Raw genomic sequence first — 70,577 nt, 5'->3', positions numbered from 1 at the left:
CGGAGCGGTGCCCGCGGCGATCGGCAGATGCCGTCTGCTCACCTTCCTCGATATCTCGAGCAACAAGCTGTCCGGTAGCATCCCGCCGGAGCTCGCCAGCCTCCGCATCCTCAACTACCTCAACGTTTCCCACAACGCGCTGGAAGGGGAGATTCCGCCTGCCATCGCCGGAATGCAGAGCCTGACAGCCGTGGACTTCTCATACAACAACCTCTCCGGCGAGGTCCCGTCCACCGGTCAGTTTGCCTACTTCAACGGCACATCCTTCGCCGGCAACGCTGGGCTCTGCGGGGCGTTCCTCTCCCCGTGCCGCTCCCACGGCGTCGCGACTTCGGGCTTTGGCTCCCTCTCTTCGACGTCCAAGCTCCTGCTCGTGCTCGGCCTCCTCGCGCTGTCCATCATCTTCGCGGCCGCGGCCGTGCTGAAGGCGCGGTCGCTGAAGCGGTCCGCCGAGGCGCGCGCGTGGCGGCTGACGGCGTTCCAGCGTCTGGACTTCGCCGTAGACGACGTGCTGGACTGCCTCAAGGAGGAGAACGTGATCGGCAAGGGCGGGTCCGGGATCGTGTACAAGGGCGCGATGCCTGGCGGCGCCGTGGTGGCCGTGAAGCGGCTGCCGGCCATCGGGCGCTCGGGCGCGGCGCACGACGACTACGGCTTCTCGGCGGAGATACAGACGCTGGGGCGCATCAGGCACCGCCACATCGTGCGGCTGCTGGGTTTCGCGGCCAACCGGGAGACGAACCTGCTGGTGTACGAGTACATGCCGAACGGCAGCCTCGGCGAGGTGCTCCACGGCAAGAAGGGCGGCCACCTGCAGTGGGCGACGCGGTTCAAGATCGCCGTGGAGGCGGCCAAGGGCCTCTGCTACCTGCACCACGACTGCTCGCCGCCGATCCTGCACCGCGACGTCAAGTCCAACAACATCCTCCTCGACGCCGACTTCGAGGCCCACGTCGCGGACTTCGGCCTCGCCAAGTTCCTCCGCGGCAACGCCGGTGGTTCGGAGTGCATGTCCGCTATCGCCGGCTCGTACGGCTACATTGCTCCTGGTACATTTTCTTCACAAATCACTATCCAGTTATTTTTCTGCTCCACTGTTTGTATACTCCTACTCAGCTCACTGTACAGACTTTTCCATGTCACTGTCCTGTGAAATCACTGCTGAAATCTTCCACACCATCTGAAAGTTTTTTACAATGTCCTGTTTTTGATACTTGTGTGAATTCACACACAGTGCCACCGTATCATGCACTTGTGTGACACTGTTTATATACTATACGGAGTAGTACGAACATGCTTAGACTGGTTCTGTTTGTCGTGTGGAAATTTTGAACAGAATGGGTTCCCGTATCATGCACTTATTGGTTTTTACTGTGTCCCACACACCAGACGCATCGTACATCCCCTGAAACATCTGATTGCTGCGTTTCGTCGCTTTGTCGTTTTAATGGATCATCATTGGGAATTGTTGGCTGTGATCTTATGTGGTCTCGCTTTCTATGTCCCCCCACAGAGTATGCCTACACGCTCAAGGTGGATGAGAAGAGCGACGTCTATAGCTTCGGCGTCGTGCTGCTAGAGCTCATTGCCGGTCGCAAGCCAGTCGGAGAGTTTGGGGACGGCGTGGACATCGTGCAGTGGGTGCGGATGGTGACCGGGTCGAGCAAGGAAGGCGTGATGAAGATTGCCGACCCCCGACTCTCGACGGTGCCTCTGTATGAACTAACCCATGTCTTCTATGTCGCCATGCTATGCGTCGCGGAGCAGAGCGTCGAGCGCCCCACGATGCGAGAGGTCGTGCAGATACTAGCCGACGTGCCCGGCTCGACATCCACGTCCATTGACGTGCCCCTTGTCATCGAGCCGAAGGAGAATGGGAGCCCGGGGGAGAAGAAGCAGGAGCAGCAGGAAGGGTCACACGACTCGCCGCCACAGCAGGATCTTCTTAGTATCTAGAAGTGCAGTTGCAAGAATTGATCGTACTGATAGTAGTACTTTGTAGCATCCTTGTTCGTTTCAGTGAAGCGTTGGAACGTGGCGGTATCTGTGTGTGTGTGTGTGGAAGAGGTGATTTGTGCATGTTCCCGTTAGCTAGATTGCCACTATTACGTTAAGTATGGTGAGTTGGTTGGGCCTTGTAATCTCTGTCCCATGTACAAATCAAATCAAGCTGTTTGAGCTTCCATTTGAGTTCTTAAATCTCTCAAGTTGCAGAAATGGTTTGGAATTGCTAGTTTTTTTTTTTTTTTTTGAAGAATCGTTCCTTTTGAAAACCCTACCGGAAATGGCTTCGAAATTGCTAGTTTTTTCGAAGAATCGTTCCCTTTGAAAACCCTACCAGAAATGGCTCCGTCCACTGGTCCTCCACAAAATGCTGCGCTATGCAGGGGTGACACCAACGGGCCAACAACGTCTCAGGTCAGAGCCCAGAGGATTACGAACTGGCATTGCTGAGCTCCTCCCGCTGTTGCTGCTGTCCCCTACAGGCTACAGGCCACAGGTTGAGCCCTGCCGCTGCTGGCTCTGTTCGGGGCTTCCGGCAACCGGCATGGAGACGGCAGGTCACAGGTGCACGTGAACGGTCAATTCCGCTCCGCTGTGCCCTTTTCTCATGTGGAGATCAATCCAGGTGGGTGTGGGTTCGCGCCATGCTGGCCGCTTCCAGTTTGAAACATGTCACTACTGCACTGTTGGGCAGGTTTGTTTAGTTCCAAAAAAATTTATAAAATAAATACTATAACAATTTCGTTTGTAATTAACAAATATTGTCTAATTATAAACTAACTAGACTCAAAAAATTTGTCCCCGTCGGGGTTCACGAGGCCGGGATGAAATGCATGCCCCCGTTCCCGCTCTCCACAGGACCTGACTCCGAAAGCCTATATACTTGCAAGGTCCAATAATTATGATATATAAGTAAAGTTGAAACTCTAATCTTTTACTTTGTCTCAAATGTAAATCTTTGTAAAATAGATTTGTTTGTATACTATTAATATAAATTCGTGAATATGTGAATAATTAACATCACATAAACACGTCCTACGGGGATTATTTCCCGCACAGGAACGGTGATAGAGAGAAAATCTCTCCCGTGACATTTGACCGGAACGTGGATAAGAGAAGTTTCTTCCCCGTAAAAACGAGAATGAGGAAGCACTCTTCAACGCGGAATTCGCTGTTAACATCTCCAGTCTCGTGGCTTCATGGTGTGAGTGATGACTGAAACACGTTGTTTAGGCGTTGTTTAGTTTCCACAAAATTTTGTAAAATTTTTCGCATTCCCCATCATATCAAATCTTTAGACGCATGCATGAAGTATTATATATAAACGAAAATAAAAACTAATTGTACAGTTTGGTCGGAATTGACGAGACGAATCTTTTGAGTCTAGTTAGTCTATAATTGGACAATATTTGTCAAATACAAACAAAAGTGCTACAGTGTCGATTTCTCAAAATTTTTCAAAACTAAACAAGGCTAATACCCCAAAACAAAAAAACTTTTCAAGATTTTCCGTCACATCAAATCTTGCGGCACCTGCATGAGACACTAAATATAGATGAAAATAAAAACTAATTACACAGTTTAACTGTAAATCACGAGATGAATCTTTTAAGCCTAGTTACTTCATGATTGAACAATAATTGTTACAAACAAACGAAAATGCTACCTTTCAAAAAAAAACCAAAAAAATTTGTCGGAGCTGCAGCTGCAACGCAGGCAGGTCGAGCAGGACTGCAGGCGCGACGACGTGAGTGCGCTGCCACTGTTTCTATCCTGCACGTGGTGGTGGTGAGAAGGACGCGGCGAGATTCGTGCGTGCAACCAGGTACCAGGCCAGCCGGCCAGGGTGTGTTCCCTCTTCCCTGTGGGTTGCTACTACTACTGGTCAGGTCATTTGTCACACAGGTCACACTCACACCATGGCTGTTTGCTGCAGCCTGCCGCGGCGAAGAATCTTCTGACCCGCCATGGTGATCTGAGCGGTTCTCGCGGCTCCGAAGACCGATCACAAGTTCATAATTGTCCTTTCATGCTGTAGAGAGTCTCTTTTGTGGTTCATTTCTTCGACAGCTTAATTTTCCACAAAATAATGTAATTATGAAAATCATATCGATCAAACTAGCTCAAATTTAACTTAGTTTATAGTAAATAATATTACCATTTATATCTTTAAATAATTTTATTATAAAAATATATATTATAATCAATCTAATAATATTTTTTTGTCTCACGAGTGTCGGTATTTTCTTTATATAATTTTAATTAAAATTTAAACTATTTGATTATTCCTTTTATAAATGGAGGTAGTAGTACATATGAATAGTCAGGTATTCGAGAGTAATGATCTCCCTTACGCCAAAATGTAAGTTAGTGGGACCCTTTGCAATCCCTTCCACCAATAATAATGTATTCTTTCGATTTGGACAGTTCCATTTACGGTTGCCATTGAGTGGTTGAGCAAGTGAGCAACCGGATATATGTATGGTCCCGTCCACGAGACCACAACAGCTCTTGCTCAGAGAGAGAGAGAGAGAGAGAGAGAGAGACCACAACAGCTCAACAATTCGATGACACCAACGCCTGAGACAACAATAACAACGACACTTCTGGTTGTACCAAATACTGCCTTTGCTCAGGCCACTATCAGATCAACTTCAGTTGCGAAGAGAATGGCCCTGGAATTTGGGAGTACATACAGATATTTGTCGAGCATCTGCACTCATCTTGGTACTAGCATCTTTTTTATACGCCTCCTATGCTTCATTCAACCGCTTGAAAACTGATAACGGTTTCAATCGGCACATATCAAGTTTCACTTTGTCTTGGTCGACCAAAAAAAGTGTCTAAAATTAAACTAAAATAGCATCGTCACATCCCGTTTTAATTTAGGTTGAGAAATAAACTAAGATGGCAGCAACTGTTGACACCATTTTTGGGCACGTGTCCAGGATGGCAGGACAGGGTGGCAGTACGATGCGGGTTGCTGGTAAGGATGGTTGCCGATGAGGGAAAGGTTGAATGTGACTAAGTCCTCAGACAGTAATATGGTGCCGATGACCAAGTAAAAGGGTCTGCCGATGACTATGGCAAGGGGATTGCCGATGACGCGAAGGAGGAGTCCGGAAGCTGCCAGTTGTCATGTGGAGGAGTTTCGGTTTGTCACGAAGGATGGTTTTATTATTTCCTTATGTTATTCGTATCGTTTTGTATACGGGTTCCGTGTGATTTGGAATTCGAATTCTAATCGTGTCTGGTCGTAGCTCTTTGAGCAGGGTATAAATATAAGCCCTAAGACCTTGTAATCAGAATATCTATCAATCAATCAAACATACGTTTTTTACTCATATTCCAGCATTTACTTTTCGACGACTTCGTCATACGTTTTCTTTTTGTTACGAGTTCTTAGGAATTCGTCGACTCAAGCTCGGCGTATCCTCAAGTTCCGCGTGAGTACCTCTTAGCCGTGACATCCGGGCGTATCGCTGTTGTCAGGACTAAAGTATTCGAGTTATTACCTTTGCCGATAGTAAGGTCAAATCGGCTGGCACGCCTTAACGTTTGGATCGGGTATTAGCCCTTTGTGTTTGCAGACTAGTTTTTGCATCAACACATCTTCTGGCACGCCCAGTGGGACCGATTCAAGATCAAGATCAACATGTCGATCTCTGACCTCGATCAAGACAACGTCATCCCCGTGACGGAAGCTAACCTCAAGGATGAGCAGAAGCAAGCTATTGCCCAAGCCATGGAAGAGTTCAAGCAGCAGTGCCTGAAGTCTTTCAGCATAAACAGGAGCGGCGAAGTGGTCCAGAAAGATGCACTGCCGGCACCACGGCAGGTCACCTTTGACGCTAATCCTGGCAAGCTTCAAGACATGGTTGACAATGCCATCAATCGAGCGCTGATCAACCAAGCTGGTGTACTGTCTAATACGGTTTTCAACGCCGTGGCAAGAACCTTCAAGGAAGGACAAATCCCGCCGGATTATGTGGGCCCTTCCCATCATCAACCCACGGCACCAGAGGTCACGGCTCCATCGGCTGCCTTGACGAGTGCAAGTGCACAGTCTGCCGTCCCTCCAAGTACATTGGGGACTACTGGTGCACTATCTATGCCGATGGTAACCAACCCACAAATTTCAGTTGGGCAGCATAAACTGACAACAGATATGTTGGCATCGGCAATGTCGGGGTTAACTCTTCCTCCTAACTGGTGGGGTTATGGTATGCCTCCAGAGTTGACGCCGGGAACATCGCACATAACTGACATGAGGGGCAAAACTCCTATGACATCGGTACCTTCCAATGTGCCGGTGAACCAGAGTCCTCGGTATACCACAACTACTACTGCAAGGCCTCACACCGGAAATCCTCAAGATCCAATGTTCCAGATGCCTAACGCATCGGCAGAATCAATGCTGGTGCAACAGAGGCCTATGGCCCAGTCAGGGTATGTCAATTCAACGACGGTACCCAATTACCAATCATCGGCAGCACCTATGCCGATGAACACTAATAATGGATGGCTTGGACAGCAAGCCTTTCCACAGTCGCCCCAGCAGGGTTATCAGACTACAGGGTTCCAGCAAGGGCAGGTTTATCCCGGGTTCCAAGGTCAGGGAATTCCCAACCAGCCAATAAATTTTGGACAGCAACTCGGAGGACAGCCAATCGGTGGACAGCAGTTTGGTAGTCCGCAGATTGGAGGACAGGTGACCAATACGATGTTCCATACAGGTCACGTCCCGAACAGACACGTGGAGGTTCGCCACCAAATGCCAGATCCGCAGCCGCCTCATCGGCAAGATGCTGATGCGTATTGGGCCGATAAGATTGCCGAAGTAATGAGGGAACAATTTGGGATAAAACCCAAAGTCAACACTTATTCTTATCGGACACCGTATCCTCCAGCGTATGATTTGATCCCGCTTCCACATCGGTACAAAGTACCGGATTTTACAAAGTTTTCCGGACAGGACGACACGTCAACCATGGAGCATGTCAACAGGTTCATTATTCAATGTGGAGAGGCTGGTAACAGGGACGAATTGAGGGTTCGCCTATTTTCATCATCATTGTCTGGATCGGCCTTTACTTGGTTCATATCATTGCCTCCCAATTCAGTAATTACTTGGGCCGATCTAGAGAAGCAATTCCACAGATACTTCTTCTCGGGGGTTCATGAGAAGAAGATCACCGACTTGGTCAAGTTGAGGCAACGTAATGATGAGTCGGTTGAGGGATTTGTGCAGAGGATACGAGAGGTCAAAAATAAATGCTATAGCCTGGTTCTGGATGATCGGCAGCTAGCCGATTTGGCTTTCCAGGGTTTGTTGCCACACATCAGGGATAAATATGCTTCTCAGGAGTTTGAAAGTTTAAGTCACTTGGTGCAGAGGATATCTGATCAAGACATCAAGCCTTTCGAGCCTAAGAGGGCATGGAATAAGAAAGTCTCATTTGTTGATGAAGCAACAAGCTCAGATTCCGATGAAGAACCAGTAATCGGTTTGGCAGAATGGGTAAAAAACAAGAAGCCGATGTCTTGTCCTTTTGGGCAGAAGGAACCAGAGAAGTTTGCATTTGACACCGCCAAGGCCGATAGGATATTTGACTTTCTACTTCAGGAAGGTCAAATCAAATTGTCACCTAACCACGTGATCCCGTCGGCAGAAGAGTTGAAGAGGATGAGGTATTGCAAGTGGCATAATGCAACTTCACATGATACCAATGAGTGCAAAGTATTCAGACAACAGCTGCAATCGGCCATAGAGTCAGGGAGAATCAAGTTTGATAGTTCCAAAGCCCAGAAGCCGATGAAGATAGACCAACATCCTTTCCTGACGAACATGTTGGATGCTAAGGGGAAGGCTAAGGTCTTAACGTCGGAGACAGCTGAGAAGAGTGCATCGGTAGATCCTCAGCATCAAGTTACTACCGCCGATGCAAGAAGTAAGGGCTTGGTCCAGGAAGGAGCTAGCTCAGGAAGAATTCCTCGATCTGGTATTGTCATAACTCATAGAAGGCCTCGAGAGAGATGGCAACAACGGGAAGATCGGTACCGGCGCCAGCAGGAAGATTATCAACGGGAAGAAGAGAGACGCCGACAGGAGTGGAATCGGCACAGGGATCATTGGAATTGCCCATTCTTCATCCATTGTTGGGAGGAAAATATCAAGCTTCCTACTGTCAGAGACTGCCCTGAATGCAACGGTTATGATCGGTATGACAGGAACGATCGGCGTTATCATGATGATGAACGACGATTTAATGGGCCGATCAGAGGAAGGGCGTCAGTTCATGATCGGCTGGGGGGCAGGCTTAGCGTTCACGATCGGCTCGGTGACCGTGTCCAGTATTTTCCCAGGAACCAAGAGGAGCTTGAAAGAATGGCTGATGCGCGGGTTCCCGATGAATTCATATTTTGCAGGGATACTAACACGCATCGCATGGAGTCAAGAGAAAACCAACGCCCGACGGCAAGACAAAGGCCACTTCCTCCATGGTGCCCTCAAGGATTAACCAAGACACAGAAAAGGAGATTGCAACGTGAAAGGCAGGAAGAGCTAAATAAAGGAGAGAACTCTGGGAGTCGGCAGCCGTCAGACGCTAAGAAAGAAGGTCCATCGGCAGGCGTCAACATGGTATTCATGTTGCCGATGGAGTTTCTTGCACCGGCCAGTGACGATGAGTTGGGATTTTCTGATCAGATAGCTCAGTTGGCTCTGGATCCAATGACGGCTATCTTTGAGAAACCTGCCGATAACGAGAGGCAGCATCTTAAAGCTTTGTTCCTCAAAGGAAGGGTTGATGGGCAGCCAATGACTAAGATCCTAGTTGATGGTGGGGCTGCTATTAATATTATGCCATATGCAGTATATCGGAAGCTTGGGAAAGGGGATCAAGATTTGACCAAGACCGATATGATGCTCAAAGACTTCGAGGGAAACGTGTCTCCGGTCAAGGGGGCGATATGTGCGGAGTTGACCATCGGCAGCAAAACCTTGCCGACGACCTTTTTCGTGATCAGCGGAAAAGGTGCCTACAATTTATTATTGGGGAGAGATTGGATTCATGCCAATTGTTGTGTCCCATCTACAATGCATCAGTGCTTGGTTCAGTGGGTAGGTGACAAGATTGAGATCGTCCCAGGGGATTCTTCTTATGTTATCGCATAGGCAGAAGCGGATACTTATGAAAAAACTAGGTGCATTTCAGGAGAAGTTTGGGAGAAAGATTTTCTCAAAGTTGCCGATTATGAGATTCCACCGATCCAAGCAGTCGGTTCTGACGATGGTTTTTAATGGATAGATTCGCCGATGATGGAAAATTAGGCCAGGGATTCACATCGGCCGATGATTTGGTAGAAGTAGATATAGGTAGTGGTGATAGGCCTAGGCCTACTTTTATTAGCGCTAAACTAGATCCTGAGTGTAAACGGCAATTAACTAGTTTGTTAAAGGAATATAAAGATTGCTTTGCTTGGGATTATACAGAGATGCCTGGTTTAGACCGATCAATTGTTGAACATCGGTTACCCATTAAGTCTGGATTTCGGCCACATCAGCAACCAGCCCGCCGATGTAATCCTAACATTCTACCTGATATTAAGGCCGAAATCACTAAACTTATTGAAGCTAAGTTTATTCGGCAGTGTCGGTATGCTGAATGGATTTCCAATGTCGTCCCGGTTTACAAGAAGAACGGGAAGCTTCGGGTGTGCATTGATTTCAGGAATCTCAATAAAGCTACGCCGATGGATGGATATCCAATGCCTGTCGCCGATCTACTGGTTGATGCTGCGGCTGGCCATCGGGTCATCAGCTTCATGGATGGTAATGCGGGTTACAATCAAATATTCATGGCAGAAGAGGATATTCCAAAAACCGCATTCAGGTGTCCTGGTCATGTTGGACTATTTGAATGGATAGTCATGACTTTTGGGTTAAGGAATGCCGGTGCTACTTATCAAAGGGCTATGAATTTTATATTTCATGAGTTCATCGGCAAGATCGTAGAAATTTATATTGATGATGTGGTGGTCAAGTCTGGAGATTTCTCAAAGCATCTTGCCGATTTACGAAGAGTGTTGGAGTGCACAAGGAAGCATGGATTGAAGATGAATCCCAACAAGTGTGCATTTGGTGTATCGGCAGGGCAGTTTCTTGGTTTCATAGTACATCAGAGGGGTATTGAAATTAGTCGAAGATCTATCGATGCTATCAATAAAATAGTGGCCCCTACCAATAAAACCGAGCTCCAATCTTTGATCGGCAAAGTGAATTTTATCAGAAGATTTATATCAAATTTATCTGGGAGAATTCGTGCTTTCAGTCCTCTTCTTAAATTGAAAGCCGATCAGGAGTTTGTTTGGGGAAAAGAACAGCAGTTGGCTCTAGATGAAATCAAAAGGTATCTAGTAAACCCTCCAGTTTTAGTTCCACCTCAACAAGGGAAACCCTTCAAATTATATTTATCTACCGATGGATCGGTTATCGGTTCAGCTTTGGTTCAAGAATTTGAAGGGAAAGAGAGGGTAATTTATTATTTGAGTAGGAGGTTAATTGATGCTGAAACGAGGTATTCGGCCATTGAGAAGCTGTGCTTATGCTTATATTTTTCATGTATCAAGCTAAGACATTACCTGTTGTCGGCCGAATGTGCTGTTGTTTGCAAAGATGACGTGGTCCGATACATGCTATCTATGCCGATTATGAGTGGTAGGATCGGTAAATGGATTTTGGCGCTGTCGGAGTTCGATTTGCGTTACGAGTCGGCTAAGGCAGTCAAAGGGCAGGTTATGGCCGATTTTGTGACTCAGCATTGCGGTCTAGTGGAAACCTTGGAAATTGCACCCTGGACGCTCTTCTTTGATGGATCTACCTGTGACCGGGGAGCAGGAATCGGCATTGTATTAGTTTCTCCTAAGGGGAGGAAGTATGAATTTTCCTTGCCGATTGTTGCTACATCAACAAATAATCAGGCTGAGTATCAAGCTCTGATCAGGGGATTGGAGTTGTTAAGAGAAGTTCGTGCTGATGCTGTTGAAGTATTCGGAGATTCCATGTTGGTTATAAATCAATTGGCCGGAAGCTATGAATGCCGGAGTGAAGTTCTCATAACCTATTTCGAGAGAAGTATACAACTGTTAAAGGAATTCAAGAACTTCCGATTGGAGCATATTCCCCGATTGCATAATGAAGACGCTAATCGGTTAGCCCAGCATGCCTCGGGATATCAGCCAATGATTAATGCGACATCGGTAGTCAGTGCCGGTGATTGGAGGGGAGAAATTATTGATTATCTAAAAGATCCATCCAAAAAAGTTGAAAGACGGGTTCGATTTCAAGCAACCAAGTATGTGATCCTTGAAAATGAATTGTATTATCGAACTATCGACGGAATTCTTCTCCGATGCTTGGGTGATGATGAAGCCAGAAGTTTGATGGGAGAAATCCATGAAGGAGTGTGTGGAGCGCATCAGTCAGCTTTTAAGATGAAGTGGATGATTCGAAGGAATGGATATTTTTGGCCAACCATACTTGAAGATTGTTTTAAATATTTCAAGGGATGTCAAGGTTGTCAAAAGTTCGGTAATATCCAGAGAGCACCCGCATCGGCTATGAATCCTATAATAAAACCTTGGCCGTTCCGGGGGTGGGCCATCGATCTGATCGGCCAGATTTATCCACCATCTAGCAAAGGGCATAAATTCATTCTAGTTGCCACTGACTATTTCACCAAGTGGGTCGAAGCTATTCCTTTGAAGAAAGTCACATCGGCCAATATGATTGATTTTGTGAAGGAGCATATTATTTACCGATTTGGGATTCCCCAAACGATTACTACCGATCAGGGCACCATGTTCACGTCGGGGGAGTTCGATGAATTCGCAATCGGTATGGGAATTAAAGTGTTGAATTCTTCTCCTTACTATGCTCAAGCCAATGGGCAGGCCGAAGCGTCTAACAAGGGAATTATCAAGCTTATTAAACGAAAGATTGAAGAAAATCCTAGGCGGTGGCATACATTGTTGAATGAAGCACTGTGGTCTTATCGGATGGCTTGTCATGGATCAACCAAGGTGTCACCTTATCAATTGGTGTATGGACATGATGCAGTTTTGCCTTGGGAGATTAAGGCTGGATCTAGGCGATTATCTTTTCAAGATCAATTGGCTGCCGATGATTATGCCACTTTAATGACCGATGAGTTAGATGATTTAGCAGGGCATCGGTTAAAGGCTTTAATGAGTATAGAAGAAAATAAGAAGAGAGTTGCCAGATGGTATGATAAAAAAGTGAAGGCCAAGGAGTTTGCCGATGGGGATTTGGTATGGAAGTTGATTTTGCCAGTCGGGACTAAAAGTTCAAAGTTTGGGAAGTGGTCTCCTAATTGGGAAGGTCCTTATCGGATAAAACGCTCAGCTCCTGGTAATGCCTATATTCTAGAAACTCTCGAAGGAGTTGAATTTCCCAGAGCGTTAAATGGTAAATATTTGAAGAAGTACTACCCCAGCATATGGATCGATGCATAAAAGGTTAAGTGCCGATAACACTCCTATCGGCTGAATTTAAATGTTCAAGGGCAGACTTAATGTTTCAAAAGATGCCGATAACAGTCTTATCGGCTAGACTAAAAGCTAAAAGCGGGGAAACAAAGGTGTGTCGCCGATGAAAGCTTCAGATGTTCAGCAGCGCTTGGATTGCGGATATGGCGCGCAGCCGAATCTGGTTGGCTGCCTCTATCTCTTTGATATCGTCATCGGCAGAACCTTCAATCGGCTTCAGCTTCCTCTTCAGTTGCAGCGCTTTACGACCATGGACGTTTCGTTCCTGTTCAAGATGCTTGATGGTCTCCAGCAGTTGACTATCTTCTTGCTGGGCTTGGGACAGGGCGTCTTCTACTTGCTTGAGTTCAGCCAGCAGAGCTTCTCTTTTTGCCGATAGATCAGACATTTTCTGCTTCAGTGCATCACCTGAGGACTTTAAGATGCCGATGTTCTTATGTTTCTCATCGGCTAAGAGTTTTTCTTTCATCATCTCCTCAGAGAGCTGGATTTGAGCAGCTCTGTCGGCAAGGCGTCGAGTAGCTCTCTGGTACTGTAGCTGGCGGCTTTCTAGATGTGCAGCGTGGAAGAGTGCTTCTTCGGCATCGGCAGGAATTTGGCCTCTAAGAGTCTTGAACAGGGCCTTGGCTGGGTCAGAATCGTCGACCAGTTGAGTTGTGTCTTGATGAAGTATGGCCGATAGCTCCTCCAGCCTAGCTCTGGTTTCTGCCGATACAATTCCAACTGCCCGAGAGGAGCTTGCTTCCCCGCCCTCTTCTTCGAAGATATCAATAGCGAAGGAGAACAAGCTGTCGGGAGAATCTTGTTCCTGAAAATGAAAATGAAATAGGTCAATTTTATGGTCAAAACTTCGGCAGATGATACCGATGGAAAAGTGGATGACTTACTTGCTTCAAGGCGATTTCCTGCCGTTGACTCAGAGAGGCCGATGGAGCTGCAGGTTGATCGGCAAATGTTGCCGATAGAACGATATCGCCTGAAAGAAGACAGGAAGGATTATAAGAATAAATGAAAATAAGTTTATCGGTAGGAGTATTGTTGGGATATGTTACCCGGAAGAGGAACAACAGTTGTTTGAATTGAGGAAACCGCCGATGATATAACTGGACCTGCCGGGCCAGTTGTTTGTTCACCTACGTCAGCTGACGTACCTGTCGTTTGAGGTTCTTCTTGCTGAGGTTCTTCCATCTGTGGTGCTTCCTGTATTGATTGAGGAGATGGTGCTTGCTGTGCCTGGACTTCTGGAGGAGAAGGGGAAGATTCCACCGGGATTGGAGACACCGGAGGAGGAGGAGGAGTTGCCACTTTCTGACGCTTTGTTCCAGTCTTAGCACCTTGGACGCCTTTCAAGGCAACCTTGGCGTTTGGCTTTTGCCGATGCACCAGTTTGCTGCAACAACGATAAAGAGTTTATGAGCACAGATAACCGATATAAAGATAGTCAGCATAAATAAAAAAGGGTTTTAACAGATTGCCTTGAAAGCTTGCGCCAGAGTGGAAGCAGTTACCGTTGGTGATGTCTGAGTTTTCCTGGTGGTAACTTTCTTGAGACGCGCACCCCGGTGCACGATGGAAGCCAGAGTGGGAGCATTGTGGCCGATTGAGGAGATCGGGCCTGATGGGAATAAGTCGATCGGCTTGCCACTCCTGCTAACCGATGGGGGGGTGTTGTCAATCTGCAAAAAGAATACAGGGGTAAGTTACCGATGGGAATAGTATTGGAAAATGAGACATTGGTTTAAAATACTTACAGTGTCGTCAGGGACTTCGTATTCGGGGTCGATCATGCCGCGGTATGAGAGGGCCGATCTGCAGAGTAGATTCTCCTTCCATTCTGCCCACCATAGCTTGTATGCTTGAGTGATAAAGGCAGCTGGAACCCATTCTGACAGATCTACATCTGTATCGGCATTTGGTGGTAGCTGGGCTACTCGAGTCCACTCGAGGAGGTTAGCGATGGGTTCTCTGGGCTTTATTACATCGGCATAAGGAAGTGCGATCGGCAATTGGCCGAAAGCTAGCTGGCGAGCTAATGCCGATGGATTATAAAATTCATAGGTTTGGGGAGAGGTTTTCGTGCTGCCGAAGAAGTTCACTGGTATGGCTCTGGGAGTCACGATTGCCATCATCACCTCATTGTCCCTATCAAGAGCTTCGTCGAACGGATTGAAGGTCAGAGGGAGCATGCTATCTGGGTCGTCATAAGCCAGCCATGGTCGTTCATCTCTGGCCAGACCCTCATACAGCGTTTCGAAGAATCGGCCGATCTGATCCGGAATGTTCCCTGAACCGGGTAAAACTATAACAGCTTCGCCAAAGTTCAGGGGGGCACGTGTTGCCGATTCCTCTTCACCCAACACATGGTTCTCGGCTATATCTCTTGGGAAGTGCTGAGAGAACAAGTTGAGATCGAGGCGCTTGTGCAGGTGCAGATTGAGCCACATATTAATAAACCACCAAGGACCTCCCAAGTTGCCGATAGGTTGGCCGAGCAGGAGTTTCTGGACTACCTGATGAAGAAGGTGATAAACAGCGCCAAGCAAATAACGGCCGAGAGGAAATTGACCACCGCTAGCCAGTCTTTCTGCTGCCGATAGATAGACAGAAGTCGGTCCTGCCGATCGACCACAGAATACAAACTTGTCTAGCCACATGTTCAGAAAAGTGGTTTGTTCCTTTATGGTGACAGGCCCTCTCCCGCGGTACTTCTGGATGTACCCTGACCAGCCGCCGATAGCGCGAGTCTCCACTTTGGCACTAGGGGCGGTATCAAAAAAGTGGGTGCTATCGGCAGAAGATATGTCTAACCCAGTAAGCATGGCTACATCGGCAAGGGTAGGAGAAGCAGGGCCGTGGCCAAAAACAAAAGCGTTGAGAGTGTCTGACCAAAAGTAAGATGCGGCTATCAGCAATGACTCGTTCCTGTGCATATCGGCAATGGACAGCCTAATGCATTGAGCTAATTTCCTCTCACCCCATTGAACTTCATAAGAGTTGCTGACCCTCAAGAACCAGTCTTTCCACCCTACAGTAGGGCTAGGCCAAGAGCGAAAGGTGTCCTTCCATAGATCTAGAGCAAAGTTTTCAGCTCTAAAGGGAATCCTATTGGTTTCTGCGTTGATAAGGTCGGTTGGATCTGGATCCCCTAGAGGGCCGAGGCATTGAAGATGTGGTTGATCGGTAGGAATGACAATTTTGTTGGATAACTCCTGGTGTTTTGGGGAATAAAGATACAAAGAAAAAGGAGAAGGAAAATATTCGGTAAGGTAAATCGCAGATGAACAGGAATGCAGGAAAAAGGTACAGCAGATGAGATGGAAGTCTGACCTCAGGGACGACGAAGCCAACGGCCATCTTGTCGTGAAGGGGACGCTGGAAGACGCCGGAGTTGATGAAGAAGAATGCTTGTCGGAGATCTTGAGGATTGAGAATGGCGCCGCCGCTGGAAAAGTGAAGTTGGATGGCAGAATGATGTAATGGGGGAGGAGTACCCAAGAAGGAACTATTTATAGGGCAAGATGGACAAGGGCAAATCTGACTTATTTCTTTGCCGCATCCGAGAAACCCGAGGGTACTCAAGTGGATATGGTAACTGTTCGCACGATAATCCAGAGATTGTGCAGGTGATTTGACAGGAAGCGGTCATTATCTAAAGATATTTTACTGTGCGCGATCTCCTGGTCGGTCCATCGGTGATATTCTATAACGGTCGTCCTGCCGATGGGCGGATAGAGGGGAAGTAACCGTTTTTACGAATATCCTGGGCAGAGCATCGGCAGATCTTTGTAACGGTATTGTTGCCGATGTACGACTAAGAGAGATGCCCGTTTGGGAAGTTGTGGATTTCGAGGGATCTGCGGAGGATTAGGATCAGAGTTGCCCAGATTGAGGTTGTCGGTTACCAGATTAGGAGCATTAATTGCGAAGAAGACATCATTACTGCAGAGAATTTCGGAGCATTAATAGTTTTATACTCCGAAACTGGGGGGCATGTGTTGACACCATTTTTGGGCACGTGTCCAGGATGGCAGGACAGGGTGGCAGTACGATGCGGGTTGCTGGTAAGGATGGTTGCCGATGAGGGAAAGGTTGAATGTGACTAAGTCCTCAGACAGTAATATGGTGCTGATGACCAAGTAAAAGGGTCTGCCGATGACTATGGCAAGGGGATTGCCGATGACGCGAAGGAGGAGTCCGGAAGCTGCCAGTTGTCATGTGGAGGAGTTTCGGTTTGTCACGAAGGATGGTTTTATTATTTTCTTATGTTATTTGTATCGTTTTGTATACGGGTTCCGTGTGATTTGGAATTCGAATTCTAATCGTGTCTGGTCGTAGCTCTTTGAGCAGGGTATAAATATAAGCCCTAAGACCTTGTAATCAGAATATCTATCAATCAATCAAACATACGTTTTTTACTCATATTCCAGCATTTACTTTTCGACGACTTCGTCATACGTTTTCTTTTTGTTACGAGTTCTTAGGAATTCGTCGACTCAAGCTCGGCGTATCCTCAAGTTCCGCGTGAGTACCTCTTAGCCGTGACATCCGGGCGTATCGCTGTTGTCAGGACTAAAGTATTCGAGTTATTACCTTTGCCGATAGTAAGGTCAAATCGGCTGGCACGCCTTAACGTTTGGATCGGGTATTAGCCCTTTGTGTTTGCAGACTAGTTTTTGCATCAACAGCAACTGTAATTATTAGTTGTCACATGAAAGGCCCTAAAAAGAAATCTCTAGTTTGTTCGCTTGACTAAAAAACATTGCTGAGTAGACAAGTTGAAGTCAACAGGCTCAATGACTCAAACAACGGAAATCATACAATAAATCCTGTACTCCGTATGTATGTACGTATATGCACATATATACGTACCTTACATACGCGCCTGTGCGCCCTGCGCTCAATTATTGAACCGTACGTCCATCGGCTGCACCATGCACACTGCACAGAAACGGATACACCCACTACAGCAGCACTAGTAGATCGACGAGCGGTGACAGACCTAGAGCTGAGGCCACCACCATGCATGGTCCATGGCATGGCGCACCTACTACTGACGAACTGATGAGCGTCCGTGGAAGAAGGGCATGACGCTGACGATGCTAATGACGGCCACTTCCGTGACCTAGGCGGAGAGCCACATCAAGTCTACTTCTCTGTTTGGCCAAGACACGGCGAACTTTTCCTTTTGTCACGGCACGGCTCCGGCCTGCCGGTCCCGCCACTCCCGCTGTGGGATGTTGGGAACCACCCGTCTTGGCGTTGATCGATCGATCGGGGCAGAGAGCGCGGCGAGCGGCGTGCGAAAGCAGCATTGGAGCTAGCTGGACGCGCGTATACATGCATGGGCGCGCCGCGCCGCGCCGGCCGCGATCGCGAAGCAGGATGTGACACGGATCGCGTAGGCGCAGCGGGATATAGGCCTGGCTGTCTGGCCCTGCATGCACGAGCGGTCGCGTCTCGCGTGGCACGGGATCGAGGAGATGCACACTGCAATATGCAGCGAGCAAAGGCATCGGCGTCGTCGTTGGACCGTGGTCGATCGGTGGAGACAAGCGATGGATCGGATGCATGCATGCATGCCGTGGCGTCCTGTGACGTGGTAGAGAAACGAGGAGAAGGACGGACGGATGGGTCCACACGGGTGATTCGTGCTTGGACAAACAACTCGGACCGGACGACGGGGCGACCTGTACGTACGTATCGTCTTGCAATGCTAGATTGACGTGACGCGCTGCTGGCTCTGTGCGCGCGAGGCGTGGGCGTGCCGTGCCGTGCCGTGCCATCGTCTCGTAATTTCCCTGCCTGCCTTTGCTTTACAAGTCCTAGAAAGCCAATGAGGCTGCGCCTAGGTTACCATGTGGATTCTTTACAGGCACTGTATCTTGTCCTACATGGGCAACGAGCCAACAGGCGCCATCCTCATCGTCTATATACGTATCGTCACGTACACGTAAGACTGGGACCCCGTGTAGTACATCGTAGACTTGTTTTTCTCTAAAAGGCAAAAACTTTTACAACATATACATATAACATTAAATATAAATAAAAATAATTAATTATATAAATTACTTGTAATTTACTAGGCGAATCTTTTGAGTTTAGTTAATCCATAATTGAACAATAATTATCACATATACAAACAAAAATGCTACAATAACCGAAAAAGTTTTCCTAAAGGAACTAAACAAGGCTCGGTCCATGAATCTTCTACCTTGTTTAGTTCAAGAAAAGAGTTTGAATGTCACATCGAATATCCAGCACATATTTAAAGTATTAAACATAGATTAATAAAAAAATAATTAGAAAAATTTATCTCTAGAAACTGTGAGATAAATTTATTAAGCCAAATTTATTCATCAATTGTCATAGACTAATTAGAAAAATTTATCTCATGATTTACAATCAACCTATGTAATTAGTTTTTTTCGTCTTTAATGCTACCGTTTTTGTTGCGTGACAGAACAAGGCAGCGAGCCGGAGCCATGCGTGGTCAAATCGTGTCCTACACTATCCGTACAGTGACTGCCAGTTTATCTCACGGCAGGGCAGACCAAGGGAATCGGGAAGAAAGAAGGTAGTCCCTCAAGGCCTTGTTTATGTTTTTTAAAAAAAGTTATCAAAAATTTTAGATTCTTCGTTACATCAAACTTTACGACGCATACATAAAGTATTAGATATAGATAAAAATAAAAATTAATTATACAGTTTATCTGTAATTTATATGACGTATCTTTTGAGCTTAGTTAATCCATGATTAGACAATATTTGTAAAATACAAATGAACTACAATACTCGAAGTCTAAAAATTTTGCTAACTAAGGCCTTGTTTAAATGTGAAAACTTTTTGGATTTCGCTACTGTAGCACTTTCGTTTATTTGTCCAATTATTATCCAATTATAGACTAACTAGGGTCAAAATATTTGTCTCGCGATTTACAGGCAAACTGTGTAATTAGTTTTTATTTTTGTCTATATTTAATGATTTATGCATATGCCGCAAGATTCGATGTGACGGAGAATCTTAAAAAAACTTTTTGATTTTTGGGGCGAACTAAACAAGGCCTAAATAAGGCCAGGCTCGAGAATTTTAAAAGTATATTTTTAAACTTTGTATTTTAGGTTCATATTTATTTATAGAACTATCAAAGTGTATTTTTCTCTTTACAATTTTATTTTCAACTCAACTTTGTCTTTGTTCTACGCGCAACATTGCACTATTGCACTTAGTTAGCTCCAACACCACCCGCGATTGGAGATAGAAAAATAATATTCATCTAAAAACTCTTTCGCCATTAATAATTTCAAGTTGTAGTTACCTTATAATGGTTGCAGTTGCACCGAACACTATTTATTTCTCTAAGAGTACATGGATATATTGAAACAATAGCAGATCTATAACTTTAATAATTCATGGATGAAACTGTGAGTAAAATATAAAATTTTCTTTTTGAATAGATAAAATTGAGTTGAAAATAAAAGTTAGATCCAGTTTGATAGTTTATAGATGAAACTGAGCCCAAAATACTAAGTTTTGAGTGCCAAAATACAATCATCTTCTTTGTTGTAGGATGAAACTGAGCCTAAAACTACAGTTTCAAGACCTAAATGGTTGTTTCAAAAGTTTAGGGATAAAATTAAGTCTCGAATTGAGGGACCAAAATGGTTATTCTGCCAAGAGAAGAATGGAAAGTGGAAATGAACAATCTGCTCCAGAACACCTCTTGTTTCTCCTTCCCAACGGCATGTGTTTGCAGAATAACCATTTTGTTTCCAGAACACCTCTAGTTTGCATGTGTTTCCAGAACGCTCCAGCAGTCCAGCATGGTTTCAGGCCGTGAGAAACAATTAATGATGGCGCGTGCGCGGTAATCCTGAATTCCTGATCCCCTTGCTCTGTTTCGTACAAGCTGGTGCGCTTTTGCCTGTGCAATTTGGAGCGTCGTCTCCCGTTGACACCTCCGTAACGACAAGTCGACAACCGCTCCATGACATGATTATGGGCTGGCATAGGAAACGATCGACTCTCAAAGTCTGGTTGCAATAGCTTGTTGTCCATGTCCTCCTCAGTTTACGATAGAACAATCGATTTCTCTTCTTCGAGAAAATCATCATCACCAGAGAAACGGTCGTGTTTGCACATCAATGCGCTTGCAGAATAACCCGTTCTCCTATATATTAAAACAAGTCTTATGCGTCACAAATATTGGACGTTTAAAGATATATTTAGCACCTACACCTAATAGAAACTGCTTATCTTTACGTGCTCTCTTTATTCATATATTTGTAGTTTCTCTCTTTCATTGCATATCCGTAACTTAAAACTGAATCAACTTTTGTTATAGCTTATGTGAAGTAAAATCATGAATCAAGATTTTAGATTTCAATTTTTGGTCTTATTAGATTAGATTATACCACGTTTGCATCTATATTTGAAGTTAAAGCTCTAAAGTTAGTGTACCTCTTATTCAAAACTCTGATTTCTTTTTATTCCAATAAGGCTTTTTTTTAAGTCTTAGATTACATTCTTAGTTGCTAGAATGGCAGCATCTTTTTTCACTGCTCTAAGTGTTGGATTTTATATTCCAAAATATAATTATCAAAACATATATTCATCACTCAAGCATGCACACATGTGTAGCTGGCGGCATACACTATGTATATTTACTTTGAACTTTTTTTTTCATACATTAATAGTGATTGTCGTAGGTATTTAGAAACAATGCAAGCGTACCTTGTGGTTATTTTTTTATAATCGTTGATAGTTCTAATTTGGAAGTAAATATGAGAGATAGAAACACATGGGTTTATTGATTATCTTTCATAATGGCAGAATTGGAGAATTTAGATACAAATTTATAAGTGTACTTTAGGTTATCTTTTATAATGACATAGTGGTAAATTTAGATGTAGGTTTGGGGTACATTTTATTAGGTAACTGCTCTGGGCAATTTACATGCAAATTTAGGGGGCATTTTATGTTATCTTCTATGATGAAATTTACCAATGATTATTAGATTGTAACAAATCATTGAATTGGTGTTTATGATTTTTATAATAATTTTATGATATGCCTTTTTCTATAGCACACGTCTAATAAGAATTAACACCTTAATAGTAAAAGATGACAAATCATGAGGAAACGGAATGAATTTTGAAATCCATGCAAGTTATGTAATTTTGTTCAAAGTCTTAATTACATTGGATCTCTCATAGCAACAACTGGGGTTTTGAGATTCTTCATTCATTTTCTCTGGAAAAAAAAATCGTGTCTAAAAAAGAGCAAGTAACAACAGCATGTGTACTATAACTACAATATCGCATCGCCATACATCGTCGTCTGACAGGCGCTCCATGAATGACCATTCCACTAGGATCGATGTCATGCTGTACAAGTACAAGCTCCACTAACATCGATGATGGCGTTGGTGCTGCTGGCCATTGCGGGGCAGCAAGCCATCGATCGTACTAGTACGTCAGATGGCGCTCAAGCCCACTAGTGCCCGTCCGTACCGTACGTGTCCATCGGCCGGCCGGCCGGTCTCGCGCACGATGCATAACACTGTTACATCGATCGTACTAGTACGTCAGATGACACAAGTACACATGTCTCCATGCATGCACGCACCGCGCCCGGCCTGCTGCCCACACTCGCCACTCGCCACCAGGCACCAGCGCCACACGCGCCGAGCGCAGTCGGGCGCCTGTGCCGATTGCACAGAGACACACGGAGCGAGAGCGCTGGACCGTGGTACGTGCGCACGCAGCGTGCGCGCCGCCCGATGTTTGCTGCCATTCTCCCCGTCATCGCCGGCCGCGAAACCATGGCCGTGGCGCTGGATGAAGCGGACGCGCTGTTCGTGCAGCTAGCGCGGGCATCGATCGATCAGGGCCGCGAAACCATGGCCGTGGCGCTGGAAGAGTCTTGTGCTTGGCGCCCGTCCCCTGGGGCGGACCACGGGGTCGTCGGAGGTGGAACACTGTGTGTGTTGGACGTCTCGCGCTCTCACTCTTTTTTGGCCGCTACAGATGGTCACAGACTCACAAGGGGTACGAACACACTTGCGCTTGCTGACTGCTGAGAGATCGACCCCACCGAAATCCTCACCCATTGCCGATCAGTATATATGAGTGGTTCATATATAGACTGACTGGTGCTGCCAGCATGCACATTATTCACATGCGTCGTCTGTGTCTCTTGGCGATTTGGCGTCGCCACGACGGCACTGCCCGCCCCCGCGCGCCCGGACACGGGACGTGTCGTAGTCGTACTCACTCCGCTGCTGACTCGCGGCCGTCGTCGGCGGAAGCACCAAGCCACGGGCTACCGCTGGCTCCGCTAGCTAGCCTGCTGCATTTCGTCTCGTGCGCGACGCGCGCAGATCTGCGCGGCGGGGCAGCGGCGTGGTCCGCGCCGAGCGCAAGGCCCGGAGTGCGATCGATCCATCGATGATGCCTACAGCTACAAGCTACAAGAGCGGCCGGCCACACTCGTCTCGTGTCCGGCCCTGCTCATCCGTCCCATTCCCAGGCGGGCAGCGGCAAAGCACGTTTGTCTGGGAGCCCCGGCCCGGCTACTCTGAATTCCTGATGGAGCCCCAGAACGTGACGTGTCCAGGGGAACGGCCAAACCCATCCGCTTCCGGCTCTCGTACCCACACTACTGCATGCCGCTGTCGGTTTCCTTTCATGCTGGATTGCTGTTCGGAGTACCGAGAGTACTACGCGCTCCTTTCAAAATGTTTGGTGCGTTGCATGATGATGCCTATATATATATATGCTAGTCATTAGTGAGTGAGTGGCTAGGAGTATCAGGTTAGGGTTTCGTACGTATCTTCTGTGTTGTCAAACAGTGGAGTGCAGAGCACCGACGGGCACTGTACAACGCACTGAACCAAAGGTTTCACCTTCAGCTTCATCCTACGATTTGGCATCTTGATAGCCCTTTTGCCCCCCCTTTATTTCCTCTATACAGTAATACAGAGACCAAAGAGTATCAAATGTGAGGTGCGCCCGTCAGCAAAACGCGCCATATATAGCCGGTAGATTTGCCGTGGAAGCTTGCTGATTGGAACCGTCTGGCGGCCCTGGCCTAGTGCAACTTTCGGTGGCTACACACTCCAGCTACCTCAGCCAGACCTCCGGCGGGCATGTGCAAGCAATGCATGCACTCCCCGGCCAAATGCATCGTTTCAGTGCAGGTTCTGAATTCACTGCATCTTCTCTGAACATATACTAGTACCTGTATGTACTAGTAGTATATCTCAATTAACTAGTGATCTCCCACATTCCAACCAAGAATAATGCTCGCTTTAACCTCGCCCTTATCCCATCCCGCTGTCAGTGATTGGCAGTTCGGCACAAAGCCCACACGCACACACGTGCCCGCACGCATCTCTCGTATCAGCAAAGCCCGCACTGCAACTCTTGTATCTGCAAACGCCAAGAAATTCCAAAACGAGGGGGCAGCGGCCACACCGGCCCCCGAAAGCGGCCGTGTGGTAGCCTCCAAGATCGGAGCATCGCACGGTATATCGGCATGGCAATGGCATGGCATGAACAATAAAAATGGGGAGCACAAACGAGTGACGCTGCAGTGCAGGGTACAGGGCATACGTGCCTGAAAATGAGAGATACAGCTTGCCTTTGAAGTCTGAACATTGGCATGGCTTTAGCCTGTAGCAGACTCTTGCTCTCTCCCGGTGACTTTACAAATTTTCTTACGGTGAGACCGTGAGAGTGTGAGGAACTGGAAGCCTGCGAGCTGATGCTTCCATGTGCGTGCCTCAATCATGCACGCACGCAGACGCAGACGCAGATGCAGACGCAGGCAGGCAACCGGAATTCCATGGGAGCCACCAGACGTACCATCCGACGTGTCATGTCCGAGTGGCACTGGATTATACAGTATAGTGGTATTATTATATTATATATTTTATATCTCTGCTGGCTTGCTTCGCTTTCTGCCTGTTACCTGCAGCCAGCGGCGCCATTTGTCTGCTATAAATTATTAAACTAATCGGCAGTGCACTTGCTTGAGTGCCAGGCAAGGAGTGGCCGGGGGCACTTTTTTAGCTGGTGATGTGAGGTTTGCTGGTGGATTGTTGCCCTGGAGGATGGAGGCTGGAGGCGACAAGGACACCAGACATTCCATGGCTTCAGATCTTCCCAAACGCCCAAACAAATGCACCAATCGCGCCGCGGCTTTGTGCTAAGCAACCCGGGCAACTTTTTGTCAGGTCATGTGTCGTGCTTGTTTCGTGAGGATAAACTAATGGCGATGTCGACATTGCTTGCTTTGCTTTGCTTTCTCCAGGAACTTTGACCGGAGGATGGGTCGTCCATTGGGGCCCCAAGTCTCCGTGGGACACACATGGCATTGGGACACACAAAGACACAGGGATTGCCTTGAAATTAGGACGTAGAACTGCTTAGGTTCTCCTATAGTCTAGTATATATGACTCTGAAGTCTATTCACATGAGCATTTTGAGAAGAGAGGGCATTTTAATTGTTCAGAAAAGTGAACTGCATGCTGCATCAGGGGGCAGTGGATGGAGAATAGAACCGCTTGTACCTTGTACTGCACGCACTATTTTTACATCCATCAAACTGTTGGTTGCGTTCATTCAAAAGGAAAAGTTGCCACGCGCGCTGTTTCCAGATTCCGGATCAAATAATTCCAATAGGGACAGCATGAGTCCATGTATATAGCCGCCGCGAGCTGAAGAATAATCAGCGTACCAGTGGCGTACTAAATTCATGTTTATTCATTCATTCATTCTCCGAGGGGCCTACATGTTGTACGCGTGTGTAGTACGTGCTCACACATGCTTGCACGATGCCACATTTCCTGCAGCTAGCTAAGCTGCAGATGACATCATCACATCGCCTTGGAGCTGTGATGTTTAAAATGCCTGTAAACATGTAATCCTGACGCTGAAGGCATTGACGATCAGTCAGCAATAGTGAATTCAGTGCCGTCACTCTGAAGCACGCATAAAGAAGTCTAAGTGGCGCCGCTTACAAGTTAAAACAAAGGAACCAGACAAGTACTCCAACACCCTCATGGATTAGAATTCAGAGCTCCATTTCCTGGTGGAGGTGCAAGACAGCAAGAGAGAACACAGTAGATTGCCCAGTCTATCGTGTATACGTGCAAACGCAAAACCGGGTGCCAATCGACAAAACATACACATTCTTACTATGTACGCATGCAGCTCCGGCATCCGGAATTCTGAATGCTTGGATCCGACAAGACGAGATGGTTATTTGACGACCCTTCTCAGAGACGATCGATCGATATCCTGATCGGGCATTTCTTTGGTCCAAGAGATGTATTTGATTGAGCTTGACCGATCGATCACGCACCGGCTATATTTCATTCCAAGGCCCCATCATTTCAGATCCAGATCGATCACGCAGAGGTGCAGTCGTCCTTCCTGATGCAGGTCAGGTCAGGTCAGGTCATGAGCCTTCGTTCCTTGCATGCAGCAAGCAATTCGTGTCCGTGTTGCTTGGAAGGATACGCAACGAGATATAATTTGCAGCTTGACGAGCACCCAAAAAGTTTATAATGTTCCTGTGGCTGACAGTAAGAAAGAAAATTGGCAGCAACCTTAGAACATTGCATCTCCAGATGCTGTACAATGTACAATTGTATCCGCAGAATGATAGTATGAAACCGGTTACAAACTTGTGCATGTACACTGTTGTTATACAGACACAACAGTCAACAGGTGAATCCCATGCCATGTTTTAAATAGCGAGCTAAGGCCAAGGTATTTAGCGTTTTATAAACCGTAATTAGCGGCAAAATTGTGCATAAATGCAAATAGCGGCATAACTTTTTTCAAGCTATTTCGGGCTATAGCGGCAAAAATAGCGGGCTATTTTTTTCTATGATCCCATGTCGTTCATCTTCACTCATTCGGAAGGAACTGTGATACACTTGAATACTTGATATATATATATATATATATATATATATATATATATATATATATATATATATATATATATATATATATATATATATAATACTAATATATTGTATCTCTGTCCTGTATAGTATTAGTGCCCTAGTACTATATACTAAACGACATCATTGCTCGATCGACGTGAAAGAAAACGAAAGGTGGCTTCAGTTCATATTTCCAATCACGTCGAGCAACACATTAGCTGCTGTCGCATGGAAGAAAATTAAACGTTCCGCTAGAAAGCTAAAAAGAAGAGTAGTATAGAAAAAAAAGCTTGGACAAGGGAGAGTGGCGGTCACTCACTCACTTTGATAGGAAGAATGTTACTACTGCAGCAACTGACGTCTAGTACAGGCAATGCTGACGGGAACAGGAGGAATAATACTATCAGGCAGGCACTGGAGACTGGCGAAACGGTCAGTTCGTAGTGATGCACATGCAGCAAAAGAAGAGAGCGTAGTACTAGCGTCTACTACTACCAGTAGAGTGCCGGCCGGCGTAGCGTCTCCTGATTCCGAGCTGTGCTCGAGAGCTCACGCCCTGCCAATGGCCACCTTCCAATCGGCTCGCCAAAGTCTATGGGGGAATCGGCTACGGCGCGAGGCACGTCACGCATAGCAGGCCGTGTCTCCCTCCTCGACGAGTCCGCGACTCCTCGTACGTTGCTGGTAGGACTTACACCGCTGCTTGTCGTCGTCGTAGCAGGCAGCGGCGTGGGCGGTGGGCGGTGGCGGTAGGGCTCCTCTAGGATCAATGATGCGTTCGAGTTTGGCTTCAGCGACTGCGACGACTACGATGATTCATGTTGGAGCGCCTGCCCTGGTTTAATGAAGAGCTTAGCTCCGGCGAAAGCGTTTTCCAGTTTTTTTTTTTTTTTGACAGATCCAGATTTTGAGCCGCTGGCCCCATGCCTCGTGTGGCCGGGTGATGGAGAGGCGAATGCTACTATCCCTTGTTTCGTGGACAAGGGTTGATTGATCCCTTCTGTGATGCTCAAACTGAGTTAACATCGGATGGTCTTCTTTCTTAAAACCCAAAAAATTAACCACCACCTAACAAGCATTTGCTAGCCTCAAATGCTTAATGGCAATCAGAACAAAACGTAGGTGTTAGACTTGCTGAATTTGCCGACCACATCACCATAGTCCAATCTTCTTAAGGGAACCATACGGTTCATTAAGGGACCGTATGGATCCCTTTATTTTTGGAGGATTTGAAATCTACGTAATGGATTATAGGCTATTTAGCTTAGAATATGATATTCCACAACTTTCCCAAGCTCACAAATAAGTCTATCTTCTTATACTCTAAAAAAGTCTATCTTAAATTCATAGGGTGGGAGATGAAAATGGATTCTATAGACCACTATGCTATAATTCCAGTAGGACACAAATGATACGCAGCTTCATTCCTGTATTTTCATGTTCCTGTCTTTTAAGAATCATGTGTTCAAAAGAGCCCCAATCTTTTTTTGTTACGAGAAATTCACAAGAACATATACTCTTCCTTCGGCGATGCCCAAAATAGCCCATGGGCTTCAAAGCTACCTCGCCATATACATGGGCTTCCCGCCTTGCGCCTTGCAACATTTACAGGGAGCAAGCAACTATAGCAACTCTCCACTAAAAAAAAAGGCAACTCAGGAGGCAAGCAAAGAAGACAGAAACAGATAGTTAGAAACTACGCACACAACCAACTCGTTGTCAGGCCCAAACATATTTGCCACCATCACGGCATCACAGTAAAAGATATCCTGCGGCTGCATAGATTTAGCGACCATTACAGGGGTTTCAACTGTGGTACCTCTCAAGTCGGAGATATGAGCTAAAGCATTCCTCTTCCTGACAACAGAAAATTTAAAAAATTCTCTTCTTGTATATTGCTGATAAAGAAACTGCTGCATTGCCACTGAAGTTTGTGAAGTGCCAATGCACATTTTCGAAAAAAAAGAATTGCATTAACCAAATCCAGGGGGCACTTCAGGATCCTCCTCCTCATCCCCTGGGTTGCTGACAGCAGCTGGCTCACCTCCATTTGGCTTCGCTTCATTGCGATTTTCCAAATTCATCGGTGGCTTTGTTGCTCCAATATTATTACGCTGAGAATTGCCGAAACCAAACCCCGGTGGTTCCTCTGGATCATCATCTTCTGCCTCGACTGCAACTGTCGTTGCTGTTTTTGTTGCCAAAACTTGTTCATCTTTGCCTTCCCTCAGCTTCTTAGAAGAAGGCTCAGGGATTTTTTCAGGGTTCAGTATCCTATTGTAGACAGCTTTCACAGTTCCCTGTATATCAGTTTCGTTTGACTGGATGACCTTCCACACCTCATCTGAGATTTCACCCATTATTTTGCTCCTGATAATGAAGAAGAGCAGTTTTGCAACAACTTGAGTTAGTAATCAACATCTATTATGAGAATTTAAGAAGTGGTACATTTGAAGGCTTTTACAAAAGAAGTGGATCAAATTACCCAATATCTTGAAAAATTGCATCAGATAAGTCTTTTAGTTTCATCCTCTCGGATCCCTCTTCTTGTAGAACCACTGACTGCTTTACCTCGGAGATGATTTTGTTGCGTAGTACCTCCTGCAAGAAAGATAGCATGCCATAAACTTATAGAAGTATGCACCACACCACTAATGCCATATCCACCACTAATGCCATATCCAATGAACAAAGGAAAGGTTACTATGCACTATATGCAATATACATCTACTGAGCAGAATGCTGGCCATGTAAGCAGAGTATACACCACCTAGCATGGTGAAATAGACACTATAACACAAATTTCAAATTGCCCAAGAGACAAGTGATGCAACTGAAGAACTGTAATTAATCTGTGATCAGAGGAAATCAATTAAATGTGCGAGAAACATGGATGAATGGACTAGATAACCCAGATAACAAACCCTTCATGTCTAATCAAAAAAGGAAAAAAGATAGACAGACATCACATGCTTCTTATACAAAGGAAACTTCTTTTGCCACAGCTTACATAAATAAAGTCACTATGAAGAAGAGGCCATTTTCATCATACAACTGGAACAATGTGAAATGAAGTTGAGCAACTGGCAATCAGCATGGCTCATAATGATAAATAAATAAAAAATCTCGACTACGTCAAGAGAGATGTCTCCTACTCTCCCTGGCTGGCTGACTTTGTTCTAAGGTACAGGAGTACAATACCCTGGCTGGCCAGGAAATGCAAATTATTTATACAAAGGCAAATGTCATGCTGAAAACATTTGTATACGACAAAAGGATACAGATTAGTCTCACATTTTTCAACAGATGACTGGATAATAATAATAATTATGCAACATCACCAGAGGTAATACCAAATATTCCCCAAATGACAATAGCCCTGACAAATGACTCAAACAATTGGTGCTCTACAACTGGTGTTGCAGTTTCAGATAATATCATAATAATTGTTGGGTTACTTATTTGAGCTTTTATCTCTAGTCACCTATGACGCAGCAGCTCAACAAGGTCAAACTAGAATGGCAAGGCCCAGAGCTCATTGTGAAAAGCTCATGAAATTATTTATCGCTTACTCATCACGAGCACTAATCCATTGTAACCATGTTTGCGTGTCAATGAATATCCATTCTAATGGTGGATGATTCAACTCTCCACTCCATTTATAATCCAAATAAATGCTGCGTCGCAAACTTATTGCACGTGCTGGAAGTGGCAGGCTGAGCGGTTACACAATCCTAATACGACAAAAAGGAAAACATTGGTCCTATAGCGGAGTGGCACAAAGCACATTTATCATCCTTGCGCGCCAAATCTCCACATCCCTGAGGTATCGAAACACAACTAGGGGGGAAAAGAACATGAATATGCATGTGAGGACCCTTCTCACAATTGACACTTCCATTTTCCCATGGAAACTACATCAAGATGTATACCTTCTATCATAGAAATTTTGGTGAATCTCTACACGTGTCGGATAGAGGGAAACTTTTGGAGAACCTTTACACATGTCAGATACAGGAAAACTCTTGAAAGTTGAAAACTTCCTCCCAAATGCAGCATATAGAATAACATAAATACAAAAGGGTACAGACAATCTCTTATGTTCCAAGTTCTCTTCCACCATCCTGCAGATTATAATTTCGAAACATTTTCTAACAAGCATTGAATCAGACCATTTTAGAACCTTAGGATTTCATAACTAAACAAACACCAGAACCTAGAACTCATATTGCAGTTCACCCAAGACACAACACAGATGATTTAAGATTTATGTCTAACTCAAGCCAGTATTTTCAATGCCAACAAAGTTCTGCAGTTGTCCACTAGAGAGCTACAAGCCTGCCAATGAAAGTATCAATTCATGCACGCCTCGACCAGGGTTCGATCTAAGGTGCTCCCGATATAGCATCATATAATAATCTTAAGGACTATAGCAGACCAAACGGACGAAATTCCGGCGAAACCCTACACTCCGCATCATCATTCCATTCCAATCTCTTGCAAACAATCAAGCCCAGCATCGAATTAAGTAACGGCGATGAGCGATCCACCGGAGAATGAAAAGGAGTGGCATGCGCATCAAAGTTCCACTGCTCAGGATTAGGGACTAAAGAGCGACGAAATCGCAACCCTTGGGGTAAAGGATGTGGGGAATTGACGTTTAGGGGGAAGCTTACGTTGTCCTTGACCTTCCGAACGATGGCGCGGCGGAGAGCATCGAAGTCGCCATCGTCCTTGAGCCGCCCCACCACCTCCGCTGCCGTTGGCGGCCGCCGCACGGCGCAGCCGCCAGGATCGCTCATGGGAATGGGAACGGGAAGTGCGGGCTGGAAGCCTCAGTACCAAGTTTTGCTGTATAAATGGTGAGCAACCTGACTTAAATTCAAAGACCTAATTACTACATTTAGATCTCAATATTGATCGACGGGCATGAACAAAATATCAGCCATCGGATGCAACACACCAGATGGCTAGAAAAATTTTCACTTGCACTTACTCCGCAATCAGGTTGAAATTAAAAACGATCACATAAATATCTCACTTCAAAAATTGTATCATGCTTATACAATTACAGCGGTGAATTGGACCTCCTTTTTTTTATATAAGATGAATCGGCTAATGAATTGACAGAGTGTGCGAGCTGGCACACGCTGACTGTTTGACAATGATTAAAAAAAATGAAGCACAAGGGAAATCTTGATCCATGAATGGGCAACGTCGGTTGAAAAAAAAAATAACAGTGATCTAAGTTATCATGATACATGAGGCGAGAGACCAGCGATCCCTCTATAATATTGCTAGTTTGTTACTGATGCATGTCTGAACCTCAGCAAGCACTGTCAGACGATCAAGCATATAAAGCAGGAAGTATTATTAGACTGCAGATGCCGCATTCATATCCATGTTACAGGCTTACAGAGTACAGCTCGGGGGCATACAATGAAACATGACAAAACCCGTCAGGTGAACTAAAATGAGACTGGAATGGTATGTCTTCTCAGTTCTGTTCACACCTAAATGCTCGGTGTCCTGGAAACGAGTGGAAGCTTAACGGGTAAAACGCTCTGTAATTGACTTGGGTATGAAACTGGTTGTGCTCGATTGTTTCTCCAGTCTGTGTCAAGTAATGGACAGTCATATTAGCACGAGACGTACAAGAGTGTAGTGTAAACAATATATGGAGCAGTGAAGGCAGCGAGGAGAACCTTTCAATCTCTTCCACGGATTTCATTATTTGTTCTGAACTCGTTTCGATCACCTGTCCGCCCAATATCATCTCATCCAAAATCGTGTGCAGCTGCATCAGATATTGACAGTTAAATTAAAAGAACGTGAAGAAACACAAGAACACCAGAGTGAATTATTGGGGCATTTTGTCTTAAGACTGAGCACTTCTATTTCTATGCATAAACGTCAAAGTACATCTCATTGTGAACACTTGAGAATGCAGTGAACAAGGGAAAACCAGCACCATATGCATCTGCAGGTTCAGTACTAAGGAGCCAAAGTTTGGCGTAGCCCTCCTTAGCTACCAGTATCTGCATACTAACAAAATTATATTGCCAAGGCATGAAAATATGCTCTAGCCTGGTCCTTCATTGCTTTTCAAGTTCTACACCACTGGGAGGTGGCAAGCTAAGGTGGGCGGCAGCAATAATGGGTAGGAAGCAGGAAGGATGGTGCAGATTTCCTAGTTTTGAAGTTACTGTGTAATATATACATGATTCTATATTTTCTATCTTTAATGTAAGGTTGTTTCTGTCTATTGTCCGCTTAGATTTCTGAAGAGTGAGGACCCTCCTCTAAACAAGGATGTAAGCAATGCAGAGACAAAGCAGGCAATGGAATTGAAGTACAATGTATCTCAAGTTTTCAACTCTCTGCTTAGCCAAGGCCTCTCCCCTAGGGGTGCCCAATGCGGCAGTGCAGTGCCCTCCATCATTTAAGGCAGGTGTCATCCAAACTCCACCTGGGGTGATACTATGTCATAAGAAAATCATCCATTTGAAGCCTATCTATATTGCTTTAAAGTCAGAGAATGGGTGTACTTGTCTATTACAACCACAAATTAATTAGATGGATAGATAATGGTATAGCTATTCTGCATAACAGGGATTCAATCTAGCTATTCTGCTTAAAACGTGCAACTGAAGAATCATAAATGAAAATTTCAGCAGGATACCGCATCCTTGATAGGCACACAATCTAGTATAAAAAGATAAAAAGGGTAGAATCATATGGTACCTTGTTGAAGTTAAACACAATGTCAAGCTCGCATACATTCTTGAAGCATTTGTCCAATGTTTCAACAAAAACTGTGCATGAGACAAAGTTTGAGTAATCAATCTCCTAGAATCAGAACTGATAAGAGTGTTGTTCGACAAAAGGTGGACAAATTAAGTCTTCAGTGACAGTGAAGTGCAAGGTGAAAATTTCAGTAGCTAGACAGAATTGGACAGAGAAGAAAGTTGAGAACGTGCTAGTGTAGTTACGTCAAAATTCACAGGTACTTTGTAACAGAAAAATAATGCATTAAATACAGAATAAAAAAGTTAAATACAATGGTGATTGAATGCTGAAAGAAGCACAATAAATAGCTAATGATTGTATAGTAAGACAGGCCAAACAGATGAATGACATGATAACACACTGAATATAATTTGTTTCTTAGAAAAAAAAGAGAATGCTATAATTTGTTTCTTAGAAAAAAAAGAGAATGCTTTCCTCTTTCATCAATAAGCCATAAGGGTACCTTGAATCAGATCGAGCATGGCAAGCTCATTCTCAGAGCTATCAAATACAAAAACAAAGTATAGTGTGGCCAAATGCTTGTAGACCATTTTTGTTCCCTGCAAAGCGCAAAGAAGAAAACCAAACCTTATCAAGTCTCTGTCAATATATGAGCAAATTAACCTAGACAGAGCAAGTTAACCACTGGGCAGTTAGCACAGCTTAGATTACATACAGATGCCTAAGATACCAATCTGCATGTCTGAAGCCAAGGAGACAAATGGCATCTGACCAATTAACTTGTTTCATCCATTGCTAGCATTTGCATACCAGTTATCCCTTTAGCAAAGATTTACTACTTTATCAACCATTACCGGGCCAAATATGGAGTCCACCTTGACAAAATTGCTCACGCTGTCAGGCCTTGCAGAGAGTACTGCAACAATAAACTACACAGCTCAGCGTGCATACAAAATTAATGAAGAAATTAGGAACCGAACCGCGCATACATTGGAAGACACTGCGGACGAGGTCCTGATGCTTCTCGGGTGGCTGCAACCATAAAACGGAGAAGTAAATGAATTAAGGGCAATAATATTTGCTTTGCTGACGTAATTCCTCGAGCAATAGATCAAGCTGTGGTTGATCTGGATGGGAAAATTGATCGACCACTTGATGGGTGGTGAAGAGAGAGAGGGGACTAGATGACGAGTGTAGAAAAGAGAGAATGTAGACAAGAGGGCAAGGCTTTGGAACCTGGAAATTATAAAACTTGAGGAGGCGGGGCTTGGCCTGGGTGCTGATCACCATCACCGCCTGGATCATGGTGGGCTACGAGTAGGAGGCTGCGCTGGCTGGGACTCTGGCAGGGCGACGATCAGATCGCGAGCGCTAGTCAGCGGAGGAAGCCGTTTGGTAGCGCTCCTGGAGCCTGGAGGAGCCCCAGCAGCAGCTTCGCCTCCACGCCAACTAAACGGGACAGCGGGCGTCCGCTTCGCCCTCCCAGAAAACGTCCCTCCGTGCGCGCAAAGCGCCGCGCCGGGGCGCGGGGCCGCTGGACCGTGGGCACCGGAGCGGAGCCGCGGAGTCACCTGACCGGGGGCGTGGGCCGTGGGGAGCGGAGCCGCCGGAGCGAAGCTACTGATTCGCCAGGGCGCGGCCGCGTGGGACTGCTGGAGCGCCGGGGTGGGTCGGAACTCGGAAGCCTGAGGAAGACGAACGGAAGCAGGCGTCACGGCCTCACGGGGGTTAGGCCTTGTTGATTTGCCACAGAAATCCAAAAAGTTTTCAAGATTTCCCGTCAAATCGAATTTTTCGGCACATACATGAAGCAATAAATATAGACAAAAATAAAAACTAATTACACAGTTTGTCTGTAAATCGTGAGACGAATCTTTTGACCCTAGTTAGTTTATAATTGGACAATATTTGTCACAAACAAACGAAAGTGCTACAGTAGCGAAATCCAAAAAGATTTCACATCTAAACAAGACCTTACAGTATTTAGTATAAAAAAACTATATTTCACCGGCTCACCGTCACTGAAATTCCTGCGGAACTGAAATATGCTCATCCAGATCTACGAGAGGTACCGTATACGCGTATGATCTATTTTGCTTCTATCGGTTCAATCATATTAGGTCTGGTTTAGATAAAAAATGGATTTTAACATTATAGCATTTTTATTTATATTTAACAATTACTGTAGCCTCTAGTTTTTTATTTTGACACAATTTCAGTAGAGGCCAAGGTCCCTTTTGTTTCATAAAAAACAGCAAAGTGACCTAGCAACCACTAAACTATTATGAGCAACTAACCTAACTAGACAACATGCTAAATAAGAAGCTACTAACTTCGTACATTCACTTCTTCCACATAATAGCAGCCACAACAACCATTACCAAGTCAGCTAACACGTCTACAATCATAGCGGTCGTAACTCTATCCACAATAAAAGGTTTGTTCCCCTTCCCAATCTCTTCCTTGATCTATTCTTTGGTATTATTGATTCTAATAATTGCATCACTAATGTTGACCTTCAACTCACTGAGTTGGTGCAGCATCTGACACAATTGTGCGTTCAAGTCGCCTTTCACCTCTGCTCCATCTTCTATCTAGACTAAATCCACAGCTCCTGGGTTCAACAACAAAAGGATGATTGGCGCGTAGATACTCCTCATAGGCAACCTCAAACCATTAGTACCCACAAGTAATGTCATTCTATTGAACAAAGAATCCCAAAAAAATATTGGCCAACCATATAGAACACAAGATATCAATGAAACGACCTAAAACCAACATATTACGGGAAGTTGTTTGGACACTTGTAAAACACCTCATCTTCGTTACTCTTGCACCTTATCACCTGGTCCTGCATTTACGACAATTGATCCGAGGCAAGCCGGTGATTTGGTTCGAGTCAGCTGATGCACTTGAATCGTGCACTTATAAACAACTATGTGGCGGGAACGGCGCTAGCAAGGCCACACAAGGGGCAATAGGGAGGGGGAGGGAGGACGTCGGAGCAATGAAGAGCATGGTGGGGCTCGTGCAAGTTCTAGAACGAGAGAACAAGATGGTAGACAGAGGTGGATCCAAAGGGAGTGTTGTCGTGGCTACAACCCTCCTAGTGAGCCTAATTTCTTCATTAGACTATGGTTACTTAGTCTCAAATCATCATTAATCTCTACCTCTAGTCTTAAATCTTCATCATTTAGTCCGCCGTATCCTACATCCACCACTGATGGTAGACGGGGGAAGAGGAGAGACCAAGAGGCGTGGGCGAGGCAAAATGCATACGCATATATGGTACCTTTCCATATTCTAGAAGGTGGGGCCCAAGTCATCTCAAGACGTAGAAAAGTTTTAGCATGAATTCCTATGATAGTGTCATAGTTTCTTGAATAGTAATAGCACACTTATGTGTAAACACATACATATATACCCTGCCAATCAAGTTGAGTGCATTATGCACTCTCATTCGGTCGATCTAGCAAAGTGAATTTAAACTCCCACTTGTGTAACCAAGTAGAGTAAATTCATGCTCTCGGTCAACAAGTCGAGTGCCATATGCTAGGCCAATTTCACTACAATAGTTTGGTTCGTGGTCTTTTATTTCTTAGAAGATACTAAAATTGATTCTGATCTTGAGAAAAATAAATAGGGTTTCCCTATTGCGATCCTAAACATTTTCCACCTGTTCCTAGTCCTAGCAGATTCTAATCAAGTTTGATTTCGACTTGTTGAACCTTGTAGCCCATAGGTGCTGGAAAATCATTTGAGAGCATAACTTTTGTCACTAATTCCTTGTGGTGGGAGATGTTTGATGTGGACTAGTGGTGCTACCATTACCTAGTTTGAGATCTTGATCACCAGGACCAGACGGCAGTGGATACTTTTGCTTCTAAACCACCTAAATTCAGCTCCCAGCTTCACTTTTCCTTTTTCTTTTTTTCCTACACATACGTGGATGACTATTGACGGCACTCTTCTAAGTCTAAGACATCTAAAATGTGGGTACAAAATTCCATACTCTGCTACTACTAATAAATTCGCCCCGACAATATAAATGATATCTTTTTTTTTCGGAAAAAGAAATACATAGGATATCTTTATTTTCCCATTAACACACCTGCAATATAGTATAACATTAGTGCGAATTAATCCACATTAAAATGTGGCATGTCAGTTTCGGTAGGTAATTTACTCGCTGCTTTATTATGAGGCGGGGAAACGGGACTGCGGAAGCGCTCTGTCCTCACGGGCATTTATGCAAAAATATATAAGTATATTTTTCCCTACTAGGTTTCTAGAGGGGCTCATGTTGTCATGCATGGAGCGGTGGTTTTGGACTCTGGTGTGCATTGTGTGAGGTGTCAGTTGAGGGATTTACGGGGCCTCACCAGCTCACCTCCACCAAAGAAAGATCCCTAGTACTAGTAGTCTATATATATATAGGATATATAGGAGAAATTCTTTGTCAGGACTGAAGAACTGAACGAGAAGAGGGACCGAAGAGGACACAGGAGAGGGATCCGCTCAACATTGGAGCTCAATCTGGTAAGCTATTCAAGTATTCATGATTCGTCCCCTCTCTCTTGTCTCTTGCGTACTTCGCGTTCTCTTATCGTGTTCTTGCCAAATATGAAGGTCTCTTCCATCATTAGTTGCGGCTACGGTCGCGGTTGTAGTTTAGTCGCGCAATCGAAAATTCGTTTCTCCTGTAGAAGCTGTTCGTCCATGCAAATATGCGATTGAAATTACAGTCTAAGATTCTATGATTCTACCAGTTTCTGAATTCTGACCGTAGTCATCAGGATTGGGACATCGATACTAGAATTGAGGCCTTGAGGGCAAGGCTGAATTCATATTCCTCACCTTTCATGTTCTTGGAGGGTTGAAGAAGAAAGCTTATTATCAATTCAGATAGCCCAGCTAGAGTTTCATCTATCCTGTGTGAACTTCATGATACTTCGCATGTGAATTAGCAGATGCTATCTGTTATCCGTTTATGTTGTAACTGAATTGTTACTGCATGAGATGCGTCAGTAGCTTATACAGTTCTAGCAGCTCTTGCCTCTTGGCTGATCAGTGATCACTCACTGCCTGTAATATGCCCTGCCAATCTAACCACTCACTGTTTTCTTTTTTCTTGTACAGATGTACAGATGGAGTACTCTGTGATGCCCCAATCTCTGAATGTTCAGAGTTGAAACAGATGGTTGATTCTCTTTCTCTCATGTGAGTGAACAACTTCTTAGCCCCAAAAAAATCAATTCTCTGAAACATGGGTGACATTCCCGAGCCAGAAGCTGCCATGGCCGTGCCGGAGCCGTCGTCCAGCCTCGCACTTCGAGTCTTCTACCTGAGGGTGAGCAGGTGCGAGGTCGACGAGTCCATGCTGGGCACTCTCACGCTCACCCACACCCCGCTCACTCCTGACACCATCCTGGACTTGAGCGGCGCCGACCGCCACCCAGGCATCATCAGCAACGGCAACGGCAAGGGCAGCAGCGTATCCTTCTCCCTCCGCCGAGATCGCGTGGACAAGAGATCGGAGGAAGCCACCTTCGTGTGCACGGCGACCGTCAGGGTGTCCGGCAGCGTGCGGTTCGAGGTCCAGAGCAAGGACGAGAGGATCCTCGTCGGGATTCTGGAGGCGTGCGACTGCGACGTGGACGACAGCAAGGGCGCCGGCACCACCAAGAGCTGGGTGATGAAGTGCCAGGTGCCGACGCAGCGCGGCTCGGGGTTCCTGAGGTGCGGCTGCGGCGGGGAGAGGGACACGAACACGAAGCCGCCCGTGGTGGAGGTGTACGTCGCGGGCGTGTTCCGGGACACGCCGGTCGTGTTCACCAAGGCCATGCAGCTGCGGTTCAGGCGGCGGCGCCAGGTGAAGGCGTTCATGGACCCGATTCCAGAGTGCGGCGAGCAGATGGAGGACATGAAAGAAACGCCTCCCAACCATCACCCAGAGGTACAATCTGATTTCTTGGACAATCTGATTTGTTATCACAGTGCGCTGAATTCTTTTCCTCCTCCGTTGAATTCAGAGAAATTTCTTTCAGTGTTTCACTCTGGAGTCTGAACTGAAACGACTGAACCGCTGCTGCGTGTCGCGTGCAGGAATCGGATTATTACAGGTGCTACAAGCCCGACCCGGACGAGGACAGCCTCTACACGAGGTCGGACGGGGTTGACGACGGCGAGGAGTACAGCGAGCTGTCATGGTTCACCGCCGGCGTGAGGGTCGGCGTCGGCATCAGTCTGGGTATCTGCCTCGGCGTCGGCGTCGGCGCCGGCCTCCTGGTCCGTTCGTACCAGTCCACCTCCAGGACCCTGAAGCGGCGGCTCATCTCAAACCTGCTCTGAAACGACCACATTGTGAGCACTTATCCGGAGGCTGCAAGACTTCTCCTACTGATGATGATGATGAAAAACACGATAGTATGTAGATGCTGAAACATTGTGCGGTGTGCCGAATGCACCTAATTTAGTACTCGACTGCTCGTAGTATTGTACTACCCTTGTGCAGTTGGTATGGTGTATTGTTGGCGGCATGTGTGACAGTGCCATGGTGATGCTGCCGTGCTGCCTCTTCCGACGACAACGAGGCGGCGCACACTGGCAGCAAGCGCCTGCGTTTTCAGGAGAATTACATCACGTGTGGCGTGTGTGTTCTGTTCTGACTTCCGACGGAGCTGCCTTGAGACGTTGGCCTCGGCCAACCGTCGGAGCCCACAAGCAGAGAGGAATATAGGCTCTTCGTCCCAAAGGTTTAGAAATCATCTAAAAAAAGTAACTTTCTACAAAATCATGTGCATGCAAGCATTTGGATCACTGAACTAAAAATTAGTCCGTCGTCACTTGACTAATCATGGAATTTTAACCATCAATCAGCCTATCAATTAACAGGGGAGTGCTAAGGTCTGCGAGGCTGTGACGAACTGAAGGAGCGTTGTCCGAGCCGCAGCCACGGACGGAGGTTGAAGAAGATGCCGATCTCTATTCGTTTTTTTTTTGCAACATCTCTAATTATTTTTTGGTGGCTGCCTCATTTGTGAACTGTCCATTGTCTAAACTTGGGCCTGGCCGGTTTGCTCTGTTGGGTACTGGCCCAAGTCGAGGAAGCGCTAACAGGCCATGCGGCGGCCGACACAGCAGAACAGATTCCCATTCTGTATCCTGTACTCTCTCTCTCTCTCTCTCTCATTATTTAGTCACTATAATATATCTTTTGTCTTTCTAATGCCTTTCCTAATCCTAATTGGCCGGGTTATTCTTTTTACAACCCCCCCCCAATTACTACCATAGTTATCGGTATTTTTTTTAACCCTACACCAACATCTGGTCCTTTGTCATTTGAACGACTTAATATATAGTAGTTTTCAAAATTATATGAATATATGTTCCTTCGTTTTGCACCAGGACAGCCTGAATATTAGGTTTATAAAAAAAATGTACAAATAGTTTACATTTGGCATGTGAAACAATAATTTTCATTAACAAATGAAACATCTGGAACAAATAATCTGTAAGAGCATCTCCAAAAGACTCTTTATATCTTTTCTAATTTTTAGGAATAGAGAATTTAGTGAAAAAATATCCTCCAACAGCCTTTTTTAATGGAATATCTAAATATACCTCCTCTATGCCGGATTTCTCTCCAGCTAAAGATGAAAATAATAACGACTCTCAAGACTTCTTAAGATATAGAGAAGTTGTTGAAGTGTACAGAAATATAGAAAACAATTTTTTACTCAATGACTCACCAAATAATGACCTAAAAATAGATTTTAGGAAAGCTTCTGGAGATGCTCTAATATAATCCTGGAACAATATAATCATGAATTTAGAACAACTTTTGTTAATGAGTATATCACTTTATTTTTTTGGACTTTGTACTCAGATCCCTGATTTGATTGGCATTCCTGGGAGCTGAGCACAATAACAACTCCAGCGAGACCATCTCCCTGTTCAGCTGCTCTTCTGTTGCGGGTAGCAAACTAGCCATCATATATAATAGTAGAAATGGAATGGAGCATCAATCAATCGAATAAAAAAAAGAAATGAATTTAGCCTGTACCGTCTTGACATTCTCTGGCCCTTCCGAGTCCATTGAAATACTACTCCTAACGTAGCACCAGCAAAGACAGGGACAAAGCAGAAATTAAGGAAGAAATGGCAGGTTCTGTGCCTTGTCATTTAATCAGAAACAGACGTCAAGAATTCAGAAACGTCAGGTATCTAGAGACCTCCAGGATCTAGCAACGACTGCTGTTACTACTACTAGACTAGACGCCGAGGCGAGTACGAAGTCAAGGCTTAAGCCAAGCCACCTAACGGCGAAAGCGTGGTTTCCCTAATACCGTTGCCGGAATGCAATCGTGGTCTCCCCGACGCGCTTTGATGCTCGCAATCAAAACACAGGGCTTGGAGCCAGCCAGGCATCTGCATCTGCGAGGCTGACCTCCCAACAGCAACAACATCGCCTGGCCTGGATCCCAGGCTTTTCTGCAACCGCCGATCGATCTAGTACTACTACTAGTAGTATATGTGATATGTGATTGGCGAGAGATAACGACGACGGTGCCCTCACGTAGCTTTCGGTCCGGTGATTAAGGAAGCAGCAGGATTAGATGCGTGGGCGTTTAAATTCCTCGATAGTTTTCTGCCTTTATTATGATTGCAAGCACTGTATGGAGTCTGTACATTTGGTTGCGTTCTTGGTTTTGCATTTGGTTACGTTCTTGGTTTTGCATTGGGTTGTTTGCTGCAGAAATCTCAATACACCATGCGTAGTATATGGTCTCATTCTAGTGATTTTTGCGTTGCGTCTGAGGTTTCCATCTCTCTCTCTCTCTCTCTCTCTCTCTCTCTCTCTCTCTCTCTCTCTCTCTCTCTCTCTCTCTCTCTCTCTCTCTCTCTCTCTCTCTCTCCCTCGCTCGCTCGCTGGGAGCAGATCGACAAAGACAAGGGCCTCTCTCTGATCACCAAGCAAAGCATGCAGTGGCTCAACTCTGCTCTTGGTGGATGCACAATCAGGAGACAAGTGCAGGGATTCATCAGGTACTGTACTTCCTGGGACAGGGATGGTTGAAGAACTGACAAAGATGCCAAGAATCTCTGTACCGCGTACGCTTTACTTGAAGCTTCAGTAGTAGTAAACATGCATTACCAAAGCAACTGTCCCGTGTCCGAAGCAGTGAAGTGTCTGAGCTCTTGGTGTTGCTCTGCAGTGTTTGGTGCGCACCTGCATGCGCCTACTCCGACTACGCAAGACGAGAACTGTTAATCTAATTGTCCAACAGGCTAGCGCATTAGCTTCGGTATCATCATGATCGCCCCAAACGGACGGCGCGACTAATTGCGAGGCCGCGGAAAGAGAAACCCGAAAGGCCCAGTGAACAGTCACGGCTGAGCAAAAGGCGTTTAGCAACAGTGCAACACCACTGCCGGATCGAGCTACCTCCAAGCCCGGCCATTAATCCCCAGCCCCCAGCCGCCGCATGCATCGGGCGGGGCCGACCGATCGACACCTGTAGGCATCGTGCGCATGACGCCGGCGTAGGTGTCCCTCCGGCCACCGGCGGCCGCCATTGTTGCTACTGTACATCTTTGGTTAGGTTGACATAATAATGAACGTACGACGTCTCGTTTTTCTTTCTCACCCCTTTTGTCAAGCTCACGAACCACGTACACAGCTAAATACCTTTGACGCTATTAGTGGTGGCGCCAAGTTTGGCGCTATGATGAATGACGTCAAGCAATGTTAGCTGGCGTCAAGTCTTAGGTCTAAATTCTAAAATCAAACTTTCAGAGACATAATTGTGAGAATGTTTCAAAAAAATTTCTAAGGCCTTGTTTAGTTCCGAAAAACAATTTTTTGGTTTTTGGTACTGTAGCACTTTTGTTTTTATTTGACAAATATTGTCTAATCATAAACTAACTAGATTTAAAATATCCATCTCGCGATTTACAGGTAAATTTCATTTATATTTAGATTCGATGTGACGGGAAACTTAAAAGTTTTTGGTCTGTGTGAACTAAACAAGCCCTAAGAAAACGATTGCTGCACGCAGTTCGTTGTCACCTGTTCAGGCTGCTCTAGGACTAGCCGATATATGCTCACTGATCGTGAGCACTGTGTCTGTTGCGTATTCCCAGCCTTGTTTAGGCCTTGTTTAGTTCCTAAATGAAAAGTTTTCGGTCACTGTAGCACTTTCGTTTGTTTGTGGTAAATATTATCTAATTATGGACTAACTAGAATCAAAAGATTCGTCTCGTGATTTACAGGCAAACTGTGTAATTAGTTTTTGTTTTCATCTATATTTAATGCTTCATACATGTGTCACAAGATTCGATGTGACGGAGAATCTTGAAAACTTTTTAGTTTTTGGGGTGATCTAACCAAGGCCTTAGTTTGCAAAATTTTTGGTTTTTGGCTACTGTAGTATTTTTGTTTTTATTTGATAAACATTGTCTAATTATGGAGTAACTAGGTTCAAAAGATTTATCTCACAAATTACAGTGTGCAATTAGTTTTTATTTTCATTTATATTTAATGCTCTATGTATGCGATCAAAGATTTTGAAAACTAAACAAGGCCTCAGGTAATCACAAAGAGATGGTTGTTGATACGTGCACGGACGGTCAATAATCTATAGGGGGTGGGGATCGATATATCGTCCATGGAGTCGTACGTACTCCTATATATGTACGCATCCATGTAATAACCAATCAGATGATGGCGGCGTCGGTGACCGTTCATTCGTGGGCGCGGCCCTGATGAATGATGATGTGAGTCTCGTGATCCTTTTTAATTGCGTGTTCACATCCCCGTTTCTCCGCCTTGCATGCATCTATCGGCACACAGATTCCACCACGAGCGTCTATTTTTCGTGCCAAACGACACGTACTCCCATTTCCAAACGGAGTACCGTGTTTTGAACAGTGAGCGATGCCACGTTTCCCATTTCGCTCGATATGATGATGATGATTAAAAGCCGTAGTCATCGCACAAGTACTCTAGTGATCATTCATATTGGCAGTGGATCGAGCCAGCTGGCAGGGCAACCCGGCCGGAGACATGCGCGCACAAACAACGTTGTGACTGTTATGACATGATCGCCCATTTCCTTTTAGGAAAAATGATCTGATTACGAGCAACAGTAATTAATGGTACTAATTCGATTTGATTATATACTAGTACTAGTATATAGTATAGACTAAAAGTCTGAACGGGAGGATGAGGAACTGGGAAGCATGGGCGCACGCCCCTCCCGAACTCTTTTGCACGCTTGGTTTCCAAGCCAATCAACCGGCGCGGCGGGCAGGACACAGCAGACGGGCAGAGGCACGGGCCGGGCGTGTATTTTACAATACCAGAGCTGCTGCGTGGCCTCGTCGCTTTCCCGGCAACCTTAACCTGCCTCACAGAACCTGAACGTTGCAGCCTCTTGTTAATCCAAAAGGACAATCCAAGGTTGCCTTTACTCGTCTGTCGCTGTCTAGCTAGGCCTCGTGGTGTTTCTGTGAGCGTTGCCGGTGCAGGATCTCCGATCGATGTGGGTTTAGGTTAAAACATAGAGGAGTACAGTACTCTTATTCATCTCTGTTAATTAGGGGACCCATGAAAAAGGAGACCGTGATACAGGAGGGAGATTAAATGAGCGAATTTGACCTGGCAATGGAGGAATCGATCGCGTAATTTGTGCGAGGACCAGGAATGTCCTCGGACGATGAAGATGATCCAGCCACAGTCGGTAACATAAACTGAGCCGTTTGTTCCTGCCGTATAGTCATATAAAGGTAGGCGTATCTATATAGACTATATACGGCAGGCTGAAGCGAAACTGCTGGCTGAAACGTATACTGCGCTTCTCTGTACATCATCATTTGGAGTACATCCTACCAGCGGTCGTGTGTATATATATATATATATATATATATATATATATATATATATATATATATATATATATATATATATATATATATATATATATACTGTTATAAGTACACACGTGACGGGCATCATCGTATCAGTACACATTCTTCGTAAGCAGCCTGTGTTGTGGTGCTACGACGTAGAAGCAGCAAGGACACGCAACGTAACGGACTCCCGGCGATCGATCGAGCGCACCAGAAGCCAACGGGGCGCTACAGAGCCTTCACGGGCCCTCTCCATACCTCGCCGGCCGCTCACGGGACAGCTTCCGGCCAACGACCGCTAGCTCCACGTATAGGCAGCCGCAGGCACCGGAACAAAAACTACACGCCTCCCGTGGAACGGCAATACGCCCGCGCGGCCGCGCGCCACCCGTACGCCTGGCCTACCGCCGGTCCATACCGCCATCATTTGCCGTCACAGATCAAACCCGTCCGGCCGTGCCTTTTCTGTTTAGGTGTCAATTAGTACGCGTATATCGCATGCATGCGTTACACCGTCGTACAGTCCTGTTTTATAGGAGTAGTTGCGCTGCTGTTTAAACGTCGCTTATAGCTAATTAGTACTGTAGCATACTAGGCCCTGCATGAATGACAGAGTGCTAAACTATTGTTGAACTGTGACTCGTATATGCGAAACTGTCCTGTTCATTCGTCCCAATTAGGATATCCGAATGATTATAAGCTTATAAATACTCTCATTTTTTTAGGCCGAAATAGCTGAAAAAATGGTGAGGAAAAATGAAAGAGGAGTTCAGATGGGCATGCTTGATGCTACAGCTAAATTTTCGTTGCCTAAATTTAGCTGCTAGGCATCCTACAACTTAGCTAAAATTTAGCTGGATTTAGCTATTTCAACTTCCAGTTAAAATTTAGTTAAATCTATTAGCTAGAACATCTAAATACTTTAGCTAAAGTTTCACCGAGAAATTATTAGCTATCTAAAATTTTACTTTAAAATTTTAACTAGTTATATAAACTTTTAGTTGGGTGCATCCAAATATGGCCTTGTTTAGTTCACCCAAAAAAGCAAAAAGTTTTTAAGATTCCCCGTCACATTGAATCTTGTGGCACATGCATGAAGCATTAAATATAGACGAAAGTAAAAACTAATTACACAGTTTAGCTGGAAATCGCGAGACGAATCTTTTGATTCTAGTTAGTCCATAATTAAATAATATTTGTCACAAACAAACGAAAATGCTACAGTACCGAAATCCGAAATCTTTTCGGAAGTAAACAAGGCCTATGCCTAAAATTGATGCGCCGGGCCCACGCAACAACGAGTCCACCAAGTTTTTTTTTGTTTTTTGATTGAGGAGTCCACCAACGTTCACAACGACGAAAATCGCCCAGCGCCATAAAACAGAGCGGCTGCCGCCCGCGACACGCTCCGCCTCCGCCTCCCTCCACTCCCTCGCCACGCCACCACCACCCCTGCTCCTGCTCTGCTGCGCCTAACGGGTCGGAGGCGGGGACGGCCCCACCGCCCCCGAGCTCCCAACCGCCAATGGACGCCGCCGGGCCGCCATCGGCCGCCGGCGCAGCCCCGGCCGACGGCGGCTCCAACTCCAAGACCACCCTCTTCGGCATGCCGGTTCTCGTCGCGGTGGGCGCCGCCGCCGCACTCGTCGCCCTGCTCGTCCTCTCCGCGGTGGCCGCTGCCGTCTTCTTCGCGCGCAGGCGGGGCGCCAGGCCGCCCTCGCTGTCGCGCGTCGAGCACGCGCCGTCCTCCGCCTCCGCCTCCGGCTCCTCCCGCGCGGCGTCGTCCGCGCGCAAGGAGAAGGTCGTCGGCGCGGACCAGGGCGCCGGCGGGGCGGGTGCCACCGCCACCGCCACCTCCTCTGGCGTGGCCAGCTCCTCCGCGGCCGCGAGCTCGCTCGAGTCGCCGGTGAAGAGGAAGGCGGAGGCGGTCAGGGCCGTCGTCGGCGGCGGCGGGGCACCCGCGGCGGGGGTGGAGATGGAGATGGGGTGGGGGAGGTGGTACGACCTCACGGAGCTGGAGGTCGCCACGGGCGGGTTCTGCCCGGAGAACGTGGTCGGGGAGGGAGGCTATGGCACGGTGTACCGCGGCATCCTTGCCGGCGGCGAGGTCGTCGCGGTCAAGGACTTGTTGGATCACAAGTGAGTGTCCTGATCTTCGCTGTTCCTTTTCCTTTGTACTGCTGGTATCTTTCTTTTCTATCCCAGAAGCAGATCATGGTAAAAGCATCGAACTCAGGCGTCCACTTTCAGATTAAAAAATCCCTCATTACTTGAGTATCTAACTAATTACTAAATCGACGTGTGTAAATTAAATTAACCTTCCTAGTACATGGTACAATTATGTTCCCTCGTTCTTGTCTTTCTGGTGTAAATGCCTTAATGGGTACAGTAGAGGATCGTAGTGCTACTCCTTGGGCCTAAGATTTTGACAAGAGGTAGTACAGATATGTTTGATGCTTTCCTAATGCATTTCTTGGTCATTGGTCACATTACCCCAGTGGTGGTTGTAGCTTTGCTGTTGATGTGGCTTGACGATAGTCTTTTACTATCATGGTCATATAAAAAAGCTTGTAAAACATGTTTTTATTAGCTTAAAAGCAATACTTCTGACTTTTGTTACCAATGTGAGTTTTCAGTTCTAGACAGGTGAATTGCATTACATCAATTGACTGCTCAACAACTAACCATTCGTGGTAGCAGCATTTTTTTTCCCGGATTCGAAAAGCACTCTTTAAATTTTGTGCATGCTTAGTTTTTCAAAACCAAGGAGAAAAGGTTTAATAACTGGAGAATTCTTTTCTTCTTTGCCACCCTAAAAAAACAAAAACAAAAAGGTTTGATCTTTGATGTCTTTATTAATACTTTAAAGTTAGTAGTGGGGTTCACAACTATCTTCACAAATCACTGAAGGACACAATTTAGCTGGAGAGAAAATCATAGCCGTAGCGGGCGTGTCCACACCTTTGATCCTCACTGTGCTGTATGGCACGATTGTCACATAATTGATCTCGATGATCCTGTGAATCCATGGATATAATGTAGTATATGTTGTATGCATACCCACAATGTCCATATACTAAAGTCAATGATTTACAAAAAAAAACATATATGTTTTGTTTTTCCAAGGCTACGTATGATTATGATATGAGTAGGTGGGTCTTTTTGTGCTTTTGTGTGATGGCCCGTATGTGTCCATCTACTTGTTGGTTGAACTTCGTCGGTAGTCATATGGGCCACCGATTAAATCCTTTCTTTCAAGAAAGGATAAAGCAGGGGAAAGGCAAAGCGACGACCAAACTTTTCCTTTTCATTCAGCTTCGTAGGCATATATATCCAACTAAAAATATGCAGTGCAATGAGCTTTGAAGCAGTGTTAGCTTTCAAGGGAATCAAATGCATGCACGTGGTTTCCTGATAGATTGCCATAGAAGCAACAGTTATTGCTGTTTCTTACCTCAACCATACCATGCTACGACATTTAGGGTAAATCTCGAGAGATAAAATGGACAGCAGATAGAAGTTTATGTTCTGATGACGATAGCGTTACTAGTCGGCATGCTTGTTGATTGAGATGATGATTTGTTTTTAGGGGTCAGGCCGAGAAGGAATTCAAGGTGGAGGTTGAAGCCATCGGCAAAGTGAGGCACAAGCACCTTGTCGGTCTCATCGGGTACTGCGCGGAAGGCCCTAAACGGTGAGCACCCACACTTGTGAATTTCACCTGAATAACTGTCGGCCACTGAACTAACAAATGCTTGCTGATAGTCTGATTGATCGATACTCACTGCCAATGCTATAAATTTGCTTTTCACAGGATGCTCCTTTACGAGTTCGTCGAAAACGGCAACTTAGAGCAGTGGCTGCACGGCGACGTCGGGCCTGTCAGCCCCTTGACGTGGGAGATACGGATGAAGATCGCCGTCGGAACGGCCAAAGGGTATGTTCATGTTCTTCTGCTGACAGGGTACTTCATAATCTTCGATTGTTATTAATCTTTAGTGTCAATAGGGAAATAAATCCACTGGTAATTTTGCTCATGTGTGGCAGCGTAGCGTACTTGCACGAAGGCCTGGAACCGAAGGTGGTGCACCGGGACATCAAGTCGAGCAACATCCTGCTGGACAAGAAATGGAACCCCAAGGTGTCGGACTTCGGCATGGCCAAGGTGCTGGGGTCCGGGTCCAGCTACGTGACGACCCGGGTGATGGGCACATTCGGGTACGTGGCCCCCGAGTACGCGTCGACTGGGATGCTGAACGAGAGCAGCGACATCTACAGCTTCGGCGTGCTGCTGATGGAGCTCATCTCCGGGCGCAGCCCCGTGGACTACAACCGCCCCGCCGGCGAGGTGAACCTGGTGGAGTGGTTCAGGGGCATGGTGGGCAGCCGCCGCGTCGAGGACCTTGTGGACCCGCGCATCGCCGCGCCGCCGCCGCCACGGGTGCTCAACCGGGTGCTCCTCGTCTGCCTCCGCTGCATCGACGCCGACGCGCACAAGCGGCCCAAGATGGGGCAGATCGTGCACATGCTCGAGGGCGACGAGTTCCCCTTCCGCATGGTATTGCTTTCCTCTGTTCTGTTCGCTCGCCGGTGTCGCTGGCTACCAGTAGTGAGCTTGCGCATGGCATTGGTGGTGGTATTGACTGTCTGACACACGCCCGCCCGTTCTTGGATTTGCTTTTTGCTCGATGCAGGAGCACCGCTCGCCGCGGGCCTCTCACCGGACGTCGACGGGCTCGAGGCCGTCGCTTCTGTCGGAGAACGTCAGTGCCGCCGACGACTCGGACAAGTCGATGTGGAGATGAAGGATCCGAGCTGCAACTGCAAGCAAACCCTGCACGAACGCACCGGGCGCGGCGTGCGAGGAGCTGGAGCTGGTGGTGGTGGACTGACTTTTTGTAAATTTTTGTTGTCGATTCACGGCGGGATGAGCGTTCTAATTTGCTATGCTGCTCGTTTGGTTTGATGGTGTTTACCGTAATGTATGACTTGGCACAGCCGCAGAGACCTTTTTTTTTGTTGTTCATTATTACCAAGCTTCCGGATTTGGGCACCCCGCGAAGCTTTCTTCGCCCGGCCCGCTTCCTTCGCCACTTGCTCGGATTTGCTTTCGGGACGACGGCAGATCCCGGTGAAGACACCAATGGTGGAACGACAGTGATTTAGGGGCGAAAGGAAAGACGGGAGGTGTATTGTTTGGTTCAGAGGTCTCGTTCAGTAGCGACAGCTATGACATTATACACTAAGGCCTTGTTTTAGTTCACCCGAAAACCAAAAAGTTTTCAAGATTCTTCATCACATTGAATCTTTCGACACATGCATGAAGCATTAAATATAGATAAAAATAAAATTTAATGACACAGTTCTAAATCACGAGACGAATCTTTTGATCTTAGTTAGTCCATAATTGGACAATATTTGCCACAAACAAACGAAAGTGCTACAGTAGCGAAGTTCAAAATCTTTTCGCATCTAAACAAGGTCTGATATACACTATATCTACACTATGCACTAAGATATACACTATATCTAGAGAGATACATTATATCAAAATAAATAGTAAAATAATATATTTATAAAAGCTAAAATATCTTTTAATTTGGAACAGAGGGATTAGCTCCTTACTGTCTAGCGAAATACACATGCAGATAGAATAGTGGATGAGGTACAAAAGGACTGCAAAGTCTAAGATGGAGGTTGAATTAGACAGCTTAAAAACATTTATCAAAATCTACACAAGTGTCTATCTAAATACGTTCTATGCTTTTGCTATGTATTACTATCGCTAACACAAAAGAGTTATGTACCCAATAAAAAGTTTCTAGAGACTTGTCCAAGCTTTGACAATCAACATTGGTGTGTCAATTCTTTGGCAAACCAACTCACGACTAAAAATTTTAGCTTACCTCAATTTTGGTTGGGCAAGAATTGAAAGCCAACCAAGTAAGCCCGTAAATTAGTAAGATAACAGAAACTCTCATGTCCAATTTTTCTCGAGGTATCGAGAAGCTTGCAAGAGTTAAGGCATGATCAAGTACCCCCTGTTTGTCCATGGACCTTCCATACAAGTAACCGGATCTCCATGCGGTTTTCTACTGGTCTACTACACGTCATGTTCACTATAGAGTTTCCTGCTAAAATGTTGTGAGCCTCGTTGTCTATTAGTATAATTTAGACGCATACTTCACATCTTGCTCTCCATAAGTACAACATAGACTCCTACTTCACATCTCGCTCTCAAAATATAAAAGATAATTTTACATCAGAAATCATAGACTATTCTAAAATCGCTCTAACTACTTTTATCTCTGGTATATTTACATTAAAAATCTTGTCTAACTACTTATGCTTCTTTGTGTCCTTCCACCCTTAGATTGAAAGGACCTCTCCATTGATGAATATGCATGTGAAAACAAACACCTCCATGTCCTCCATGTCTTTTCACCTTCGTGGGGTTTGGATCGAGGGGCTAAAGTTTAATCCATGTCACATCAAATATCATGTACTATTTAGTAAAACTAGATACGAGTTAATTATAAAACTTATTATAGTTGTGGCTAATTCAAAAAACAAATATATTAAGCCTAATTAATCTATCATTAACACATGTTTAATATAGCACCACATTATCAAATTATGTCCTAATTAGATTTAATGGATTTGTCTCGCAAATTAGTCGCAATCAATGTAATTAGTTTTGTAACGTCTATATCAAATACTCTAAATTAGTGTCAAATATCTGAGGATTAAACTTTAGCAGTCAAAACCAAACAGGAAAGGACCTCTCCACATTGATTGATAGATACACGCGGGTAAAAAAACCTCCAGATTGGCTGATGCATACACACTTGTATATTTCCATGTATTGCAAAGAAGAAGAAGAAGAAGAAGAAGAAGAAGAAGAAGAAGAAGAAGAAGAAGAAGAAGAGATGGAAGTTGCTAAAAAAATCAAGATTGAAGGTGAGTTTTGGAAATTTGAGAGCTCTATGTTATTAATCAGGAAGAGACACTAGGTCCTACCTTGGAGTGCATAAATTACCCTTTAGGTCCTGTTAAACAAAGTATTTTTAGAGTTTTATAAAAATATCAAGATTTTATAAAATACTTTAATTTTAGAGTATCATGGAGTGTTTGCTGTAACAAACTTTATAATTTTAAATACCACGATATTGCTAAAACGAGTCTTTTAGAGTTTTAAAAACTTCACTCTAGACCTTATTTTTTCTAAACCACACTAAAACTACAATTTCTTTATCATCCAAACAAGACCTTAATCATATTTTTATATGTACGCTGTCCATTCTAAATTGTAAGTTATTTTAATAATTTTGAAGAGTCAAAGTATCTCAAATTTAACTAAAATTATAAAAAAATTACAAAATTTTATAGCATTAAATAGATATACTATAAAAATATAATTAGTAAAGAACCTAATGTTACTCAGTTGATATTATAAATATTATTATTTTATGGTCAAACTTAAGATGTTTTGACCCTCCAAGATTCTTGTCGAGTCTGTTCAAACTTAAGATGTTTTTTAACTTTCCAAAATTCTTGTCGAGCCTGTTTGCTAATCTGAAAAACTATAGCTAAAAATAATGTTTGCTATTCTATCGTGAGAGAAAAATATTATTGACTACGTCTTATAAGATAAGCAAACATCTTGAATGAAGGAAGTACTAAAAACGTAATGAACACTAACAAACAAATTTTGTTTCAGGAACCATTGGCTTCAAAATTTTAAAGCAGATAGCAGAACTTCCAACATCTACTGAACTCCATAAATAATAGCATCACAAAATTTTAAAAGCAGCAGGATATAATTGTGTATAACCTGCAGCAAAAAGATAGCAATTTTGAACTTATACATACATAACTTGAACCAAGTTAGATTTAGATAATAAAAAATAAGAATATACACTTAGAATCACAATAATATCAATATTTATTACAATTATCTTAAAATCAATCCAAGTTCCAGATGAATCAAAATATATACCCTAAGTCTCCCGGAAAGAAGGATTTTGAAAAAAAAAATACAACTATTTACAGCAGCTATTTCAAATTAGTTTTATGGAACTTACATCTTTATAATTTAAACCTGTTGTATCACAAAAATACGGACTACAGGATCTTGGTGGAATCGAACCACCTTCCGTCCGGAACTGTAATGAACAGTCCACAGAGGACCTCACCGTGTTGAGATAAGATCCACAGTTAGGAGACACACTTAACACTGATCAAAATCTAAAACCATTTTCATTTTTTGATTTTTAAGACAATTATGCTATGTCAGATACAAAATTAAATGACACTACTTTCTACGCGCCTTGATGGTATTAATATGCTTGCAATCAGTAGTATTCGGAGTGTTTAGTAAGAATTGAGTAACATCATATATACCTTCGTACAGCAACCAAAGTTTCTGTTCAATGTGGTGATGGCTCCAGAAAATTTGCAAACCATGGCTTCAACCTCAGAATTAATTAACAATGCGAAAAGAACAATACATAAACAGTACAACCTATCGGAGAACCATCACAGAGCCGAAGCCAGATTCATCAGTAGCCGCTCGCCACAGCCAAACTCCAGATCGGAGGAACCAGAGCCAAACTACAGATCGAAAGGTAACCGTCGGATTCATTAGGTCACCACTCACCAGAGCTCTAGATCAGAGGTACCAGAGCCAAACTCCAGGTCGGAAGGTAACTACCAGTATCAGTATAGTCAAATCTCAACATTCAGAACACATATTAATTTGAAAAATGGAGAGTATAAGTCTAATCTGAAGAATATTCTCACCTATATACATGAAAGATTGGCAAAAAAAAAGAACCTTCGGGTCAAATAGTTGAATTGAGCAAACAACCAATAAAACAAGATGCAATTTTCAAATATTAAAACGAGATGCTATTTTCGAATATTAAGTCCAGAAGCTCAAACTAGAGCAAAGCATCATATCCTGGAAAATAGAGAAAACAACAGATCCATTTGCAGCGTATTTAGCAGAATAATTTCTTATTCCAAGTCTCATCCCTTCTGCCTCTGCACAGCTGCGCTACTACACCAGCCGCTGCTAGGTCTCTTCAGGGTATGAAGAGGTAGGAGTGGTTGCTGCTGCAGCAGCAGCAATCGATTCCGAGCAAGCTATATCAAAGATTCATGTCACACATGCAAAAATGGAGAGAATCCATTCTGTCATAAGGGATCCATTTGGTACCGCTACTTGGGGCTATTCTACCTTCTGACCAATCAAATTGGCTCACTTGCACGAAACCTAGCTTCATTTCATCAAATGGCTTTCACCAATACTTGAAACCTAGCTTCAGCTCAGAAGATCTATAATAGGCATACTGAAATGAACATTATCATGCAAGTTCAGTAAACTCTTAATCAGAGTTGATCTAAGTGTGCTTGAGCAGATCAGTTCTCAATGTCCAGTGACCAAGAAAGAAAGCTTGGAAGACCATAGCAATTTCATACCGACAATGTATACCGAGCAGTAGATCTTCACACAGCATATAAATACTCCACCACCTCCATGGAGACACTGCAGTTGATCTTCATAGACATCATATACAAACTCTCCATCGTTACCATGTAGGCACAGCAGTTGATCTTCATAGACGTCATATACAAACACCATCACCCTCAAGATGGGCTGGGGATCTTCATATGGTACAGCACATCTTCATGAAGCTTTTATCGGACGACAATAAATCATAGTACAAGCTAATTACAAATAAAATGACTGCAACCAGGCATCTCGAGTACATTAAACAGGTACACAGCTAATCTTTTCTATCTATAGGTACAATATATAACTCGACATTACCAAGAAACAAAGAACAATCTTTCATGATGCCTTGAGACCCGTTCTTAAATGACAATGAAAGAATAATAGTAGCAGACAAGTCCACATGGACAGCCACATTACATTAGACAATTTAACTAGCGAATAATTTTGCCGTAGGACAATAGACAATTCAACTAGCGAATAGTTCAGCCGTAGGACAATAGACTAATCAATTAGCAAATAGTTATCTGTTTGGATCACGATTTTATAATATTGTGTGAAACTGGAATTGCCCAAATTTTCAGACATCAGAGTTAAATAAACTAACCAGATAATGAATACTTCATCACTAATTTCATTTATACTTGATCTCTACATTTCAGATGCTATCCCCAAAATTATGCAGTTAAATGTCTATCGTCGTCGAAATGGTCAAATGGTCCATAGGCTGACACCTCCCGCATTTGTTAGTGCTGTGTTAGTGCTTTATGGCGTCATGGGAGACAAGCGTTGGATGAGTGAAAAGTATGGACGGAGCAGTGTAGGTGTGTAAAGTTAGACGATTGGTGACGCTTTCTGTAACTTTGGGCAGGTGTACATACATGGATTTAAATAAATTTGTGCGTTCTAAATTGCAACGTAAATTGAAAATTTAGAATTTAGATCCAGTTGTACCTTGTGTGTTGCGCTGTAGCTCCGTTCAATTTGCAGCACGCCGTGATGATGATGCGTAAGACGAGAAGCCAACAACATGAAGCAGGGCACAGGGACACAAAGGTTGGGAGAACCCAGGGATGAAAAACAACTCCCTGTGCGATCTCCCACCCAGCACACGAAACCACATCTTTATTATGGTGGCCTGCCATGCGAGCGCACCCATCATGGCAAAGGCCTTCAGATGTCACATCTCACTTTTTTTCACATTTTTTTCTCTCCTCTGCATCTTTTCCCCCCTCTCGACACACGCAACTCTGTAGTTACATGTGTTTACCTTACCTTGCCTTCAGTTAGGCACTGATAGCTCCGACCAACATCTCTCAGATCTAATAATTATCGAAATTTCATCGAATAATTATCAATACAAAGAGATCATCGACAGGCTCGGTGCAGAAGATAGATCCAGCAAACGGGCCACGCTTCGACGCCTTCCAGTCGTCCATCGGGATCCAGATCTCGCCGGAAACGGGAACGTCCCAGCTCTGGAGGTCGGCAGATAGCAATTCGACGGATCAGGCATCAACAGCAACAAATTGAAGCACCAGTTTCCTCGGTGAAAGACTAACCAACATCAGATCCAACGCGCCAATCACGCAGATCAGGATCCTCCGAGCACGCAAACCGTGCGGCCTCGTCTCGCTTCAAGCCGATTCGCCATCTCATCATTCGAACCAACTAGCTCGTAACCTGCACATCATCATCAAAAAAAAAAAACGTTTCCAACAAACAAATAACAGAGCCAGATTCACCGTTGCTCGATCGAAACAAGCATGCAATCCAGAAACCACAAGGCTAGGCATGGAGAAAGGAATAATAAGTAAGTTCAGGCTCAGATCTAGACGAGAAGGGGATTTCATCAGGCAAAGGGGGAACGCGGCGACTTTTCTTCTAGACCAGGGCAAGGGAGAACGAGGGGAGGGTAGGCAAACAAGGCTAGGGTTAGCGGGTGCAGGAGGGTTAGCAGAGGAATCCAATGTATTTATTGTCCGGTTAGCGGAATCCGACGGTGGCGATGAGACGGTTCGAGTCGGACGGTCAGGATGCCGAGCGCGTGTCGGAAGACGATTGGTGGTGCCGCGTCAATTGCGTGGGCTGGCCGCAAGTTGTGGGGAATTAGCGTCACTGCGCGCGTCATTGTTTTTGCAGGATCTCTTGCGGATGAGAACAGTGGTGATATGCTTGTGGCCACTGTGGTCGACGATCTTCATTGGTTGGTTCGTAGTGATTGACCTTTTTCTAGCGGGCTTGCTTGTTCAGGGCCTTGTTTAATTTCTAAAAAAATTGCAAAAAAATCAGATTTCAGGTCACATCGAATCTTGCATGCAAAGAACACTAAATATAGAGAAAAATAATAAATAATTACACAATTTACCTATAATTTATAAAATTAATCTTTTGTGCCTAATTAGAGCAACTCCAACAGTTTGCTAAAAGTAATTGGCATCCTAGGATTTTTGCCAGAACCACAAAAAATATCCTCCAACAAGTTGGCAAAACTATTTGGCAATTTTGTGAGCTTGGCAAAATTTTCCCTTCACTTGGCAAATATGTCAAGTCCTCCATCGCTTGGCATCATGTGTATCCCAATTCGCTAACTAGTTTTGCCAACTTGTTGGAGGCTCAATTTTGTGATTTTGACAAAAATCCTAGGATGTCAAGTTCTTTTGCCAAGCCCAAATATCAAACTATTGGAGAAGACCTTTTTTCACTTGACATTTGGTTTTGAAACTTGACAAAACTATAGATTTGCTAAGTTAGTTTTAGTAAACTGTTGGAGTTGCTCTTAGTTTATGACTGAATAATATTTGTCAAATACAAACGAAAATACTACCGTGTTTATTTTGTAAATTTTTTAAACCAAACAAGGCCTAGGTAACCTCTCAGTCATTGGGTGCAGTACTCCACCCTAAACTATAAAATCAGATTTATTTTTATTTTTTTTACTTCTTAAAACCGATCAAATAATCTCCGGAAATGGTTTTAGATGGTGGTTTTGCTACAATAACGATGATTTTATCTTTGTCTTTTTTCGCAAAAAATTTAAAAAATTATAGCACTAAAAAATCTAATTTTATTATACTTCATATTGTAGAATTACATCAGCAATAATATGGTATGCTTTAGTACAAAATTTTTGATATAGCTTTAGATCTATGTTTTTTAATTAATTAGAATAATTCATAGATCCAAAGCTGTAACAAACGAAAATATATTAAAACATATCATATTATATATTCACTACATAGATCTACTCATATGAAGTTTAACAAAATTAGATTTTATATTTTATGATTTTCCTATAATTTATTATGGTTTTCAAACAATCAGCAGAAATAAATAAAAATAGAAAATACAAAACCAGCATCATCGTAGCAAAACTACTATCCAAAACCGGGTTTTGAAAGTTCAAGGGACAGAAAATCTTGTTTCATAGTTTAGGATAAAAATACTCCACCTTAAGTAGTTGAATGAGTTATATAGACTTTTCTCCATTTTAAATTTAAAAGAGGTTATTAGGCTTGTTGCCGGTGCAACCTCACACTGCGCCATTTGGTCTTGGAAAAAGTCTATTTTTCTCCTTTTTGTGAAATTCTATTTTTTCTCTAAACTTCAAAACCGAGCAAACCAGCTCTCTTAACTGTTGAAATTGTGTGTTTTACTTCCCAGGCGTGTTTGTCCTTTTTATTATTATTTTGGCTAAATCTTTTAAAAAATATAATAAATCATAAAAAATCATAAAATAGAAAATTCATTTTTATTGGACCTCACAAGATCTAGACAATAAACATATAATATGTATGCTTTAGTATATTTTTTTAGATTTTGATCTATTATTTTCTATAATTAATTAGAATAATTCATAAGTACAGTTTCTAGAGTCCAATTGTGGTAATTTTTTATTGCGGTCTAATTTTTTTGTGCTCATTTGATCATGTATAACTTTGTTATATAATTATTTAGGGTTTATGCATGTTAAAATTTAATAAATAATAATTAAGTTATACATTATCCAATGAGTATAAAACTTTTACTACAGTTCTAACAATAACTAGGCCACCATAAAAGTTTTCCACAAATAGACCATAGAAGATACAAGTTATGAATTATTCTAATTAATTATAGAAAAGAATGAATCAAAATCTATAATAAAAATTTATACTGAAGTATACTATATTATATGTTCATTATGTAGATCTACTCATGTGGAGTCCAACAAAATTAGATTTTTCTATTTTATTATTTTTTGGTGATTTGTTATGATTTTCAAAGATTCTTCCGAAATAAATAAAAAGAAAAAGACAAATCCATCTTTAAACCGTTTATAACCGGGCTAGAGATGTAAAGCGCATTTTTTCAAAAATCTAGAAAATAGTTTGCCTGATTTTAGAGTTTATAAAGTGAAAAAACGAACTTTCGTAAAAATTTAAGAGAAAATGTGGATTTTTTTTTCTTTTGGCTTCCAATAACGGGCCATTGCTCCATTAAGAGCCCATCGCTTTGCCCGTGGGCTATGGCCGTGGCCCGTGGTCGAGCTGTCCAGTGTGATTTAATGTTTGCGGCCCTCCGTGGGTTTGTAGAAGTGTAGAACGCCCCGTTACTGTTAAGGGCGTATGTTCTCATGTATTTTTTTTAATATAAACTAGAAGAATTTTCCATGTGTTGTCACGAATATGAAGAAAGAATATAAATAAGTTAGAGTATTAATCATTAAGAATCGAGGATGTATATGTATGATGTCGGTAATATAGTAATATATGTTAATAAATGATGTGGTTTGCTAATGTGAATAGCTTGAATAAAAACATAATGACATATATTAGTTCGATGTGTTAATGGATGCTAATATAGATACTTTGTATGACAAAAAAAAGTTAGTGAGGTTTATATAAGAGATATAGATAGATTATGCACAAAAGCATGTGCTTAGCAGCTTATTAGGAACAGGAACATAACTCACATTTTAGGAACAGAAACATAACTTATGTTTATATGCCTATATTCTATGTTTTAGGAATGTTTATGTTCCAGAAATATGAATGCTTTTGTTGTCACATTATAAAATGATAACCTAAGTTTTCGTTCACGTTCCGGAAACGAGGACGGAAGATGGCTGCTATGAGCATATATCCGTAATGCGACCATTGGAATGTGCGTCTAATGTTATGAGAGCAATTATCCTTAAGACAAAAAAAAGGAACATATGTTCAAAAAAAAAAAAGAACATGTTGGACATCCACTAGTCTATATCTCTATTATTACTTGCCATGGGCCATGGGCCGGCCTTATTACAACCCTACTGAGTACACATTTTACCTACCCAAACACTTTTTGGACCAGCATCCTCTTTGCTCTCTGTCTATACATCCTTCTATCTTGTTTCATCAGTATATTATATATCACAATCTACATTACACCAGCCACCCCCAAAATGCAACGAAAATTTGTACTGCCTCCGTACCCGTACACCGCTACATTGTGCTCTCGGTCAAAACGCTGCGATGCCCTTGGTCGTCGGCGATCCGCTGGACCCTGATCGGCAGGCCCTTGGGGAAGTCGACGAAGGGGTAGACGAAGGCCTGGTCCGCCTCCGCCAGCTCCCACCGGAAGTTGAGCACCAGGTGGTGCAGGAAGATGGCGATCTCCAGCTTGGCCAGCTCCGACCCGGCGCACAGCCGCGGCCCGCCGCCGTACGGCATGAAACTGCTCGGCGCGTTGCTCTGCAACAACAGCGCAGCAACAGCAAGATTAAACACACACGCGAGGACAGTCCATGATGAGGAGAGAAATCGAAAAAGAGCTCCTTGGAGATCATCGTCATCGGTGGAATTAAAGGAGATGGATCGTTGCTGCCACGACCACGATCGCCACTGACATTTTCCCACAGCGACGCCGGCCGATCGTCGTCTGAATCTACTAGGGGCCTACGTGCGCGTCGCGTCCGAGAATTGACGCGGGATTATATTTCCCTTCCCATCAACGGTTTGCGACGGATATGATAAGAAAAAGACGCGTTGGCGACGGGTGGAATCGATGGATCCCGAGCAGAGCACTCGCACTCGCATTCGTACTGCCTGGATTCCAAGCACCCAAACCCAACGTGGCGTTCGTTTTCAGTTTGGACCATGCTCTTGGAATCCGTCCCTCATTCGGCATGAAACCCAGCCGCGCCCCCCGGCCTCCCGTCGAAGGAAGGCCGGCCGCAGCTGGCAAATGGGGACGTCTCTTTCGATCTGACCACGCGAGATCGATCGAGCACACGTGTGCGCGCCGAACATTCCCTTTCACGTCAGCTCCATGCCATGCCGCCCCTCTCGCCAATAATCGAGGGCTAAGCGGCATAGCTGTCGTGCTTTGCTTTGGCCAGATACTCTTCACTCTTGAGAGTAGGCATGGCACATGCATCTCATGCCGCTCCTTTCTCAGATTCTAGCGAGCAAGACGTGACTGTTAGAGTCGGATTCGCTCGACTACATGGAGATGTATGGAGCCCGAGACTGCACTCTGAAGCTCAGATATTTTCTTCTCCATCGATGATCAACGTTCATCGACATCGACTGTCAGTACTATTCAAACTATGTTCATGCTGAATGTACTCTGCAGAATTGACACTGACCTTCCATCTCCAAGGGTTGAACCGGTTGGGGTCCTCGTACAACGACGAATCCAGATGCACTGCCGCTAAAACCGGCAGGATTTTCCACCCCCGTGGTATGTCGTACCCTTCATTTTGACCACAAACATGCAAGCAGAGAAATGTTCAGTATCATGTCATTTCTGCATGTGGGTGATCGAATTCAGAATTGCGAGCTTAGTTTTTTTTTTTAGATTAAAGGTACCATTGTAGTGCACATCTCGGATGACCTTCCGGTGCAGGAACCTGACCACGTTGCCAAGCCGCAATGTCTCGTTTATAACCTGCACAATACAAAAAGAAACTGTTAATTAAAGGTGAAGAAAGAAGAAGAGTGTCCATTTTTCTAAGGTATTCGAGTGCTTCTAGCAGCTGTTCTGACGAGGCATTTGACATCTAATGGTTTGTTTTAAGGCTCGGGACGAGCTTTCAGCATCTTATTTGGAGTTGTGTTTTGTTTAGACCTGAGACCTGACCAAGTGACAATGCTTGACACGGGTTCATGCATGTTTGTCCCGTTTCAACAGCGAGATACGGCACAGATACCTTCCTGTCGTATTACTACACCAGAACAACGCGTACTTCTCAGCGTGTCTGGATTGTTGCGAGATGATAGATGGGGCTGCCAGCACCACTCTAAAATCTTCCAAAACTTAAAAACAAAAATACTTTCTGCTGCTGGGAGATCAGATCAGCTGAGAGAGCAAGCCGACGCCATGCGCTCCAAAAAGCAGCCAGCCAGCCCAATTATTCTGCACACCTTGTTGGGTCTCCGTTGGTTCCAACATGACATTTCGAGAGGAGAAGTTGCTATCCTGTACCACGCAACCAGACGAGAGACGGTTTTGTGCTGGTACGACTTGGACGGGAGCAGCTAGGCCAAGTAGTAGCAAACAGCTAGCGGAGCGTACAGCGATCTCGCACTAGCACTGCTATGGAAGGAACGAACAGAACAAGGGGGGCTTACACATTGCGTGAAAACCATTTCCTTGTAGTCTTCCCAGCTCAATTTGGACGCCCCTCTTTGCCTTTGTCTCCTAGCAATCTCCAGATGCTCTTCCTGCAAGCCATATACATGCCAGTGTAACTTTATATATATGTATAATAACTCCATGATATAGTTTTTGTTTTTGACCAACATGTAGCTTACTGTACAAAGTTTGAAAACGACTAGTGAAAGTAGGTGCGTTGGTTAGAATTTGTACCCGGAGTTCTTGAACAGCCTTAGGGCATCCTTCAAGGAAGAAGATGGCGAGGGCCAGCGCCATTGACGAGGTCTCGTGCCCAGCGAAGAGCAGGCTCAGCAAGAGGTCCAGGATCTGTTCCTTTGACAGATTGGACTGCTTCAGGGCCCATCCAAGAAGATCATCTTCCTCCACACTCGAGTTCTCCTTGCTCATTTTCTCAAGCCTGTCCTCCATCTTCTTCTCTATTACTCCAAGTATGGACGCGCGTGACTATACAAAAAAAGAAAAGAAAAGGGCAATTGTATGATGTGATTTTGAGATCAACGAAGCAAAACCTTTTTAGTGCAAAGTCCTCTAATGTCATGTGTAAGGAAAATATCAGAGACCAGTACTATCTTTGGTGTGTTGCCTAACTGCCTATTGGTCTAGGGCCATGTTTCTCGCTCGTAGCTGTGTCTGTTTTTGAGAAAATTGTGCCCTTTCATTCAGAAGCAAAATGACATGTAACTACCGCCAAATATGGATAGAGGGGGTTCAGTACCATTTTCTCTTCTCTCTTGTTCATCCATCAAATCTAATAATTAATATAAAACAGAATCGAGAGAAAGTTGTATTTGGTTTTTCAGGTATGGATCGGAGGATGCATGGGAAGGAATGATTGGCTTCAGCTAACAAAAAACAGCCTTTGCTATTTCATTGGCTGCTAATTAATATAAGTGCATGCAAATTATGAAGTTGCTAATTAATCACCAGCTTATTAACAATGTCAAGTAGTGTTGGTCAGCAGTTGAATCATGATAAATGATGGGGTTCTCCCAACACATAATCATGTTAAGTTATGGAGACTTGATCATTGGTTCTCTCATCAATAGTCTACAAACTCCCTAAAAAAAGAAGTTAAAACTCCCCACATGGAATTGTATGATGCAAAGATCCTGTGAATAAAGCAGAGCATGCATGCCGCGGCTGGGAGCAATCACTAAAGTTCATTTGAGGGTGACCTCACAGGGACTGAAAAGTGGGCAACATTTTTATGGGGCCATGAGTGATGTGGGGAGAAAGTATACATGGTATATATAGCTAGGGAAAATAAAGAAAACATGATGCAAATTAAGCAGGCCTTTGATCTACTAATTAAACCTAGCTGTCAACTATTAGTTAGGTGGTTGCATGCATAACCTTCGAAAGAACTTCACCCAGGCAGCATGTGGCTATGTGCAAATGCGTGTAGAAATTGAAAAGCTAAACCTGTACTGTGTTTTTTCCCCGTTTTGTGGATGCATAAATCCACTGTACACGAAGAAAAACACATGCTGAGGCGTATGTATATATCCCAGTGCCTGTAGCAGGAAAGAGATGATGTCTGATTGGACCTGACGCAGTAGGACGTGTGCATAACAACACAGCGATCCTTGGACCATCCACAAATCTGAAACAGCTTCTGCTCCTGCCGTGCCATGTAGCATACCAAAGTGACCCGGTCCTCCTGTTCTATATATTGATGCATGGACCATGCCCCTAGCTAAGCTAGGCCCCCTCCTACACACACAAACTACCAAACAAAACTTTAACAACCTATCCCTCTCCTTGCACTAGCTTTCGTATTTTTGTTTTGTGATGAGAGAGTACCAAACAAAACGTTGACAGGCTAGTAGGCCAGGAGCGAGACACACACTATATCTCCCTACTAGTTGCTGTAGCTCTCCGCTCGTGTGCATCATCATATATTCAGATAGATAGATGGGCCGTAGCTAGCGGTTGTTGCGTGTAGCTAGCATCGTCTGATGAAACGTTAGTTGCCGCCTATTTTTGGAATAAGCAAACAAAAATCCGTGTGCCGCTCGCAGACGACTGCTGACTGCAGAGTAGTACGTGCAGAGAGTCCAAGCAAGCAAGTCGATCCATACACGCGCGCACGACGGGGGGGGGGGGGGGGGGGGTCGTGGTCGACTAGAGAGAGAGAGAGAGAGAGACGAAGGAAGGAAGGAAGACGACGACGACGAGACCTACCTTGAGCGCCTTCCAGTAGGCCGTGCCCGGGAAGTTGAGCGGCGCTGACACGACGCCCTTCATGAAGGTGATGTACTCCAGCCGCAGCCGCTCCGTCTCCTCCTCGCCGGGGTCCATGCTCATTATGTTCTTCGCCATCAGGTTAAACGTGAACTGCACTCGATCGATCGATCGTCATCCCCGGCCAGCCGCGCCGGCCGGGGGGGCACCGGTTGTTAGCGCGCGGCGATCCTTTGCAATTGCAATATACTGATGTGGCACGCGCGTACATACCCGTAATTAATTAAGAAAAGCTACTAGCGTACCTTCTTGGCTTGGTGCTGCGCGGAGAAGGTGCCGTCGGAGGGCGGCCAGGAGCGGAGCACCAGCAGGGTGTGGCGCTCCACCTCCGGCAGCAGCACGGCGCGGAGGCGGACGGAGCTGAGGAAGTTGAGCGAGATGGCGCGCATCTCCCGGTGCGCGTCGCCCACCAGCACCAGCATGGACCACTTGCCCAGGATGCCGCCGATGCTGCGCGGGTAGCTGCACTCGAACAGCCGCCCCTCGTTCTGCAGGATGTAGCGGTTCAGCCCCGCGTCCGCCGACACCACCGTCCGCTCCCCGAACAGGCTCGACCGGTATATCTTGCCGTACCTGCATGCAACACGCGTGGCCCATCGCCGCGGCGGCGTTAGCAAGATGCGTGATGCGTGGTGGCTGCATCGTGCATGTCGTGTGTGTGTGCACCGATATATATGCTGATGGAGCTAGCTAGAGACGGCGGCGGCGAATTGAACTGAACGGACCGTGCGACGTGCTGCTCCATGAAGCGGCCGACGGAGGTGGCCGGGTGGGCGCGGAGGTAGCCGAAGGTCTCGCCGACGAAAGGCCATCCGAGGGCGCCCGGGGGCAGGTTCGGCCGCTTCTTCTTCGGCCGGCGCCACTGGTGGTGGGTGGCGTGGCATTTGGCGACGGTGGTGGTGTACAGGGCGAGGAGGGCCAGCAGGATGAAGGGGAGGAAGAAGAGGAGCTCCCTGGTTATGGAGGCCATCATGGCGCCCATGACCTCCCCCCTCACACCCCTCCTACTGATCAGAGCACAGGTCTAGCTTTCTTCAAATTTATTTCCTGCCTAGCCTGCCTCTCTGCCTGATGATCACTCTAGAGACGCCCGCTTCGTTGGTTTTTATGTGTGTGTGGAGAGAGAAAGAGAGAGCGAGAGAGGATGGGTTGGAGAGAGAAAGCAAGAGAGGGAGCGCCTTTAGCTCTGGATTTCTCTCTCCCTCTCTCAGCAAGTGCAAGCTTTGCGCAAAGAAAAAAAAAACTGGTAGGAAGCTAATAAGCGCCCACTTCGCTCCCCTCTGAGCTCTGTGGTGCTCTTATATAAGTTTTTGAGAGGTGGCTGTGGGGCTCTTTAGCCAGAGATTTATTCTTGGTGCGATCATCCGATGTTTAAGTTTCTCAGGAAGGAATATATATGCTTCCCGACTGAAATCAGGGATTTATAGGTTGTGAATGTGTACGTATGATGAACACACGATTTGACTCGTCGACGACAGCCAGCGTCCAACCCCGGTGGTTGCTGCGGGTTGAGAGAATCATGAGTAGCTCGAGCCCATCTAATATATATATTTGTTGGTCAGGTCCAATCGGATTAATCGGGTAACAGCCCATAATCAAGTCTAACGAAAAATACAAGAAAGCTCAACTCATAGCATTTTGAAAGCAGCCTGTTTACTTGGCAAAGCTAAAAGCACTATTTGCTAGTTTGTTATGAGATAAGAATACTTTTGAATGACTGACAGATTCGATAGATAAGTTTTTTTTTATTGAATTGGAGGGGTTTACACCCCTGCAGGAAAGCTTTATTGAAAAATAACTGTTTAAAAGTTACAAGTAACCGGTTGCTCCGCGTAAATTCGATAGATAAGTTCAAACGAACAAGTTTGATAGGGCTATTTCTCAAGGGTTCCTTTCTTTTTCACTAAAAACGGCTTCAAATGGTTTGTTCTACTAAACTGTTTAGTAGGGCTCCTCCGCAGAAGCCCGAGCTAGAGCTGAAGAGAAACCATACTAAATAGAGCCTAAGTTTGTTTGCCCATATTGCTAGAGATGTTTTCATAATCCTATACATATACAGTGTAACTAAACTCCTACACAGGCCAAAAAAAAATTTTCATTTTAGAGTGAGAACGCGGGACACCTTCTTCCACCTGCCGTAACTCTATCAACTTCTATAGAGCATCCTCAGCAGCTTCTTCCGATGCTCTCCTTGTTTTTTTTTGTCTCATCTCCCCTAAAATAAAGGGAGAGTTGGATCACCCTTAAATAAACACTAGAATATTTTCTGAGATGAACAAAACAGATTTTTAAAGGTGGGCAATGTGTCCGCCTCCATCGAAAAGTCTGTGTTAACGCATACTAACAGAGGCGTATAGCTACGCGTAACGCTGAAGAATTCCTATGCAAACTATTATTCAATTTGGGAACCAAGGTCGATATGATTCCGTACTACTTCAATTCAGGTATATACAGAAGAACACACTGTACTGATTAATGAATGACCTATATTATTATATTTATCATTGCATAACCACTTGTACTGTTGCATGGATGGCTGCAAAAGGAATGATACAGAAGGTCAGAACAGTACCTCCAGATCAATCTAATTCCTGCTATATGATAGTGTTCAGTATTCAGGAAAAAGCCAAAGCCCCAAAGGTGGTTGGGCGATACATTTATCGAGGAACGTTTAATATCACAATCTCCTGGCAGAGCTATGGATTTATCAATCTAAATATTATAGATTGTCCGCATCATCTGACATGTAAATAGTTTACGCGGAACTAGATTTTATCAGACCATGTCAGATTAGCCAGATACCATGCATGAACCGGGCCGTAAGAAAAACTGTCTCCAGTCTACACGGTAAAAAAGGAAAAAAAATCTCCATATTTTATTTTTACTGATTTATTTGTACGTAGGAATATAAACTGAATATCGAATTCTTTTTAAATGTCAAGAACCAATTTAATTTTTCCAACTCAAAATACCTTTTTTTATAGACTTGGTACTTGGTATTAGTAGCAAAAGGGCAAGCTAGTTTCCTACGTTGTCGCTGTCCTTATCCCGATTATCTACCTTTAGGACTTGTTTGGATGTAGAAGGATTATCATCAATCCACATGTGTTGAGGTGGATTGGAGTGGAATTTGAACTAAATTCCACCCCAATCCACACCAACACACATGGATTGAAGTGAATCCGACAACATTCAAACAAAGGTCTTATGTAATATTCAAACATGTACTTTTTTTTGCTAGTAGGTCTGTAATTCTGTAGATCTCCTAGGGAGCTTGTCAGAAGCGAGCTGTGTATTAAGCTTTCTACCTTAATATAAAAATATGCAAATATTTGACGTATTTAAGAGAAATACTCTTTTTTTATAGAATACAGTCAAGGTTTCGAATTGAAATGTCGCACTAGAAGAAGAGAATTGAAGTAGTAAACAACACTAAGCTGTGCTCACTAAAAGAGATTCCCGCATCAATGAGATGCTAGCATATAACAGTATAAATGTATTGTGGAACATGAATATGAGCTAAGCTGCTGCTCTGTCAAGGGCTTGAGCAGTTGAGCTTTTGGAATATGTTCAATCCTAATAGTATTAGAATTAAATATCACCATCTTTCTACTGATTCCAGCTCAATAACGAAATCGAGTGGCTCCGGAGTTGATTGATTGGTCATGTTCATGCAGCATTGATAGTCTTTTCGGTGTATGAATGGCGGAGATGGCCCCTGGCGTGAGGGAGCATGGAACTGAAATCATCAAAAGGAGGGGTCTGGTCTGGATCCAGATTTCCAGATAGGCCAGCATCATTGTTAATTCGGTGCCACGGGTAGATGATTAAGGTGACGTTTACTGATAGTTTTTTTAAATGTCATGCATAATTCAGTGGCTGTTGCATGCTGTGGACCCATCTAATAATGGTGTGGTGGTGTGTACCTTTGAGGATTGACAGAGTTGCAAAATAGCATATGTTGCATAGGCTCAAACTAGCAAAAGGCATGGGACGAAAATAAATTCGTAAAAAGTATCCTCGATACCATTAGCTCAGTTTCCAGAGAAGGACTTGCCAAGGTATACCGGTCGATATACAGTTTTTTTTATAGAACATCTTTAATAGGCCTATTTTGACCCCATGATCTAAAACTTATTAGTTGGCTAATATTAAGGGATAAATTATGGACCACTTTAGTTCGCTTGCGAGTTTTAATAAACTAATGGTTTTTTGGTAAAAAAATAAACTAATGGTTTTTATAAGATTGGCTAAACTTTATATGTTCAGTTTGGAGTTTCAAGAGCTAAATGTTGATTAATGCCCAAAGGCAATCATGATCCATTATGCTAATGACCCATTTTAGGGTAAAAGTCCATTAGCAGGGTCTATATATACGAAGGAGCAAGGGACTAGAGCTGGTTGACACTCCTCACGATCTAGTCATCATGCCGCCTTTCTCTCTAGGTTGCAGGCGCCCAAACCGCCGCCACCGCTCTTTCTCTCGTTGCGCGCACAGTGCTAGCACACCGACATGTCGCGGCATTTCATCCCGCACATGTGGATAACGTGGCGACGTTGCTGGGGTGTTGATCGGCAACAAACATGAGGTACACAAGCAAATGTGTCATTGCTACCGGTACGCGAGGACGTACAACTACATTCACTACATCGATGCATATGACGTTGGGCTGCCCCAATTCTTGTTTCGTTATGCATCTAGTAGTAATGATTCATAATCCTCTACTCGTATGTTATCTTGGGTGACCGTGGAAGATGTGCTGGTGTAGTGTACCTGTTTCCCTACACTAAAGTGGTATGAAGTTAGTGGATAAACTTTAGGCCACGAATCTGAACAAGGTTTTAGTCTTTCCTACAACATTCTTGGTAGCTATGACAGCTGAGGGTTATATATATATATATATATATATATATATATATATATATATTAATATTGTATTGAATAGTTTGGCCGCTGAGTAATTTTAATAAAAAAGTTTCAACTATAAAATTTAGATCTTGTTATAGGACATCTCCCCACCTAGAATTTTTGAATAGTTTGGCCGCTAAACAATTTTGGTATAGTGTGTGTCTCTATCCTAGAATTTTTAAATCTCAAAATGTGAGAACTTAAAACAAATGTTACCATGTTAACATCTAAGGTTGTTTGGAAATTATAATTATAAAAATTATATTTTAATATTTGGCAACTCAAAAACATATATTGGGACTCTAAGTAAATTTGAATGAAAAACTTGTCAACTATAAATTTATAGACCGCAGTGAGAACTACCACTTTGGTCTAGACCGTGTCAACATCCGAGATCAATCAAAATTCTAAATTTTGAGTTCTAAAATCTGTGAACTTAACTAAATTGTCACACTCTAGATATTTTCGAATAAGAACTTGTTAAATATAGAGACCTAGATCCGGTTGAGTTTTATAATTTTGACATAAAGTCCATCTTCATCCAACTTTATATGCAAAAGCTATGATTTTTTATAATTACTTATGGAGGCAAGTATCTTATTAAGGCGCACGATTCAATTAATCGATTTACAAAGACATCACACTTATGAGACAGTAACTTTGTTTGTAACTGTTTTCAGATGTTGTCACAATTAAGATGGTTGTTTTTGGATTGGCTGTGTAAAATGGATCAATCGCGTCTACAAATCATTAGATATATTAGGAACAGTGACACTATTTTACCGCCTCTGTTAGTAAAAGAACCATGTCTCCTAAAATCTTTTTTTACCAGATTGGCCATTTGGTTTGTCACGTTGTCACACGTTGCCTTTTTACGGCTTGGTGCCTGAATATAGCATTTTAGAGTTCCCCACGAATATAGAGCATTCTTAGCTATTATTATTTCCCATATCCTCTTAAAATTGGATGGTACAGTTGGATCTTTAGTATCACTGACCTTGGATGCCTTGGAATAATTAGTGTCTCATTTGGAAGGGCTCTTCTTGGCTCTTGCTCGGATTCCTCTGGAGAA

General features: G+C 44.4%; 6 protein-coding genes and 1 long non-coding RNA gene across 7 annotated transcripts in view; 3 read left to right on the top strand and 4 right to left on the bottom strand.

Annotated features, from left to right (window-relative positions):
- The window catches only part of LOC110431654 (leucine-rich repeat receptor-like serine/threonine-protein kinase BAM1), a 3,811-nt gene extending 1,612 nt beyond the window's left edge, over positions 1–2,199 (top strand). Inside the window, exons 1-2 of the mRNA XM_021450898.1 lie at positions 1–1,049; positions 1,514–2,199. The exon at positions 1–1,049 is cut by the window's left edge and continues 1,612 nt beyond it. Of these exons, the coding sequence (XP_021306573.1) occupies positions 1–1,049; positions 1,514–1,956 (1,492 nt within the window). The 3' untranslated portion in view covers positions 1,957–2,199. The remainder of the gene's footprint in view (positions 1,050–1,513) is intronic.
- On the bottom strand, positions 28,204–31,406 carry LOC8056848. The gene is made up of 3 exons (XM_002465559.2): positions 31,208–31,406; positions 29,017–29,132; positions 28,204–28,901 (listed from the first exon to the last, which is right to left on the bottom strand). Exons 1-3 carry the CDS (start codon positions 31,331–31,333, stop codon positions 28,505–28,507), a joined length of 639 nt encoding a protein of 212 aa, XP_002465604.1. The 5' UTR covers positions 31,334–31,406; the 3' UTR covers positions 28,204–28,504.
- Positions 31,736–34,991, bottom strand: LOC8085244 (AP-3 complex subunit sigma). Its single transcript, XM_002465558.2, has 7 exons — positions 34,518–34,991; positions 34,271–34,313; positions 34,136–34,197; positions 33,784–33,880; positions 33,276–33,346; positions 32,237–32,328; positions 31,736–32,145 (listed from the first exon to the last, which is right to left on the bottom strand). Exons 1-7 carry the CDS (start codon positions 34,584–34,586, stop codon positions 32,079–32,081), a joined length of 501 nt encoding a protein of 166 aa, XP_002465603.1. The 5' UTR covers positions 34,587–34,991; the 3' UTR covers positions 31,736–32,078.
- LOC8085243 (uncharacterized protein At1g01500) lies at positions 37,563–40,048 on the top strand. Its single transcript, XM_002468170.2, has 3 exons — positions 37,563–37,820; positions 38,421–39,237; positions 39,387–40,048. The coding sequence occupies exons 2-3, from the start codon at positions 38,548–38,550 to the stop codon at positions 39,630–39,632; spliced, it is 936 nt and encodes a 311-aa protein (XP_002468215.1). The 5' UTR covers positions 37,563–37,820; positions 38,421–38,547; the 3' UTR covers positions 39,633–40,048.
- On the top strand, positions 46,553–50,138 carry LOC8056847 (probable receptor-like serine/threonine-protein kinase At4g34500). The gene is made up of 5 exons (XM_002468169.2): positions 46,553–47,333; positions 48,784–48,888; positions 49,009–49,131; positions 49,242–49,752; positions 49,889–50,138. The coding sequence occupies exons 1-5, from the start codon at positions 46,720–46,722 to the stop codon at positions 49,997–49,999; spliced, it is 1,464 nt and encodes a 487-aa protein (XP_002468214.1). The 5' UTR covers positions 46,553–46,719; the 3' UTR covers positions 50,000–50,138.
- Positions 54,013–56,677, bottom strand: LOC110431767. The gene is made up of 2 exons (XR_002449199.1): positions 56,274–56,677; positions 54,013–56,189 (listed from the first exon to the last, which is right to left on the bottom strand). It is a non-coding gene; the product is annotated as an uncharacterized LOC110431767 (long non-coding RNA).
- Positions 59,941–65,964, bottom strand: LOC8056846 (cytochrome P450 90B2). The gene is made up of 8 exons (XM_002465557.2): positions 65,322–65,964; positions 64,842–65,169; positions 64,537–64,689; positions 62,545–62,796; positions 62,307–62,399; positions 61,545–61,623; positions 61,322–61,428; positions 59,941–60,425 (listed from the first exon to the last, which is right to left on the bottom strand). The coding sequence occupies exons 1-8, from the start codon at positions 65,576–65,578 to the stop codon at positions 60,177–60,179; spliced, it is 1,518 nt and encodes a 505-aa protein (XP_002465602.1). The 5' UTR covers positions 65,579–65,964; the 3' UTR covers positions 59,941–60,176.

The sequence above is a fragment of the Sorghum bicolor genome, chromosome 1 (genome assembly GCF_000003195.3).
Source record: "Sorghum bicolor cultivar BTx623 chromosome 1, Sorghum_bicolor_NCBIv3, whole genome shotgun sequence".
NCBI lineage: Eukaryota > Viridiplantae > Streptophyta > Magnoliopsida > Poales > Poaceae > Sorghum > Sorghum bicolor.
The sequence above is the reverse complement of the archived record's forward strand: the minus strand, read 5'-3'. Positions and strand labels throughout refer to the sequence as shown.

What these genes read in the sequence shown, in the direction of transcription:
- LOC8056848 (XM_002465559.2), bottom strand. Translation starts at nt 31,333, where the DNA reads ATGAGCGATCCTGGCGGCTGCGCCGTGCGGCGGCCGCCAACGGCAGCG. An exon ending in TTCGGAAGGTCAAGGACAAC is followed by an intron (nt 29,133 to 31,207) that starts GTAAGCTTCCCC and finishes TCTTTCTTGCAG; the next exon opens with GAGGTACTACGCAACAAAAT. An exon ending in GCAATTTTTCAAGATATTGG is followed by an intron (nt 28,902 to 29,016) that starts GTAATTTGATCC and finishes CTTCATTATCAG; the next exon opens with GAGCAAAATAATGGGTGAAA.
- LOC8085244 (XM_002465558.2), bottom strand. Translation starts at nt 34,586, where the DNA reads ATGATCCAGGCGGTGATGGTGATCAGCACCCAGGCCAAGCCCCGCCTC. An exon ending in TCAAGTTTTATAATTTCCAG is followed by an intron (nt 34,314 to 34,517) that starts GTTCCAAAGCCT and finishes TTATGGTTGCAG; the next exon opens with CCACCCGAGAAGCATCAGGA. An exon ending in CGTCCGCAGTGTCTTCCAAT is followed by an intron (nt 34,198 to 34,270) that starts GTATGCGCGGTT and finishes TTATTGTTGCAG; the next exon opens with TACTCTCTGCAAGGCCTGAC.
- LOC8085243 (XM_002468170.2), top strand. Translation starts at nt 38,548, where the DNA reads ATGGGTGACATTCCCGAGCCAGAAGCTGCCATGGCCGTGCCGGAGCCG. An exon ending in CTCCCAACCATCACCCAGAG is followed by an intron (nt 39,238 to 39,386) that starts GTACAATCTGAT and finishes TGTCGCGTGCAG; the next exon opens with GAATCGGATTATTACAGGTG.
- LOC8056847 (XM_002468169.2), top strand. Translation starts at nt 46,720, where the DNA reads ATGGACGCCGCCGGGCCGCCATCGGCCGCCGGCGCAGCCCCGGCCGAC. An exon ending in AAGGACTTGTTGGATCACAA is followed by an intron (nt 47,334 to 48,783) that starts GTGAGTGTCCTG and finishes ATTTGTTTTTAG; the next exon opens with GGGTCAGGCCGAGAAGGAAT. An exon ending in GCCGTCGGAACGGCCAAAGG is followed by an intron (nt 49,132 to 49,241) that starts GTATGTTCATGT and finishes CATGTGTGGCAG; the next exon opens with CGTAGCGTACTTGCACGAAG.
- LOC8056846 (XM_002465557.2), bottom strand. Translation starts at nt 65,578, where the DNA reads ATGGGCGCCATGATGGCCTCCATAACCAGGGAGCTCCTCTTCTTCCTC. An exon ending in CCTACTGGAAGGCGCTCAAG is followed by an intron (nt 62,797 to 64,536) that starts GTAGGTCTCGTC and finishes TTTTTTGTATAG; the next exon opens with TCACGCGCGTCCATACTTGG. An exon ending in AGGCTGTTCAAGAACTCCGG is followed by an intron (nt 62,400 to 62,544) that starts GTACAAATTCTA and finishes TATGGCTTGCAG; the next exon opens with GAAGAGCATCTGGAGATTGC.